This window comes from Nomascus leucogenys, unplaced genomic scaffold (assembly GCF_006542625.1).
Source record: "Nomascus leucogenys isolate Asia unplaced genomic scaffold, Asia_NLE_v1 000943F_67314_qpd_obj, whole genome shotgun sequence".
NCBI lineage: Eukaryota > Metazoa > Chordata > Mammalia > Primates > Hylobatidae > Nomascus > Nomascus leucogenys.
This window is the reverse complement of record NW_022096626.1, coordinates 1-67341: the sequence shown is the minus strand read 5'-3', so window position 1 is coordinate 67341 and position 67341 is coordinate 1. Positions and strand designations below refer to the sequence as shown.

The 67341-nt window shown below is 51.0% G+C and overlaps 1 protein-coding gene across 3 annotated transcripts; it reads left to right on the top strand.

The window, feature by feature from the left end:
- The first annotated feature begins 17734 nt into the window (after positions 1-17734).
- On the top strand, positions 17735-66408 carry LOC115834005 (transcription factor Dp-1-like). 3 transcript variants are annotated; one of them, XM_030808794.1, is made up of 5 exons: positions 17735-17786; positions 18808-18883; positions 41768-41834; positions 54459-54565; positions 66161-66408. In XM_030808794.1, the coding sequence occupies exons 2-5, from the start codon at positions 18872-18874 to the stop codon at positions 66284-66286; spliced, it is 312 nt and encodes a 103-aa protein (XP_030664654.1). In that variant the 5' UTR covers positions 17735-17786; positions 18808-18871; the 3' UTR covers positions 66287-66408. The 3 variants fall into 3 exon arrangements, with proteins under 3 accessions (XP_030664654.1, XP_030664652.1, XP_030664651.1); XM_030808792.1 differs by lacking the exon at positions 17735-17786 and adding an exon at positions 17894-17943; XM_030808791.1 differs by lacking the exon at positions 17735-17786 and adding an exon at positions 18320-18475.
- Positions 66409-67341: the final 933 nt, after the last annotated feature.

The window sequence follows — 67341 nt, the reverse complement described above, 5'->3', positions numbered from 1 at the left end:
GAAATTGGTGAACAAATGCCGCGGCCAGGCAGGCAGCGTGAATGAGCTGAGTGTGGCATCAGAAGGGTGGGAACTTGGAGACCACTTGACATTTTGGTACAGGCTGAAAAAGAAACAATTCAGAGTTCAGCCTTTTATAGAAAATTATCAAACCACTGTTTAAAAGAAACATTCTCACTCAACACCTGAGACTCACCTTGTCTGAGCTCAAATCACAGTGTTTGGGCCTCAGGGGTGGGCAAGAAAACTGGGTCAGGATCAGAGAGGGCTGCAGAGTGGGGTGGGAACCGTGGCAACACCAGGCTGGGCCCAGGCAATTCAGAAGGGCCCGGCATGGCATAATGCCCTCAGGACACTGACCAGAAACCAGACCTCAAAAAGAAAGAAAGTCGCGGCCAGGCGCGGTGGCTCACGCCTGTAATCCCAGCACTTTGGGAGGCCGAGGCGGGTGGATCACGTGGCAGGCAGCTGCTAAGTAGGAATGCACAAACACTGGCAAGATCGTCTGATTTTTAAAAAGAAGCCAGAAATATGGACTTCTGTATAAAATTTTGTGATTTTTAAATGTTGGCAATATTCTTTGCTTTTTTTCTTTTTAATCCTGGGTAGGGTAAACCACCAGTTTCCAACTTCTGTACTAAAACATGTTCTCTAGATTTTTTATTTATTTATTTATTTTGAGACGAGTCTCGCTCTGTCACCCAGGCTAGAGTGCAGTGTCGCAATCTCGGCTCACTGCAAGCTCCGCCTCCCGGGTTCACGCCATTCTCCTGCCTGAGTCTCTGGAGTAGCTGGGACTACAGGCGCCCACCAAGACACCCGGCTAATTTTTTGTGTTTTTAGTAGAGACGGGGTTTCACCGTGTTAGCCAGGATGGTCTCGATCTCCTGACCTCGTGATCCGCCCGCCTCGGCCTCCCAAAGTGCTGGGATTACAGGCCTGAGCCACTGTGCCCGGCCCCATGTTCTCTAGATTTTTAAAACTAAGATTTTGTTTTATATATTTATATGGAAATACAGAAAAGTGCCAGAAAAAGTGCCTATAATTTTCACTATTAACAAAATTATATAAAGTAAGAAGTAAAAGTAGCTCTAAGATCCCCTTCACTTCTCCGGTTTGCTGACATGTGATAGAGGAGGGGCCACACAGGCGAAAGTCAACATGTGGAGGTCAGGTGAGCCCTGGAAGTGGGCAGGATTTGGAAGGACTGACAATGAGAAGAGCCTGCCCTCAGGTAGGAAGACAGGGTTGATTCTTATCTTCGTTTCAGTGGCAGCTGCACTCTTGCAGGCATGGTCCAGTTCTGTCTCTTGGTTTATGTGTCCACTGAACATAACAAATCCTAGTGTAACCACAGCCCTACCCAAGAACATGATGAGACACAGCTCCCTAAGTTTCCCCCCGAAAGTAACCAAAGAACTACTCTGACTTTGACACTTGTTACCCTTTCTAGCTTGTCTCTTTTCATATATATATATAATGCATACATGAGTTTTGTCTTTTTGTTTTTAAACTTTATAAGAAGGATATGATATTATATGTGGGCGTTAGGGACATTTTACTTCATTCATTCTCACTTGTTATCCTATTGTGGGAATACTCCTCACTTTATCTGGTGTCCTATAGTTGAACATTGAGCTGCCTTCCACTTTTTTGTTAGCGTAAACATTGATGCTGAGCATGATCCTTGGACAGGTCTGAATGTGAAACTGTTGGGTAGCAGGGTGTGCAAATATTCAACCTAATAGGATTGTGCCAAATTATTTTCAAAAGTGGCTGTATCAGCTCACACTCCTACTGGCCATGTGTAAGAGATGTAATTGGCCCACAGCCTTTCCAGTATTTGCTATTGTCAGACTTCTTAAAGTTTGCCTGTCACATGGGCATAAAATGATTTCTGACTGTGGTCTTGATCTGTATCTCCCTAATAATTAATGAGACCAAGAATCTTTGCATGTGTATATATATTGGCCCATCGACAACACTGACTCTTCTGAGCCATGAACAGCATATACCTTTATGTATTTAGTTCTTCTGTCTTTCAGTTGTATTTTATAGTATTGTGTTGTACACATTTTTCATTAGAGTTGTTCCTTGTATTTCATATTTTGTTCTATTGTTAAATCGGATATTGGTTTGATTTCTTTTGGATTGGTTTCTTACTTTTCATTGCTATATTGTATATGTATAGAAAGGTGCAAATATCACAAGTTTACAGTTTGATGAATTTTCACTGGGCTCCCCTATTTAACCTAGACCCAGATCAATGAAACACAGCTTCCCCAGCACCCCAAGACCCCCTGTGTTCTCTTCCATTTATTTCCACTCCTACTCCCACCTTCCAACCAGCAGCCTCTGTCCCAACTAGATTCATTTTACTTGTTTGGTACTTTATAATCATGGATCCACACAAAATGTAGTCTTCTGTGTCTTGATACTCTTGCTCAAAACAGTATTTATGAGGAACTTTACCCCATTACTGCCTGTAGTTGTGGACAGTTTATTCCATTGTGTGACTCTATCAGAATTTGTCCTGTTGTCAGGGAGCATTGGGACAGGTCCCATTACACACAGTGCTGCCTATAGACACTCTAGAATATGTCTTTTGATAGACAAATGCATTGATTTCTCTTGGATATATTCCTGGGAGTGGAATTGCTGGACCATGGAGTAGTTGTATGTTTGACTTCATTAGGGAATGTAAGTCAGTTTTTCAAAAGAATTTTAACATTTAACACTCCCACCACCAATATATGACAGTTCCACTTGTGTCACGTTCTTTGTCAACACTTGATGTTGTCAATCCCTTACCTTTTAGCCATTCAGATGGGTACGAAATGGTATTTGCCTATGCTTTTAATTTGCATTTTCTGATTACTAAAGAGGCTGAGAACATTTTCACATGTTTCTTGGCCATTTGGATTTCTTCTTTACTATAGCTCAAGTCTTTTTGACAATCTTATAACTGAGTTATTTTTCTTTTATTTATTAACTTGTAGTTGTTCTTAATTGTTATGGATATTTCTTTGTTAGATATTAGTGTTGTAAATATTTCCCTAGTCTACGAATATTTTTTAAACTTGCTTTTGATGAGCAAGAGTTTTAAATCTTGAAAAAGTCCAAGTTATACATTTATTCTTTTATACTTGGTGCTATTTTTGCTCTATTTAAAAAATTCTTGCCTATCCCAAGGTCCTATTTTCTTCAAAATATCTAATTTTAGCTTTCATAAAGCTAAAATTAATGTAATGTCATACAGTTTAATTTGGGGGTTTGGTGTGAAGTAGAGATCAAAGTTCATTTTTTTTTCCATATGAGATCCAGCTGATCCAGCACCATTTATTGAAAAGACTTTTCCCGTTAATGGTATTGATGCCTTTGTTGAAAATAAAGTAAATATAATATGTGAGTCTATTTTGGGATTTTCTATTCTGTGTCATTGGTCTCTTTAGCTATATTTATTTATCCGTATGCCATCACTACACTCTCTTAATGTGGCATTGAAATCTGGTAGTACAAATCCTTCAACATTATTGTTCTTCAAGATTGTCTTGGAATTACTAGGTCTGTTGGTATTCTATATAAAATTTCAAGTTGGGTTGTCACTGGAAAATCCCAAACTACTTGTTGATTAAACAACACACTTGTAGATAAGACATGGCCTGAGTAGAAATTTCAAGAGAAATTTAAAAATCTTTCATTGACCTAAATGAAAATGAAAATACAACTTATCAAAATTTGTGGGGTGCAGCAAAAGCAGTGCTTAAAGGAGAACTTATGGCATTGACTGCTTATATTAGAAAAGAAGAAATATCTAAAATCAATGGTCTAAGCCTCCATTAGTGCACTAGAAAAATATGAGCAAATTAAATTCAATGTAAGCAGAAGAAAAGAAATAATAAGAATTAGAGCAGAAACCAATGAAATGAAAACAGGAAAACAATAGCGAAAAGCAATAAAACTGAAAGATAGTTTTTTGAAAAGATTAATAAAATCCATAAACTTCTAGCCAGGCTAAGGAAAAAACAGAGAAGACAGAAATTGCTAATACCCAAAATGAAAGAGGGGCCATTAGACCTCATATAGAACTCATGGACATTAAAGGGGTAATAAAGGCATACGACGAACAACTCTGTGCCTGCAAATTTGGTATCCTAGATGAAATGGACCAGTTCCTTGGAAGACACAATCTGCCAAAACTCACACAAAAATAGACAATTTGAATAGACCTAAATCTATTAAAGAAATTGAATCAATAATGAATAACAGAAAGCACCAGGCTCAGATAGGTTCAGTGGTAAATTTTACTAAACATTTAAGGAATAAATTATACCACTTCTCTACAATCTTTTCCAGAAGATAAAAGCGGAGGAATATGTTTTAATTTATTCTGTGAGGCCAGCATTAACATAATACCAAAACTAGACAAAGACATTACAAGAAAAGAAGACTACAGACTCGTCTCTCTTATGAACATAAATGCAACAGTCTTCAATAAAATACTAGCAAATCAGACTGGGTGTGGTGGCTCGAGCCTGTAATCCCAGCATTTTGGGAGGCCGAGACGGGTGGATCACCTGAGGTCAGGAGTTTGAGACCAGCCTGGCCAATGTGGTGAAACCCCATTTCTACTAAAAATACAAAAATTAGCCAGGCATGGTGGTGGGCACCTGTAATCCCAGCTACTGGGGAGAGTGAGGCAGGAAAATCACTTGAACCGGGAGGCAGATGTTGCAGTGAGCCAAGATTGCACCATTGCACTCTAGCCTGGGAGACAAGAGTGAAACACTGTCTCAAAAACAAAACAAAACAAACAAACAAAAATACAACAACAAAAAAAAACCTAGCAAATCAAATCCAGCAATGTATAAAAATAATTATACACCATGAACAAGTGGAATTTATAACCATGACCAAGTGGTATCTATCCAGGTCTGCAAGATTGGTTCAACATTTAAAAATCAATTAGTGCTATCACATTACATTAGGAGAAAAATCACATGATCATATCAATAGATGTAGAAAAAGCACCTGACAAAATCCAACAATTATTTACGATTAAAAAAAAAAACTCAGTAAACTAAGAATAGAGGGGAACTTCTTCACTTGATAAAGATATCTACAGCAAACCTACAGCTAACATCATACATCATATTTAGAAACTAGATCTTTCCTGCTGAGATCAGGATCAAGGCAAGGATGTTCCTTCTCACCAATCCTTTTCAACATTGTACTAGAAGTTCTAGCAAGCGCAAGAAGACAATAAAATGAAATAAAATGTATACAGATTGGGAAGGAGAAAACAAAGCTTTCTTAGTTACCAGACTGCCTGGTTGTGTATGTAAAAAATCCAAAAGAATTGTCAAAAACTCCTGAAACTAATAAGCAATTATAGCAAGATTGTAGGATATAACAAAAATAAATTGCATTTCTATATGCCAGTAAAAAACAAGTGGAACTTCAAATTTAAAACACACTACTATCTACAGTAATACTAAAAAAGAATGAAGTACTTAGGTTTAAATCTAACAAAATACATACAACATCTATATGAGGAAAAACACAAAACTCTGGTGAAAGAACTCGAAGAAAAGCTAAATAAATGAGAGACATCCATGTTCATGGATAGAAAGACTTAATATTGTCAGAATGTCAGTTCTTCCCAACTTCATCTCTAGTATAGATTGAATGCAATCAATCTATAAACTCAACAGTAAGAAAATGAACAATTTGATTAAGAAATGGGCAACTGGGGCTGGGCGCGGTGGCTCACGCCTATAATCCCAGCACTTTGGGAGGCCAAGGTGGGTGGATCACAAGGTCAAGAGATTGAGACCATCCTGGCCAACATGGTGAAACCCCATCTCTACTAAAAATACAAAAATTAGCTGGGTGTGGTGGCGCATGCCTGTAGTCCCAGCTACTTGGGAGGCTGAGGCAGGAGAATCGCTTGAATCCGAGAGGTGGAGGTTGCAGTAAGCCAAGATCCTGCCACTGCACTCCAGCCTGGTGACAGAGTGAGACTCCATCTCAAAAAAAAAAAAAAAAAAAGAAAGAAAGAAATGGGCAAACTGGCACGGTGGCTCATGCCTGTAATCTCAGCACTTTGGGAGGCCGAGGCAGGCAGATCACCTGAGGTTGGGAGTTTGAGACCAGCCTGGACTGGTAAAACTCCATCTCTACTGAAAATTCAAAAATTAGCTGGGTGTGGTGGCGTGCACCTATGCTCGGGAGGCTGAGGCAGGAGAATCACTTGGACCTAGGAGGCAGAGTTTGCAGTGAGCTGAGATTGTGCCACTGCACTCCAGCCTGGGCAACAGAGCAAGACTCCATCTTGAAAAAAAAAAAAAAGAAAGAAAAATGGCAAATACCTGAACAGACACCTCACCAAAGAAGCTATACAGATGAGCAAAGATGATGAGCATAAGAAAAGATGCTTCATATTCATATGTCATCAGGAAAGTACTAATTAAAACAGCAATGAGATACCACCACACACCTATTAGACTGGCAAAACAACCAAATTGCTGACACCACCAAACGCTGGTAATGATGTGAATCAAGCAGGATCTGTCATGGCCCATTGCCGGGTGAGAATATAAAATAGTATAACCACTTTGGAAGACAGTTTGGAGTTTCTGACAAAACTAACAGCTGGGCACGGTGGCTCACGCCTGTAATCCCAGCACTTTGGGAGCCAAAGGCAGGCGGATCACTGAGGGTCAGGAGTTTTGAGACCAGCCTGACCCACATGGAGAACCCCGTCTCTACTAAAATACAAAAAAATTAGCCAGGCATGGTGGTGCATGCTGTAATCCCAGCTACTTGGAGGCTGCGGTCAGAGAATTGCATGAACCCAGGGAGGCAGAGGTTGTGTGAGCCAAGATGTGCCATTGCATTCCAGCCCGGGCAATGAGTGAAACTCTGTCTCAAAAAATAAAAAATTAAAAAATAAACAAAACTAAAACATACACTTACCATGTGATCCAGCAGTTGTGCTCCTTGGTATTTACCAAAATGAGTCAAAAACTTATGTCCACACAAGTTCTACACATGGGTGTTTATAGCAGTTTTATTTATAATCGCAAAAGTTGGAAGCAACCAAGATGTCCCTTCATAAAGTGAGTGGAATAAACAAACTGTGATACATCCAGATAATGGAATATTATTCAGTACTAAAAAGAAATGAGCTATAAGGGCTATGAAACACATGGAGAAACTTTAAGTGCATATTACTAAGTAATAAGAAGCCAATCTGCTGGGGGCAGTGCTCATGTCTGTAATCCTAGCACTTTGGGAGGCCCAAGGTAGGTGGAATCACCTGAGGTCAGGAGTTTGAGACCAGCCCGGCCAACAGGCGAAACCCCGTCTCTACTAAAAATACAAAAATTAGCCAACGTGGTGGCACGCACCTGAAATCGCAGCTATTTGGGGGAGGCTGAGACAGGAGGCTCACTTCAATCCAGGAGATGAGTTGCAGTCAGCTGAGATTGCACCACTGCACTCCAGCCTGGGTGACCAGAAGCGAGACTCTCTCTCAAAAAAAAAAGCCAATCTAAAAAGGCTACAACTGTATGATTCCAACTCCATGACATTCTAGAAAAAGGCAAAACAATGGAGACAGGTTAAAAAGATCAGTGGATTGCCAGGAATTAGAAGGGAGGGAGGGATAAAATGACACGAGCACAGAAGATTTTTAGGGCAGTGCAATTATTTTCCGTGGTATTATAATTGTAGGATACATGTCATTATACATTTGTCCAAACCATAGAATGTACAACACCAAGAATGAACTCTAATGTAAACTATGAACTATGGATGATAATGATGTGTCAGTGTGGGTTAATTGATTGTAACAAATGCACCACTCTGGAAGGATGTTGAGGAGTCTGTGGGTAGGGAGAAAGAAAGAAGGTATATAAGGATCTCTGTACTTTCTGCTCAGTTTTTGCTGTGAACTTAATAATGCTCTTAGTCAAGTCCAGTTATTGAAAAATTAGTTGTCAACTTCTACTGAAAAAAAAAAGCTGAGATTCTGATTGGGATTGCATTGAATCCATAGGTTAGTTTGGGGAGAAGGGCTATCTTAACACTATTGCATCTTCTAATCAACGAACATAGTTGTATCTCCAATATTTTTGGTCTACTTTAGATTGTAAAGGCAATATTTTGTATTTTTTTCAAAATAAACTTTTACACATCTAAATTAATTCCTAATTAGTTGCTGTTTTCATGCCATCATAAATATTCTTAAATGACATGAAATATTTTTAGGCCAGGGTGGTGGCTCACGCTTGTAATCCCAGCACTTTGGAAGGCCGAGGCAGGCGGATCACGGGTCAGGAGATCGAGACCATGGTGAAACCCCATCTCTCTAAAAATACAAAAAAAAGTAGTGGGCGTGTGGTGGGCGCCTGTAGTCCCAAGCTACTTGGAGAGGCTGAGGGCAGGGAATGGCATGAACCTGGAGGCAGAGCTTGCAGTGAGCCGAGATTGCGCCACTGCAACTTCCAGCCTGGGCACAGACGAGACTCCGTCTCAAAAAAAAAAAAAAAAAAAAAAAAAATATTTTTAAAATATATTATCCATAGTTTGCTGGTATATAGAAATGTAAGTAATGTTATTTTGCATTGAACTTGTAATTTAGAGAGTCTTGTAACTTTACTGAATATTAACTTTAATTTGAGTCCTTGGTGCTCCAGATCTTGCAATCATCATCTGAGGATAAAAAAGAATTTTACCTCTTCCTATTCAATATTTGTGCCTTTTTATTTCTTTTTCTTGTCTTGTTGCACTGTTAGGACTTTTCTGTTTCATTTGAATAGAAATGGGATTTCTCTTTAATTATATTGCAAATTCAAAAACACAGAGAGAATTGAACAAATAGTAAAATACACCACATACATTAAGCAGTTTTTAAAAAAATCATTTTGCCGTATTCGTTCTCTCTCCTCCCCTTCTCTTGCTCTCTCCCATATGAAAGTACATACACAAAAACACACACTTTTGTCTGAAACCACTTAAAAACAGTCAAAATAATGACACTTACTATTAAATTCATCATTGTGCTTTTTCTAAGAAATAAAATAATCTCCCAAACTACCAAAGTGCCATTATCACATTTAGCAAAATAATAATTTTTTCCTTCTTTTACCTAATATTTGAATATGTAAGGTCTTTCCCCATTGTCCTCAAAAATTCCTTTATAGCTCTTTTAGAAATAGTTTTGGAGATATAATTACATACCATGCAATTCACCCAGTTACAGACATGATGGTATCTTTGGTATATTATTAATTTTTAAATCAAATTAATAATTTAAAAATTCAGAACCAGTTCACTGTTCTGAACTGGGGTATATTAATAATTTTTTAAAACTATGGTATATATATGTGTGTGTGTATGTATATCTTGCCATTTTAACCATTTCAAGTGTAAAATTCAGTTTTAATACATTCACAGTGTTACTAATTATTTCCAACATTTTTCATCACCCCTAACAGTGCTTTGTAATCATTGAGGAGTAACCACCTACCCACAGTCACTGGTAACTGCTAATTTACTTTTTGTCTCTAAGAATTTACCTAATCTGGATATTTCATATAAGTGGAATCACACCGTATTTGTCCTTTTGTGTCTGGCTTACTTTACTTAGCATAATGTTTTAATGGTTCACCCATGTTATAGCATATATCAGAATTTCATTCCCTTATATGGCTGAATAATAATCCATTACTTGTACATGCTATGTTTTGTTTATCCATTTGTCTGTTGATGGGCACTTAGGGTCTTTCCATCTTTTGACTATTGTGATTAATGCTGCAGCAACATTGGCATACCATGTCAAACATACATGCTTGTGTGTGTATATGTGTATATATAGTTGTTCCTTAGTATCCATGAAGGATTGGTCCCAGGATCCTCTGTGATACCAAAATCCATGGATGCTAAAGTCCCTTTTTTAAAATGGCATAATATTTGCATATAACCTAAACACACCCTCCTGTATATTTTAAATCATCTGTAGATCACTTATAATACATAATGTAATATAAATGCTATAAAATAGTTATTAGACTGTATTTAGGGAATAATGACAAGAAAAAAAAGTCTGTACATGTTCAGTACAGATGCAACCTTTGTAGGTCTAAATAAATTTTAATACAAGGTTGGTTGAATCCATGGATGTGGAATCCACAGATACAAAGGGCCGACTGCATATTGTTCTATTAATGTGATGTGTTACATTGATTATCTTATGTTGAACCATCTTTGCATTTGTGGAAATCTCACTTAGTCATTGTGTGTAAATGATGAAAGATACGAGTCTACAAATCCAAGAAGTTCCATGAACTTCAGGTAGAATAAACTCAAAGAAACCCACACAAGATACATAATCAAACTCAAAAAGACAAAGAGAATTTTGAAAGCAAGCAGGCGAAGTGATTTGTCACTTATAATGGATTTCAGTAAGATTAATAGCCAATTCTCATTAGAAATCATGGAAGCCCAATGCCTCGTGGAATGATACATTTAAAGTGAAGGGGGAAAAAAAAACACTGCAAAAAAAGCCAAACCCTGCCAATCTGTAAATTCTACAGCTGGAAAAACTACCCTTCAAAAATGAGGGAAATATTAAGACATTCTCCAGAAAAACAAAAGCTGAGGAGTTCATTACCACTAGACCTGCCCTGCAGGAAATGCTAAAGGAGAGATCCTTCAAGTTGAAATGGAAGGACACCAGACAGTAACTAGGTGAAGAAATAAAGATCTTTGGTAAATACATGGTAAGTACATGGGCAAGTAGAAAAGCCGTTATTATTATATTTTTGGTTTATAACTCCACTCTTTATTTCCTACATGATTTAAAAGACAAATACATAAAAATAATTTTAAATCTATGTTACTGGGCAGAAAAATGTATAAAGATGTAAATGGATTAAACTCCTCAGTCAAAAGTTATAGACTGGCAAAATAAATTAAAAAACGCATTTTATATGCTGTCCACAAAAGACTCACTTAGATCTAAGGACATTCATAGGTTGAAAGTGAAAGGATAAAACAAGATATTCATGCAACTAGTAACCAAAGAGAGGAAAAGTGGCTATACTAAGATCAGCATAGATTTTGAGTCAAAAACTGTCATGAGTAACAAAGAAGGATATATATAAAAGGGACAACTTTTGAAAAGGTCAATTCACCAAGAAGATACAACAATCATAAATATATATGTACTAAATATCAGAGCTTCTAAATATACAAAGCAAACATTGACAGAATTTAAGGGAGAAATAGACAACTCTATAATAATAGTAGGAGACTTCAGTGCCAACTATAGATGTTGAATAGAACAAACAGACAGGAGATCAATAAAAAAATAAAGGACTTGAACAACACTATAGAGCACCTGGACCTAACAGGCATACATAGAACATGCCACTAACAAATGGCAGGATACAATTTTTCTCAAGTGCACCTGGAACATTCTCCAGAGTACAGTCCCTGGAGACATTTCCTATACCTTATGAGATAGCAGTGCATTAAATAAGAAGTCTTACTTGGAGTTTATTTATTGCCATGCTTCCTAGTTACTCATCAACCCAGTAAGCAGGTCAATCCATTGAAGAATTTTTTAAGCAAGAAGCAGCATGACCTAATTTATTTATTTCTCTCTCTCTCCCTCCTACCCTCCCTCCCTCCCTTCCCTCCCTCCTTCCTTCTTTCCTTCCTTCCTTCCTCTCTCTCTTTCTTTCTTTCCTCCCTCCCTTCCCTCCCTCCTTCCTTCTTCCTTCCTTCCTTCCTCTCTCTCTTTGTTTCTTTCCTCCCTCCCTTTCTTCCTTCCAAGTCCCACTGTGTCACCCAGGCTAGAGTGCGGTGGTGTGATCACTGGTCTCAAACAATCCTCTGCCTCAGCCTTCCAAGTACCTGGGATTACAAGTATGTGCCACCACATTTGGCTAATTTTTTTTTTTGAGACCAGTCTCACTCTGTTGCCCAGGCTGGAGTGCAGTGGCACGATCTTGGCTCACTGCAAGCTCGCCTCCCGTGTTCATGCCATTCTCCTGCTTCAGCTCCCCAGTAGCTGGACTACCCAGAGTTGTGTCTGGCACTTAGCCCACCACCACGCCTGGCTAATTTTTTTTGTATTTTTAGTAGAGATGGGGTTCACCATGTTAGCCAGGATGGTCTACATCTCCTGACCTTGTGATCCACCTGCCTCAACCTCCCAAAGTGCTGGAATTACAGGCATGAGCCACCGTGACTGGCCCATGCTTAGTTAATTTTTTAAAAATTTTTGGTAGAGACAAAGTCTTGCTACATTGCCCAGCCTGGTCTCAGACTCTTGGCCTCAAGCAATCTTCTTGCCTTGGCCTTCCAAAGTCCTGGGATTACAGGTGTGAGCCACCATGCCCGGCCTAATCTCCAATTTAAAATATCACTCTGCTGAATAGATAGCAGATTAGATTATACAAGATTGGATGAAGGGAGTGATTTTTTATAGTCCTCAATGGAGAGGATGCTATCTTGGCCAGGGTAGTAGCAGAGGAGATGGAAAAACAGAGGAATTAAAGATATGTCAAGTTGGTAAGTGGTTGGAGTGAGGGCAAATGAAGTATTTGGCTTCTAGGTTTCTGTATGAACGACTGGGTGGATGTCTTAGTCTGTTTGGGCTGCTTATAAACAACTGAAATTTAAGTCTCATGAGGTCTTGCTTGCTGGTTCATAGACAGCCATCTTTCTGCAGCATCCTCATGTACTGGAAGGGCACAATGGTTCTTCTTGAGCCTCTTTTATCAGGGTTGCGCATTGCAGGCTGTTGCCCTCCAGGCAGCTCCTTGTGTTTAGAAAATGCACCTAAACACGGTGGGAGGCAGGTGCCCCCTCCCACCATTGAAGATGCACTATTACTTTGCTGCCATCCAGAGTGGGAAAGCTAGGGGCTGGAGGACGCACAGCCCTTGGAAAGCTCCCAGGCAGGATGTGAGTCTGGAGCACAGGGCTCTGATGAGATCTGGCGCAGACTCATTCTAGCATCTGTTCAGTGTCCTGGTTCTGTCTGGACCGGCTGCTTGGTTCCTGCTTGCATTGCTTTTTTTTTTTTTAATCCTTTTGAAAGGGAGTCTTGCTCTGTCACCCAGGCTGGAGTGCAGTGGTGCGATCTAGGCTCACTGCAACCTCCACCTCCCAGGTTCAAACAATTCTCTTGCCTTAACCTCTGAATAGCTGGGATTACAGGTGCCCACCACCAGGCCCAGCTAATTTTTTTTGTATTTTAGTAGTGACGGAGTTTCACCATGTTGGCCAGCTGGTCTCAAAAAGAGACCTTGTCTCCCAAAGTGCTGAGATTACAGGCGTGAGCCACCGCACCCGGCCTGCTGCGTTGTTTCTGAGCTAGCACCTTGATTAGCACTGATCCTGCAGTGGCCTGCTTTTAGCTCATGCTGGCCATGGTTTGTTTGCACCAGGACCCTTGGTTCTTCGTCTTCTATCTGATGTCCTATCTCAGATGTCTTTCTCCAATCGATCCTCCTCACCTCTCTGAAACATGAGTCTCTCTTGATCAATCAGAAGAAACTGCCAATTGTCTCCAAATATCTGTTCTCCACGTTATTCTTTTGTAGATCTTTAAATGCTTAGGCAGTCATATGGCCCAGGGTAATGACTCTATTTCCAGCATCTTATAGGTCAATGTGGCCATGAGCTAAGTTCTGGATAATGGGACAAACTGCTAAGAGCATTTTCCCAAAACTGATCTGTTTCTGTCTGTGTGTGCGCACCACACACACACACTCAGACACACCTGTGTACTCAGCTGGTCATAGTCTCTCTCAATTGTCACCTTTTCCATGAAGGGTGCCAACTGTGTGCAGGGAGAAATCATTGTTTTGTGTTCCATACCCCCCTTCCCAATCGTGAATATAGCTTGTCCCACCAGGTCACATCCATTATAATTGCAGGTGCATCTGTCTCTCCAGTTTGACTCTGGGCAGTCTCTTATTAATCTGCGTAATATCAGCACCCAGAGTTGTGTCTGGCACTTAGTAGGAGCTCAGAAATGCTTGCGGAGGGAGGAATGCAAGGAAGGCAAGGGTTTCGAAACTGTGGTTTTGTCTTCTTATTAACAAACTATATTTATCCACTTATTTCTCAGTTAAAGGAACTTGCACATCACGGAGGCTAAGACCATTTATCCACAGTGATGTGATGCCCCATCATCTCAGCATTAGTGTCCAGCGGATGCTAAGATCCTTCTGTGAATCCATAAGAGGAGTGGGCAGGCAGCAGAAAAATGCCCAAAGGCACTCAGTTGCATGTGAGGCCACATTTCTCAAACAAAATTATTCTGTAGGCTCCTGGTGCTGGCTTCACCTTGGGCTGATGACAAATGGGTGCTGTGGGGAAAGGAGATGATGCCAGAACGTAGATCTTTCAACCTGAAATCATGGGACTCCACAGAACATCACCTGACATCATCTTAGCCAGAGCGAAGCAAGCCGCAGGGCAGGCACACTTCAGGAGAATCGTGGAGTCCATCGCCAAGATGCCAAGGGTCTCTCATTGCAAAAGCCAGAGAAGATTCCAGATCAAAGCAAGGGAATGTGTCTAAAGAGTAGGCAAAATTGGTCGATTGGGGTAAATTCGACTTTTATAAATTTGGTGATGATCCTCTAGAATTTGTCAGCTCCAAGGGTGATTTTGAAAGAACTGTGGTTTCAGACTATAAATGAATGCGATAGTCTTTAAGACAGAAATAATATTATAGCATGCTAATGTGGCAGGATCACAACTGACCTTCCTTCCAAGAGGGAGAACTTGAGATTTGACCGGGAATTTTAAAAAGGAGCAATAATGCAGTAGGAGAGAGACAAAAATGTCTTTGTGTCTGGGGTGGTGGGGGGACTTAGGAGTGCTGATCTGCGCGAGCAAAGGAGAGCCACACGGGACAGACCTGGAGGTTGGGAAAGCACACAGATTTTCCTGTGTTTTATGATACACTCAAATACGCAGAGCAAAGTTTTCTAGAGATGCCTTTATTGACATTTTACCAAAGATCAAGAAAATGCCATTTACGCATATCCAGGAATATTATTTTTTAACTTTCCCAATAAATTCCATGAGTCCCTGCCTCCTGCTTGTCCTCCCACCGAAGGCCTCTTGTCATGGTGATGGAAGAAGGCAGAACATAGGAGATGGTTGGAGAAAAAGACCAATGTCATCGAGGAGGGAAACAAAAGACAATCTGGATATGTAATTAGCAGATTTAGAATTAAAACAGGATTAGAAAATTCTCTTTCTCTGAAAGAGAGGACAGTTTAATGGGGTGTGGAATTGGTGGGGAGAGTTTGTACCATGCCTGGAGACTCTGGAGCAGACACACACACAGCTTTTTGGAGATGAAGACTTTTCCTGGGAAGGACACGTTCACTTCTAGTAAAACACAGCACAGGCCATTTCCATGTAATATTTGGGACGGTAGCTGAATCTGGTGCCCACATGCACAAAACAAGACAGTATCTGGCCCGAACCATAGGGCTGAACCCAGCCTCTGGCATGTGGTGCAAGTCAACACCTGAATGAGTGCATCATTCAAAGAACTTTGTCTCCTAAACAGCCCAGGCTCCAGAGATACAGGGAGGCCAAAGGCTTAGATAAATTCTGAGGGTTATGGGCTTATTTAGGAAGTTTGCATTTCAGCAACCCAATCGAGAGACTGCAAGGCAAGGCGGTGGCTAAAAATACTTGGATCATCAACCAAAATTTTAGAGGGAATTCTGTTAACATTTGTTAAGAGAAATGAGGGCTTTCTGTGGAACATGTGGCTATGGAGAGGAAAAAGGGAGTAACTTTCTGCCCTTTTCCGAAGCCACACAGAGCCCTGAGAGCATTCATTGCTGCAGCGCCTCATGCGCGTTGGGAGTATCTCAGTACAGTGATTTTTGTGCAGAAATTTCTTTGAATAATATTAGTTATCAACCATATAAACATTGTTGAATTATCAGAATCCTGAATTTGTGGGGAAGACATTTAAGACCCCAATCCTGGACCGTACGTGTGTATCCTCCTAACTGGAGCCCCCAGGTCTCAGGGAGAAGTCCCCAGAGGCCAGGAGGGTGTCACTGTTGCCATCAGGGCTCAAATACTGAAATTTAGGAACACATAAAGAATTCCTGTGAAACAGAAGGAACGGACCTAGGAAGATAGGGCCATTTGAGGAACATCAGTGTTCTCTAAGTATCTATTTGTGTGAACCAGCTCGCAGAAAGTGAGAGTTTCTGATAGTCTTTGAAGAAGAAACGGTGCTAATTTATAAGCAGTTTAAGCCAGGTGACCAGAGCTTTAGGGGGTGTGGCCTTGCCTGAGGGGCAGGAGTGGCCAAAATCAGCATAAAACGTGCAAAGTGGGCTGTCATGTAATAATACACCGCACAGGCAGAGAGGCCTTTGGTCAGCTCCTCAAGTCCTCTGTAGACCTTCCTTAACCTCGGCATGCACCATCCTCTGCCGCCTGCTGTGGCCTTGAACTTCGGACTCTTCTCTGGCCTAGCCCGCCCTTGGCTGGGGTGCTCGGGCCTGGCCCTAGCGGAGGGGCCCTCCAGGGTGGATTAAGTCTCCAAGACTCGGGGACCACCAGGCTCACCTTGCAGTGAAACTGTTTCTGGAGTTTTCCTGTCCCTGCTTTCCCTCCCGAGTCCCGGGCCAGGCTGCCTCCAGCGGGCACCAAGGACGCCCAGAATTGTTGGGAATCTGGGCGGAGGCCCGTCTTGGGTTTGGAGGCCACCAGCTCCAGCAGAGGCAGTGGCCTCTGTGCCACGCACGCAACACACCTGCTCTCCTCCATGTGTCCACATACACACGTCTATGCACACACCTGCTCTCCATACATGCACAGCCCCACACACAGTCGGCCCTTATGTACACACACACTCGTGCACACAAGCGGCCCCTTCTCCTCCGTGCATACAGGCGCGCACACAGCTGGCTCTCCTCTGTGCGCACACACACTCAAGCACACACCCGGCCCCGCTCTTCCAAGTGCACACACACCTGCACACACTAGTCCCTGCTCCCCCCCACACACTCGTGCACACAGCCGGCACTCTCTGCTCCCTGCACACACTAGTCCCTGCTCCCCCACACACACTCGTGCACACAGCCGGCACTCTCTGCTCCCTGCACGCACTCACACATCCTGACATACTCGGCCCCTACCTGCTGCCCCATGCGCACACACACCAGCGCACACACCAGTCCCCGCTCCCTCACATGCACACACACTAGTGCACACACTAGTCCCTGCTCCCCACGTGCACACACACTCTTGCACACAGCCGGCCCCACTCCCCCACGTGCACACACCAGCCCCCGCTCCCCTACATGCACACACACTCGTGCAAAATAGCCGGCCTCGCTCCCCCATGTGCACACACACTCTTGCACACAGCCGGCCACCTCTCTCTCCGGACACACACCGTCACAGGCGCGCACAGACGCAGCCCCTTGGCCTCCGAGCGCACGCCGCGCGCGCGCACTGCCCGTCCTGGCGCAGGCCCCGGCTCCATCTCCGCACGCGCACGCGCACACACGGACACGCGCGCACAGCCCCTCCCCGCTCTCCCAGGGCGCGCAGCACTGGCGGGAGGAGCGGGAGACCGAGGAGCAGCAGAGGAGGAGGAGGAGGGCGCCGAAGGCGCGAAAAGGCGCGCAGGCGCGCTGCGCGGAGCGGGCCCGCCGCCGCCCACGTCACCGCGCCGCGCGCACGTCACGCCGGCCCGACGCTCGGCCAGGGTGAGCCCCGCGTCCCGGCGCCGCTCGGCCCAGGGCAGGGACCCCGCCACGGCCGGGACCGCCCGGCCCGGCCCCGCCCGCGCCTCCCCGCGCCGCCCCGCGCCCCGCACCGCGCCCTCTCCGCGTCCCCGCCCGCGCGGCCGGACCGGGCAGCCAGGTGCGGGCGGGCAGGGGATGCCGCGGGAGCCGCGGGCGGGGGCCGGGGGTGCGGGCGGGACCCCCGGCCACCCCATTCCGTGCCCCGACCGCGTGTAGGCGCCGCGCGGCCCCGACCCGCGGCCTCCTGCGCCCTGCGCGCTCCTGTGCCTCGGGGACCCCGCGCGCTCGGCGCTGGTGGGGGCTCCCCAGGTGACCGCGGGGCGGGGGTCCCGGGCCCGGCCCTCCCGGCCGACAGCAGCGCCCGCGCCCCGCGCTGGAGGTGGGGCCGGGGCCGGGGCTGGGGCCAGGGTCTGCCGGAGCGCGCAGGGCGGGGGAGGGGAGGCCGCCCCACGGCGGCCCGCGGGGACCCGGTTCCGGCGCGCGCGGAGGCGCCTCGTGCGGAGGCGGCCCGAGGCCTAGTGACAGGCGCGCGGCGCGGACCCCGGAAGCCCACCTGTCAGAGTTACCGGTCAGCCGGGCGGGCGCCGCCGGGGTCTGGGGTGGACGCCGCGAGCCTGCACGTTGCGCCGGGACCCCGGGGCTGCGCCCAGGTGGGTGGTGGGGCCCCCCTGCAGCGGCGGGAGGGAGGCGCTGCGCCCTGGCTGCCGGGGCTCGGCCCCACCCTCGGCCGCTGGGCGGGCCGTCGGGACCTGGGGGTCGTGGTGGTGACCCTGCGGGCCCGCGGGCCACTTTTCCGCAGGGGCATTTCCGTCTGGCGAGGCGACTAAAATCCTGAGTGTGGGAGTCGGTTTGGCCAGCTCCGCTCTCAGGATGGAGGGTGCCTTTGGGAAGGAAGGTCCACGTTTCCTTTGAGATGTGTTATTTTTTAAACTTTTTTCATTCTTACTTATTTTTTGTTTTTCCTTACTTTTGTTTTTACCAGAAAAATCATTTTTCTTCTCTGGGAAGGCGAACATTTGTAGCATTGATTTCCCGGATCTGGTAACATGGCAAAAGATGTAAGTATGTTTGCTTCATGCTGCACACGAATGTTTGCCTCGCACTAAATTCTTTGTAGTTCTCTCTGCCTTTATTTCAGAATGACAACACATAAGCTACAGTAGTGTTTACTTTCAGACTTTTAAAGCATCTGAAGCGGGATGAAGGTGAAAGATGGAAGGATCTGATCTCTGATGCTGCGCTCACCACCCGCAAATTGTGGCCTTGGATACCACACTGTGCAGTTGGGTGGTGATGGGTGGTGCCTTCTGACTTTTTCCTTATCTTTACCGACTGTGTTAATTGATAATTTTAAATAAACGCCTTAATTAAATTGAGGTGGAGGGTGTTGCAGCACCGCAGCGAATCCTGCATTTCTTGTGGGGGCTTCCACATGAGACGCTGGACGGGGGCCAGGCTCAGGGCTCAGGCTGTAGCCACCTGCTGGCACCTGTCTTCCTACAGAGGAAGTTAATTCCACTTGGGTGGACTAAGAGCTAAGCACTTGTTTTGGCCACTTTTTTTCTCAGAAGGATGAGATTTCGTGATTTGTGAAATCTGGTAAAAAATGCTACTTAGCCTGCTTTGTAGTTGTCATGAAACTATAGAATATTTTGAAAAATTTTTAAACTTGTGTGGGGAAAGAGGCTTTTAAGGCCAGAAATTTAGTCTATTTTATTGGTGTGCAGTTCTTTACGGTGCACCGTGCTTGGTAATGTCAGTCACTGAAACACCAGCTGGATTCTTTAGTGTTTCCCACCGCTCATCGCTCCGTAACTGAGTGAAAGGGGCTGTTGATGTGTTTACCTACTTACTGCAGAGTTGGAAACAGGCGGCATATGCTGCCTCTGCCTGAGGTACATCTGTAGCGAAAATGCATCCAGAGTGTGGAGCCCTCTCCGTTAGCACAGAGGTTTCAGTGGTCCCTGCGAGGCCTTTTGGGGTGTCTGCCCTCCCTGACCTGCGACCAGGCATGTCAGACGTCATCCCTGCCTTCAAGCACTGGGGTCTGCTTTAGAGAGGGCGTATGAGCACCCAGGTGGACCAGTGTGGGGTTTTTGAAGTCATATCTGGGTGTGCTGCAAGGCTACTTTTATCCTCTCCACCGTGCTTGTCCGTACCATGCCCTGACCTCGTGCGTGCATGCACTCAGAATGCCAGATGTGGGCATGTGCTCAGCGTGCAGCCATGTTCATTATGTCTCCTCACGGTGAGGAGCTGGGCCCAGGGCCTCGGTTAGAGCACGCTTCTGGTGTTGTGTGGTTTCCTGTGTGGTTTCCTCGATGGTTCTCAAACACGCTTTGATACATAATGGATGGTGTCTCCGGGGCCCTCTTTCATTCCCCCTTGATTTCATTGGCACTGTCTGTGAGCAGCATGCAGTGTGAGGCTGAGGGTAGGGGGCATACAGAAAGGTGGTCGGGCCCTGCAGGACCCTGAATGCTCCATCCAGTGTGGGCACCTGAGACGCAGCATTTGTCAGGGGCTGCATAGGCACAGGGCTGGGGGTTCACCTTGCACTCAGGATTGTGATCTGAGTTGGGGTTGGCGCTGGGAGGAGAGTAGGATCCTACAGCTGGTGAGGCCTTCCCTGCTCAACGCCTGGGAGTGGCCAGGAGTGCTGGGTCTGGCTGGCAAGTGAGGTTGTGAACAAGTCAAGGAATTTGATGTTTTCGCTAGCTCTTTTTTTTTTTTTTTTTTGAGACAGAGTCACGCTCTGTCTCCCAAGCTGGAGTGCAGTGGCGCGATCTTGGCTCACTGCAACCTCTGCCTCCTGGGTTTAAGCAATCCTCCCGCCTCAGCCTCCCAAGAAGCTGGGATTACAGGCGTGTGCCAGCATGCCTGGCAAATTTTTTTGTATTTTTAGTAGAGATGGGGTTTCACCATGTTGGCCAGGCTGGTCTTGAGCTACTGACCTCAATAATCCACCCGCCTTACAGGTGTGAGCCACCGCGCCCGGCCTAGCTAACTCTTTTAAGTAGAGGTGTGACATTTGAGTTTTGAAAAGATGATGCTGGCGGCTTTTGCGGAAGGGAAGATCGATAACCAGTTAGGTGTTTTTTTTTGTTTTGTTTTGTTTTTTTGAGATGGAGTTTTGCTCTTGTTGCCCAGGCTAGAGTGCAATGGCATGATCTCGGCTCACTGTGACTTTGGCCTTCTGGGTTCAAGCAATTCTCCTCAGCCTCCCGAATAGCTGGGGTTACAGGCGCGCCACCACACCCAGCTAATTTTTGTTAGTAGACATGGGGTTTCACCATGTTGGCCAGGCTTGTCTTGAACTCCTGACCTCAGGTGATCCACCTACCTCGGCCTCCCAAAGTACTGGGATTACAGGCATGAGCCACGGTGTCCAGCCCACCAGTTAGGTTTTCGAAAGCACTGGTACTGCAGTAAAACCACAGGTGTACGTCAAAAGCCCTTATGCTGGGGGAAAGCTGTGCCACTTGGGTTGAAGGAGGCAGGCCTCCAGCTTCTAGGAGCCCTGTAGAGGGCCATGAGGGGCCACAGGATGCAGGGAGCTGGAGCTAGGCCCTGGTAGTCAACATGGAGGAGGAGAAACAAGGCCACCCAGGACCTGAGGCTGGAAGGTTCTGGAGAGAACACAAGAGAAAAACAACTCCGGAGCTTCCAACCTCAAGTAGGGCACAGGGAGACAAGCAGGTGGGAAAAGGCCACAAATGGCTCCATGTGAGTGAGGGGCAGAAAGAAGAGGGTGAGGTCAGTCCTCTGGGGGTGTCATCTTTGAACAGCAGTTGACAGGTAGTGGGTGTGAAGGTCTGCATGGCAAGGACTACACACGAGGGAGGAGAGAGGTACTCTGGGAAGTTTGCGGAGTGGGTAGGAAATGACTGTGGAGCAGTGAGGACAGTGATCAGTGATGGTGCAGTAGGTGGAGAGTGAGTGGTAGTGGACTCGGAGAGTGAGTGTGGTGGTGTTGGAGTGGGTGGAAAGTGAATGGTGATGGTGTTGTAGGTGGAGAGTGAGTGGTGATGGTGTTGTGAGTGGGGAGTGAGTGGTGATGCTAGGTTGGGGGAGAGTGTGTGGTGGTGGAATGATGGAGAGTGAGTAGTGATGGTGTGAGTGGAGAGTAAGTGGTGATGGTAGATGGGATGGAGAGTGAGTGGTGATGGTGTTGTGGGTGGAGAGTGGTGATGGTGGAGTTGGTAGAGAGTGAGTGTGGTGATGGTAGTGTTGTGGGTGGAGAGTGAGTGGTGATGGTGGTAGACTGGAGGAGAGAGAGTGTGGTGATGGTGTTGTGGGTGGAGAGTGACTGGCGGTGCTGGAGTGGGTGATGCAGGGTCACAGGAGGAGGAAACAGCCTAGAAGGTGGCTGCCTTTGGTGTTCCTTGAGTGGGCCCAGCTGGAGAAATGATGAGAAGGATGAGGTTTCTGCTCTCTTGCTCAGGGACTTTTTATTTTATTTTACTTATTTGAATTAAAATGGTAAATTCAAATGGAATATTTCTCTTTATACTCCGTTAAGTGGGAGAATGTGGAGAACAGGAGTCAGCTGCCGTACAGCCACCTGGCTGGTGCCGGGAACTGAGCCCTGGTCTTGCCTGGCAGGAGCGCTGGCATAGCATGGGTCACTTACAGAAATTTATTATCAAGATTATGGGCTGCTCTTGGCAATTTGGGGAGCATTTCCTGGCTGTGGGGACTGTCTGTTTCCATGCCTGGCCCACCCTGTCTGTGATAGCCTTGGGCGCAGTCCTGTCTTAAGTTTGGAGACACCCTGGGAGGTCCGTACGGACTCTTTTGAGTTTCTGAACTGTCCTTGAAACATCTCAGGCCCTCCCCCTCAGGGCCTAGAGAGGCTGTCCTCTGGTTCCTGAGTGGGGTGGCTGTGACCCGCGGATCTGTGGGCTCCCATTGCAGGGACGGGTGGTGCTCGGACCCGTCCTCAGATTCAGTCTTGGAAGGTGCTTTGGCGCCTCCTGTAGAGTCGGACAGGCCCTTGTCACGAGTCAGTCCAGCTGCAGGGGCTCAAGTCGTTCTAGAGCTGGGCTGGCAGGGCCCTTGGGTGAGGGAGTGGGGCCTGGCACTGGCATCTCGGCCTGTGGCCAAGTTTCCTGCCTGCCCAGGCAGCGTGACCCTTGGTGGGATCAGGCAGAGCTGTGCCTCTCCTCTCCCCACCTCGGAAGATCCTATCGTCACACACGATTGTCCAGTGTCTTGAAGGTTTGTAACTGGGAAGGCGGGCAGATGAGGAATTCATCAAACATTACAGGGATGCTTTTGCTGTGAGACATGGGGACGTAGCCTGTGTGGGGCTGTTTCCGGGGTCCTGTTTGCCTCTCCAAGCTCCTCCTGCCGTTGGTAAAGATGCAGGGAATCTGAACTTGCCCTTGGGCTGTGCGGGGACTTGGTCCTGGTCAGCTCCCTGTGCAGAGAACGTGGCTGTGGATGTCACTGCCTGGCATTCAGGTGCCTTGGTTGTGAAAGCCGTTCTGTGGTGCCTGTTTGTGTCCTGTGAGTTTTTGGGGAAATCCTGAAAGTGAGAGCTGGGGACCAAAGAGAACTGTGTGCGCCTCACCATGGAGGCGCCTGAGTGATGCTGTCATGAGGCCCTGCTAATGCCAAGAGGGGACCAATGAGCTCCTCTAAGGGTCTGCCACCAGGTGTCCTTTTACAGACCTGGACGGTGAAGTTCAGGCCTGAAGAGGTGAACCTGATGCCGCAACAGACTGCTGTTTCCTTCAGTGCTTGAAGAAGTGAGTTCTGGGAACAGGATTCAGCGACTCAGGCCTTTTGTCCTCATAAAGAAACAACTTCACAGTTGAGGTTAAGAAGTTGTCAGTTTAGCCCCCTCAGGTTTATGTGTTGAAGAAATCTATGATGATGTGCTTGTTTTTACAACAGTCTTTTCATATTTCAGGATTTTTTTTTCTACATAGGATGAGGTTAGAGAAACTGAAGGAATATTAAAAATTAGAAAATTATAGGTTGGGCCAGGCGCAGTGGCTCACGCCTGTAATCCCAGCACTTTGGGAGGCCAAGGCAGTTGGATCACAAGGTCAGAAGATTGAGACCATCCTGGCTAACAGGGTGAAACCCCATCTCCACTAAAAATACAAAAAATTAGCCGGGCGTCTGTAGTCCCAGCTACTGGGGAGGCTGAGGCAGGAGAATGGTGTGAACTCAGGAGGCGGAGCTTGAAGCGAGCCGAGATTGCGCCACTGCACTCCAGCCTGGGCGACAGAGCGAGACTCCGTCTCAAAAAAAAAAAAAAAAAAAAAATTACAGGTTAATTAAAAGTTTTGTCCCTGTCAGGTGCGGTGGCTCATGCCTGTAATCCCGGAGGCCAAGGCGGGCGGATCACCTGAGGTCAGGAGTTCGAAACCAGTCTGGCCAACATGGCGAAACCCTGTCTCTACTAAACATACAAAAATTAGCCGGGCGTGGTGGCGGGCGCCTGTAATCTCAGCTACTCGTGAGGCTGAGGAGGAGAATTGCTTAAACCCGGGAGGCGGAGGTTGCAGTGAGCCGAGATCATGCCATTGCACTCTAGCCTGGGTGACAAGAGCAAGACTTCGTCTCAAAAAAAAAAGAAAAAAGTTTTGCCCCTAAAAATGCTTTAAAAGAGGTATTATAGGAACATCTGATCTAAAATTCAAAAAGTAAAAAAGGATTTCTTTTTTCCTACATAATCAGCTCTTTGTTAGCTCTTTACTTTTGGTATTTGGAAACAATGTCTGGAGTTCACTGTGTAAGAATTGGAAACCTTACCTTTGGTGCACAGCTTGATTTGCAGTAGAACTGTTAGGTGCTCTTTAGGGGATGTTAAAAACTTTTCCTTCTTGGTATTTACGTTAAAAAATATTTTGTTGTAGAACAATTAGAAAATCCAGATTTGCAGCTGATATTTAGCTTGACTTACAGTGTGGCTTTCTGCTGTTTGTCATAAGAGATTAGATTTGTCAAGTTTTGCTCAGAGAGGAGGCCTGGCAGCAGCAGGTGGCCTAGACTACCTGTGGGGATGGATCTGCGGGGGGAAGGGCGGGTGTCAGCGTTGGCTGAATTAGAGGACCCCTCATCCCCCCGGCATCTTCTTACTCACATGACTCTGGTTGTTCGGGTACTGGCCATGCACTGCCGTCTGTATCTTTGTGCGTAGCCCAGGCCTGGAAAAGCGTCTGCCCTTTGTACCTTTTTCCTGGCTGGCTGAGATTCCCGCAGCATCCCGACTCCGCCTCAGGGCTCCTGTGGGGACATGGACTATGGCTTTTAAGTTGTCGCGCAGTTCACGGGCGCTATTCACATGTGCTGCAGGTAATTTTGAGACTCAAGGATGAAGAGTTGTATCTGCCTCTTCCCGTTAGAGTCTTTTATGTGAATCCTGTTTGTTTGTTTGTTTGTTTGTTTGAGACAGTTTCGCTCTTGTTGCCCAGGCTGGAGTGCAATGGTGTGATCTTGGCTCACCGCAACCTCTGCCTCCTGGGTTCAAGCGATTCTCCGACCTCAGCCTCCCAAGTAGCTGGGATTACAGGCATGCGCCACCATACCCTGCTAATTTTTTGTATTTTTAGTAGAGACAGGGTTCCTTCATGTTGGTCAGGCTGGTCTCGAACTCCCGACCTCAGGTGATCCGCCTACCTCGGCCTCCCAGAGTGCTGGGGTTACAGGCGTGAGCCACCGCGCCCGGCTGTGAATCCTGTTTTCACATGGTCCAGTTTCTAAGGGATTCTGGTCTGATGAGTGAAACTTGTGTGTCCCCTGTGGCTTTGAGATACAGTATGTTTTAACACAGGTGCTTGCCCTGTGCACCCTGGTCTCCTGTTCAATAACATCGCGTCACTGGGGTCTGAGGAAAAGAGACAGTGTGATCTGCTCCAGTGGATGGGGAAGCAGGAGAGGGTCAGAAACCTGAATGGGTCAGCCCAGAATCCAGTATTGCCAACACGTCCCTGGCCCTCCCCTCCTGCCCAGGTGACGGGTGTGGCGTATGCTGGTCCTCAGCCCTGCCCAGGTGACAGGTGTGGTGTGTGCTGGTCCTTAGCCATGCCCAGGAGACAGTTGTGGTACGCACAGGTCCTCAGCCCTGTCCAGGTGACAGGTGTGTCTGTGGGTCCTCAGCCCTGCCCAGGTGACAGGTGTGGCGTATGCTGGTCCTCAGCCCTGCCCAGGAGACAGTTGTGGTGTCTGTGGGTCCTCAGCCCTGCCCAGGTGACAGGTGTGCTGTGTGTTGGTCCTCAGCCCTGCCCAGGTGACAGATGTGCTGTATGCGGGTCCTCAGCCATACCCAGGTGTCAGGTGTGGTGCGTGTGGGTCCTCAGCCCTGCCCAGGTGACAGGTGTGCTGTGCGTTGGTCCTCAGCCCTGCCCAGGTGACAGGTGTGCTGTGTGTTGGTCCTCAGCCCTGCCCAGGTGACAGATGTGCTGTATGCGGGTCCTCAGCCCTGCCCAGGTGACAGGTGTGGTGTGTCGTGGTCCTCAGCCCTGTCCAGGTGACAGGTGTGGTGTACGCGGGTCCTCAGCCCTGCCCAGGTGACAGGTGTGCTGTGTGTTGGTCCTCAGCTCTGCCCAGGTGACAGATGTGCTGTATGCGGGTCCTCAGCCCTGCCCAGGTGTCAGGTGTGGTGCGTGCGGGTCCTCAGCCCTGCCCAGGTGACAGGTGTGCTGTGCGTTGGTCCTCAGCCCTGCCCAGGTGACAGATGTGCTGTATGCGGGTCCTCAGCCCTGCCCAGGTGACAGGTGTGGTGTGTCGTGGTCCTCAGCCCTGTACAGGTGACAGGTGTGGTGTACGCGGGTCCTCAGCCCTGCCCAGGTGACAGGTGTCCTGTGTGCTGGTCCTCAGCTGTGCCCAGGTGACAGGTGTGGTGTGTCGTGGTCCTCAGCCCTGCCCAGGTGACAGATGTGCTGTATGCGGGTCCTCAGCCCTGTCCAGGTGACAGGTGTGGTGTACGCGGGTCCTCAGCCCTGCCCAGGTGACAGGTGTGGTGTACGCGGGTCCTCAGCCCTGCCCAGGTGACAGGTGTCCTGTGTGCTGGTCCTCAGCTGTGCCCAGGCTTGGGCTGTGGGTGCCGCCCGTTCACAGTGGACATGGAATCCTTGTGTTACTGAGTGACCTGCGTGTGCTGGTTGCTGCACCAGCGGGCTTTTCTGTCACAGTTGCTTTTTAATTGTATCCATTAAGTAGACTTTCCACAAGAAAAGAATATGACTTACTAAAAAAAGTTCAAGTTCAAGTAATATTTCGTCTGATTATAAAAGTAATCTTAGTTGCAGAAAATTTGGAAAAATTCTAGGAAAGCAAAAAGAAGAAAATGAAGTCACATTCATATGTGAGCCGAATTGTTAGGGTTTCGTAGCATATGCCCGTTGGATTTCTATTTAGCCGTGTGTAATAAAGGCAGCTTTTCCAAGATGGGAATGTACTGCACCTTCTGTTTCTAATCTTTTCACCTCAGTATATTGTCAGTGTTTTCTCTGGTCAGTTTTTTTTTCTACCATGTTTTTAGCAGCTGTCAGTTACTGAAAAAGTGGGTTAACGTGGGAAATAATTTAAAAAAAGATGCTGTACCTAAACACTTCATTTTACATTCAAACAGATGTGCATCTGGTCCCCACATCTCTTGGCTCTGGACTGAACGCCCCTTCTTGGAGAGTGGGCCACCCCTTCGAGACACGCCCACCATACTGGGTTTTGATTTCTGTAGATTGAGTGAAGAACATAAAAGACATCTCAGGACACAGAGTGCAGCCTCCTGGGTTGTTTGCAGTTTTCCCAGGTTGCTGATAACAGTGCCGCTGGTATAGAGGGGTGTCTGGAATGAGCAAGGCTGAGTCTGAGACACATGTGGATCTGTCCGAGAGAGTCCTGTCAGCCTGGCGCTTTACGGGAGAGGCGGCGGAGTTAGGAGTGCTCTTCCTGCTGTGTGGATGTGCCTCAGTAATTACCCACTCCCCTGTGGTTGGGGATTCTAGTGGTTTCCGGTTAAATCTTCCCAAATTTGCACAAATCCAGGATGAGTCTTAGGATGAACTGAAGGTGAGACTGCCTGTGTGCGTGCATGTCTGTGAGTGCAGACGCTGGTCTTTGAGATGTACTGTCAGGTCGCTTTCAGCACAGTGTAAGGTGTAGCCGTCAGGCTTTTTGGCTGCTGTGTAGTCACTTACTTCCTCTCCTTGAAAGTATTAATGGCTTGGAGTAATTTGTATGGGACTTATTTTAGACTCTACTATTTCTTTTGACTTTAAGAAAAATCAGGGCTTGAATGAAAATATCTCATGTCACCACTGTTGATAGAACCTGAATTGTGTTTTGCAGGGAACAGGATGAAGAGGGAGATGACCGTGGTGGGAGTTCAGCCTCTGGCCTTGTTTTCGTGCCTGAGTTTGAGGTCATACCTCTTACCCAGTTATTGACTCCTGGAGGCCATTCCTGCTTTAGGGCATCCTTTGACTCCCGGAGTCGTTTTTAAGCTTAGAGGCCTTATCTGGAAGGATACAGCATGGAGGACAGATGTCTGCCTCGGTGTCATCCCGGTAGCCCGAGTTGAGCTGGCTGTGGATGAGGGGTTCCCCTTGCTTCGGGAGACCCTGGGTGTCCCCTCCCCCAGCGTGGCCAGGTTGGAGAGGAGGAGTCACACATTCGACAGCTCACGGGGTGTGCAGCCACAGAACTGGAAACCTGGTCTGTAGGTTCCATGTCTGGGAGCTCTTCAGGCCGGCGGTGGAGTCGGCTAGCCACGATGACTTTTGCCTGGACTTAACCTCTTTTTTCTCTAACAAATGGAAAAGCAGTTCCCATTGGAGTGGCCAGACCAAATCCTATTCTGGGGTGGAAGGGGATGAAGGTGGTCAGCGTGGGGTTGATCTTGATGCCGGTTCGTGTCCTCAGCATTTGTCCCCCATCCCAGGCTGTGGTTCCAGTGGCATTTATCACACGTGGACGCTGATCCTGGAAGCCCTGCTTCGTGTTTTTGGGCATTTGTTCCCTGGAGCCCTGTCTTTGCTCACTGTTGGGACAGAAAGGCTGCTGGTGAGGACGATGTGCGTCCCCTCGCCCCAGCCTGTCCTGAGCTTGCCTCACTGTGCATCCTTGTGGGTGGGCGTCAAACCCCGCACCTGAGTCTGCTGCGGCTCTGGTGCCTGCCCAGCACCATTGTCAGGTTGGGTGTCCTGGGCCCTCTGGACACCCCCTGTCTGGCCAGGGTTGCTGCTCCATTCTGACCCCAGGCCACCCTGGAGGAGGGTTTCTGAGAGTGCTGGTGGCTCACTCTGTCCTTGGATGACTTGGTTTTTGTTAAAATGGAAATGTAAATTCTTTCTAAAAGGGAAAAGAGTATAATGTAAAAACTTTTCCAGAAGAGAAATTAGATTAACATATTGTTAATTTTAAAGTTAGCTGATATGATAAATAAATAGATGAATGGAGATGGTCTCTACCTCCTACAGGCTGGCGGTATACTCGGGTGAGGGCTGTGGGGCGGCTCTTCCCTGAGGCCCCAGGCCCGGACCCCGTCGCTGTGTCTGGCAGCATGTGCTGCATTTCCCTCGGGAGCATTTTCCCACCGGGACCGTGTGACGTGTTGTGGAGGAAGCTGTGTGAGGCAGGGGTCCTGGGGGCCTGCACGGCTGGACCTTGCTAGCGCTGCCACCTCAGGTGGGGACCCCTGGCCTCTGTGTGCTCGCCTGTCCCATGTGGGTGGCCAGCCGCCCTCCCTACAGGGCAGTGAGGGAGAAAGGAGGGCGTCAGCTGCTTGCCCCGTCCTGGCTGAACTTGGATGGATTCAAAAGAGTGAACATAAGGCTTTGACGAAATTAGGAGCACCTCATAGGCCTGGGTGCTGTGTAAGACCTCCTCCCAGCCACGAGGGGCTGATCTGATCAGAGCTGGAGGGACAGCCATTGCCATGTGCCCAGTGTGAGGGCTCTGAGCTCAGGAGCCAGCATCCAGACACGTTGGGGACTCTGCGGCCCCTGCCTCTGCCCCAGCGTTGCACAGAGGGGCCCTGGCTTGCCCTGGAAACTGTTTAGAATGATTGAGGGGATGGCGGGTGGCCAGAAACGGGAGAGGTGGAGTCTCCCAGGCAGCAGGCCTCCCCTGCGGGCTGCGGCTTCCAGGAGGGCTGCGGGTACGAGGTGTTCAAACACAGCAGTGACTTCATAAGAAAAGGGAGTGGAGCCGCCGACATTTCAGGTGAGTCGTCATCAAGAGTGCGGAATCCAACTGTGTTGGGAGCCACTTGCGGGTGCCTGGCCAAGTCCCCCTCTGGTCCCTCTACTCCCCACCACCCCAGCCCTGGAAAACCGTGCCTGCCAGGTTCATACTGCACAACCCGGTGCAGCCCGCCTCGAAGACAGCAGGAGTCAGGATGCAAGCACCTGTTTAACGGCTGTGGGACTGATGGATGGGTTTTCCAGGCAGTTTTGCATTTGTGCCTGCTGTAGACTAGAGTATCATTTGGTGTTTTTCTGCTGGAAAAGCAGGCTTTAGAGTGGTGGCTGAAAGTCTGATTATAGATTATATAGATTAGAGCAGCCTCTCCTGGGAGAGGGATGCTGGGTGCCTACCTTCCAGGTGTCCGCTTGTGAGTGGATGGGTCCCACCCTCTGTGCCTGCTGGGGCTTCAGAATCCACTGGTTTCCTGAAGGTTCTGGTGCCCCCGAAGCACAACCCCACCTCCCTAACCTGCCCTCCTGTGACTTGCATTGTATGTGAACTTACCTCCTCGCTCTTCAGCTTCCCCTGCCTGGTGGCTCCAGGTTGTCCCCTGAGGACCTGGGGTTCGTGTTGCCCTCCTGGGTGGAGTCTGCGTCCCCCTTTCCTGGTCATTTAAGTTGCGTGGGGCTGGGAGGAGGCGTTCTCTGCCCCTGCATGGCTTGCACTGTGGTTCTGTGGCCGCCGTCCCTCTGTCCACTTAGGGTCGCCAGCTTCCTCTGACTCTTTTTTAGGGTGATGTTGGGCCCCACCCTTACCTGCAGCTTGTCACCCCTGGGTGGATCTCGTTAGGTGTGCGGCTTTTCCCTTAGTTTAGAAAATGAAATCGACTTACTGCTTTGTTCAATTATGAAAATGGAAAGTTTATTTAAAAACTGAGTGGTGCAGAAAGCTGTCAGAAAGTAAGCAGTCATCTGAAATGACAGTCATGGGGCTCTGTTGTTAAGGCTTTTTGGTGATTGTTTGTGGGGATGACCTGGATGTGTGTGTTTAAATACACATGTACAGTACGGAATTTTAAATAAATGAACTCACGTGTTTTGTTCACTGCTATTTTTTACTCAACAGTTTGTCCTAGGTTTTTTTTTTCACATCAGTAAATATAAGCAGAGATAATTCTAAAAAGTTTGTGAAACGTTTCAGACACACACAAAGGAGAGAGATTGTGCTGGTGCCTCGTCCCTGTCACGGACCTGGGTGACTCCCTGCCTGGCCAGGGTGATCATTAAGTAGTTATTAAATATTCTGACATATGTCTCTCAGAGATAGTCATTCACTCTTATTGTCACATAGGCAGCATTTAGATTTCTCAAGTTGTCTCAAATTTGGAAAGTTTGTTTGCATTGGAGACTCGCCCCCTTTCCGCGGCTGCTGGAGTCTGGTCTCGCTGACGCGCCCTCACTTAGGCCACCCTGTTGCTGCCCTGGCTGAACGTTCATCCTTCGAAATCCTCAAAGGTGTTGGGTGTTGGGGCCTTTGGGAGTGACTAGGATTGAGTGAGGGCACATGGGTGTAGCCCCCGCTGCCCCGTTGGATCAGTGTCCTTATAGCCAGTCCCCAGGGCGAGCCTGCCCTTTTCCCACCTTGTGAGACCCAAGGAGGAGGTAGTAGGTGCAGCCTGGAAGCTGGCTCTGCCCTGACCTCCCGCTTCCACCTCCAAGACCGTGAGAGAGAATCCTTGCACTTAGGGCTCCAGGACCACAAGAGAGAACCCAGGACCGTGAGAGAGAACCCAGGACCGTGAGAGAGAACCCAGGACCGTGAGAGAGAACCCTTGCACTTAGGGCTCCAGGACCACAAGAGAGAACCCAGGACCGTGAGAGAGAACCCAGGACCGTGAGAGAGAACCCAGGACCGTGAGAGAGAACCCAGGACCGTGAGAGAGAACCCTTGCACTTAGGGCCCCAGGACCGTGAGAGAGAACCCAGGACCGTGAGAGAGAACCCAGGACCGTGAGAGAGAACCCTTGCACTTAGGGCTCCAGGACCATGAGACACAACCCTCCCACGTAGGGCTCCAAGACCGCGAGAGAGAACCCAGAACCATGAGAGAGAATCCTTGTACATAGGGCTCCAGGACTGTGAAAGAGAACCCTCACGTAGGGCTCCAGGACCGCGATAGAGAACTCAGGACTGCAAGAGAGAACCCAGGACCCAGGACCGTGAGAGAGAATCCTTGCACGTAGGGCTCCAGGACCATGAGAGAGAACTCAGGACTGCAAGAGAGAACCCAGGACCGTGAGAGAGAATCCTCGCACGTGGGGCTCCAGGACCATGAGAGAACCCTCCTGCTCTTCCCACTTGATGCTTTTGCTCACTCGGAGCATGTTCATGAGATGAGCCTTTGTGCTGTCCTGGATCTTCTCCAGATGCGAGGTTCTTTTCTGCTGCATCCCTCCTCTGTGGTGGCACCATCTCTTCTTCCCCGAGGTGGGGAGGTGTTGGCCTCTGTAGCTGAGAAGGGCTGGGCCTGGCGGTCACCCAGCATCTCCTGCCTGGCCTTAGCAACTTGAACCAGCAGCGTCTGTTGCCTCTTAGTGCCTGCTAGGAGCCCAGGTCCCCATCCAGCCTGTCCCAGGCGGCCCTGGCCTGTGGTGCCCTGAGTTGGTCCAGGCGGAACCACTTTCAAATTAACTCGCCTGGCTGCTGGTGGGATCCCGCTCCTTGTGGACTGCTGGTGGGATCCCGCTCCTTGTGGACTGCTGGTGGGATCCCGCTCCTTGTGGGCTGTTGGTGGGATCCCGCTCCTTGTGGACTGCTGGTGGGGTGTGTTCTTGTACTTTGCCGTGTGGGCCCCTGCGTAGGGCAGCTCGCTGCTGGCTTCCTCAGGGTGAGCCAGCAAGGTCAGAGTCAGTCTCTTGAGGCCACCCTCACGCTCACCAGGCTCTGGTGCTTGGTGGGAGCAGGGCAGGGCAGCCCATGTGGGGGCCCCTGCAGGGCCAGGGTACTGGAAGGGGTGGCTGGGGCTGCCGGAGGTCGTTCCCTGAGCTCTGGGGTTGTGTTTGTTCCCAGGTGTGCTCTCCAGGGTCCAGGAGGGCTCCTGGGAGCTCCAGGCTGGGGTCCCAGGCCCAGCCCCAGAGGAAGGGCCTGTGGCCAGGTGGGTGGAAGGTGCCGGCTATTTGTGGTGGTCAACCCAACAGCCAAAAGGAAGGAGCAGAGAGAGTTGAGGGAGGAGCGGACAGAGTTACCCGCAGGAGCCAATGGGGGAGCGGACGGAGTTACCTGCAGGAGTCAAGGGAGGAGCAGACAGAGTTCTCTGCAGGAGTCAAGGGAGGAGCAGATGGAGAGAGTTCTCCGCAGGATTCGAGGGAGGAGTGGACGGAGTTACCTGCAGGAGTCAAGGGAGGAGCGGATGGAGAGAGTTCTCCGCAGGATTCGAGGGAGGAGTGGCTGGAGTTACCTGCAGGAATCAAGCGGGGAGCGGACGGAGTTCTCCACACGAGTCAAAGGAGGAGTGGAGAGAGTTCTGTGCAGGAGTCCCATGCTGGGGCCAGGAGGGCCCTGGTAGCAGGCGGGGCCCATCCCAGCTGCTGTTTATAGAGTGGCCTCTTCCCCAGGTCTCTTCATTCATTATGCAGTTTAATGTGCAGTGCAAGTGTTTTTTGCCCTGGGGTCTGGCGCAGGCCACTCCAGTCCTCAGGGGGATCCCCCAGTGCAGCTGGGTCACTTTCTTCTCAGCTCTGCTTTTGAAATTAAGATTGTTCCTTGACACTTTTGTGGCCGTTGCGTAGGCAGAGTTGAGCGGCTGTGACAGAGACTGGATGACCCTCAATCCTGAATCATTTGCAGGGTCCCCCCTGAGAAGTGTGCGGCCCTGGCGTCCCTCTCTCCAGCCCTCCCCTGGGCCTGGCTTGTGAACCTGTGATGTTGGGACTGCAGGGCCCCTGCTGGGCCATTTTCTTACCAGGCAAAATTCCTGCTTCACAGAGTTGATGCCAGGGGTGTCAAATCTTTTGTCTTCCCTGGGCCACATTGGAAGAAGAAGAATTGTCTTGGGCCACATAAAATAGAGTAACACTAACAATAGCTGAGCTAAAAAAAAAAAAAAAAAAAAAAATCTCATAAAATTTACAAATTTATGTTGGGCTGCATTCAAAGGTGTCCTGGGCCACATGGAGCCTGCAGGACACAGGTCGGATAAGCCTGGTTTACACTGTAGCGGGGAGCCGTTAGCAATGGAAATAGTAAATTGTTCAGTAGATTAGAAAGTGCAGAGAAGAGCAGGGCAGAGGGATGAGACAGTGCGGAGTCCGGGTGTATGCCCCACCTGGCTGCTGTGTGTTGCTTGCTGACCCCCTCACGGGCCTTCGAGTGTAAGGGAGAGTCCTCTTCATGCCCTCGCACCCTCCTGGGTCTCTAGGGCTTGTGTGTCCCCAGGGGAGGAGCCCCCTGGACACACCCTGGCGGGTGCTGGCTGGCAAAGAGGAAGGCGTTGAGGGCCCGGGCAGCGCCTCCATCCGGGCCAGGCGAGTGCAGCTCCAGGTTGTGAGAACTGTGGTCACCTGTGTGTTTTAAAGATGACGGCAGTGATAGGCCCCCTTTTAGGCCTGGCATGGAAATGAGTCACATTCGTAGACCCTGTCACAAAGTGGGCACTGGTGACGTCATCTTTTATAGCTCTCATTTTCAATTGGTTCAGCTTTTTCTAGCAGCATGGCGTGTTTTAGGAACCTGTGTTTTGCTGTTATTGTTGCTACTCATAGTACGGTTTTGTCTAAGACAGAAGAGAATAATCACCTGTTAATCTCCATGAACTACAAACACAAATATAGTTGAATATAATTTTTCTAATAGAAACTAAGGTTAGTTTTAGCCAAGGAGCACCTTTGCTGTTGGCTTATATGTTAATGTGTTTAGCACCTTGAGGTGTCCTTACTGGGGGATAGGGTTGCATCTTGAGTATGAAGATTTAACAGGAAAATAAATCCAGTGCACATGTCTTAAAATTAATAGCAATTTCCGCAATATGTTAAAAACACAAAGCTGGGCCAGGTGTGGTAGCTTACGCTTGCTTCAGCCCAGGAGTTCGAGACCAGCCTGGGCAACATAATGAGACCTCGTCTCTACTACAAATAAAAAAAAAATTAGCCAGGCATGGGGTGCATCCCTGTCCCAGCTACTTTGGAGGCTGAAGTGGGAGGATGGCTTGAGCTGGGAAGGTCAAGGCTGCAGTGAGCTGAGATCTTACCACTGCATCCTAGCATGGGTGACAGAGTAAGAGCCTGTCTCAAAAAAAAAAAAAAAAAAAAAAGGCAAATGAAACCATTTTTGTTTTGGTGCTTGTTAACTGAGTTTCTGTGGGTCACAGCCCACAGGAAATGCAAGGAAGACCCACATGAGGGTCTTTCCTACAGCTCCTTACATGCTCAAGCTGGTAATTGTGGTCTTGTAGTATCTACTGAATATCAATCCATAAGAATGACTTCATATTAAAAAATCACAGAGGCTATAATTGGGTCTGTCTTAGTAAGTTCTAAAGTGTCAGTGGAGACCCAGACTCACGCCCACACCCCTAAGGGCAGAACACGGGAGGCTGTGGCCTTGGATCCTGTGTGGCTCACATGGGGTTGCCTATTCAGGTGCTGAGTTTGAGATGGGAGCTAGCAAGGCCCCAGCTGGCCCCTAGCCTGGAGAGTGGGGACTTGTGCCGAGGCCACTTTGCCGTTGCGCAGCAGGCCAGCGTGCACCCCTTGTGCATCCTGTTGACAGGAACACTGAGCGGACAGACCTCGGCTGGTGTTCCTGTTAACAGGTCCCACTTAGCAGCCCTCGTTTACAGCCAGCCTGGGACCTGCGTGGCGGGACCCCTAGTAGTTCTGTGTCCTAGGAGCCCCTCTTTGTTCCAGGCCAACCAGGGCGGGTGGTCACCCCACATACAGGGTTCTAAACGTTCTCACGTTACACCAGGGGTCTGGTGCTGTTGTCTCGGGCAGGAATGGAGGCTGAGGGTCTGCGTGTTTACTGCTGTGCACGGGCCCCGTCCCCGGAGCGAGGTGGAGCCCACGTGGGGAGGTTGTGGTCTTTGTAAAGGTGGGCAGCAGCGAGTCGTGAACTGCAAGCTGTTGGTAGGTTTTGGACTGGACGTGGCTGGCTGAGCTTCCTCGTGGCCGTGTGGAGCCTCAGCGGGGCCTTGTGTTTGATGGCAAATGGGAATTAAATCATGGCATCATCACTGTCTTTTTCAGGGACGATGCTGCACTTAGTTCTTGCGACTCTTCCTGTCGTCAGTCAAGGGGGTCGTCATAAGATTCTTCCCTGTCCTTGGAGGTCACCTTCCAGGAAAGGGGTGGGTGTCAGAGAGTGATTGCGGCTTTGAAAGGCTGATGTTGAGTGGGATCCCGTTTTTCAGGTTGATGGTGCCAATGAGCTTTCCATGCGGAATTACGTTTATGCAGGGTTCAAGATCCATTCAAAGATAAATTCAGTGACGACCTGGTTGATGAAAAGAATCACTTTTTTTTAATGTTCTAGAGAAAACTCTTTAACTGGTGTATTAGTTATCTCTTGCTGTGAAACAGACAAATAGTGGCTTAAAACAACAGTAAGCTGTCTTCTCCCACACAGCGGCTGTGGGTCAGGAGTTTGGGAGTGGCTCGATTGGGTGCTTCTGTCCTGGAGTCTCATGCAGTTGCAGTTGAGATGTTGCCCAGCTCTGCAGGCCTCAAGGCCAGGGTCTGGGAGTCTGCTTCCAAGATGTCTCACCCGTGCAGCAGTAGCAGGAGGAGCCCTCAGCACCAGGACCACCTCAGGGCCGCTTGAGTATCCTCACACCATGGCACCAGCTTTTGCAAGAGGACAGGGAGTGACCTAGCTTCAGAAGTTGCCCCTTATTTCCATCCTCCTGGGGGTCACAGAAGTCAGTTCAGGGAGGCGAAGGTGGTGCGGTGGTGAGTGTCCGCAGGGGAGCCCGTTGGAAAAGCAGTGGTAGTGAGTGTCCGCAGGGGAGCCTGTGGGAAGGCGGTCGGTGGCGAGTGTCCGCAGGGGAGCCTGTGGGAAGGCGGTCGGTGGTGAGTGTCCGCAGGGGAGCCCGTTGGAAGGTGGTGCGGTTGGTGGCGAGTGTCCGCAGGGGAGCCCGTTGGAAAGGCAGTGCGGTGGTGGGTGTCTTCAGGAGAGCCTGTTCTGGTTGCTTGGGCTGCTGTCACAAGAATGCCATGACCATGAACTGGGCAGCTTGTAAACAACAGGAATCCACCGCTCACAGCTTGGGAGCCTGGGAGTCCACTATCAAGGTCCTGGTAGGTTTGGTGTCTGGTGAGAGCCGCTGCTTGGCTGGTAAATAGCATCTTCTTGCCGTGCCCTCGCCTGGTGGAAGGGCCAGGGAGCCCCTTTATCAGGGCACATACTCCATCCAGGAGGCTGTGCCTTCGTGGCCCAGTCACTTCCAAATACCGTCCCAAGCAGGATTAGGAGGACCACAGGTGAAGACGCCGCACAGCCTCCAGTTCACCCGCCTCCAGTGCTGGTTTGTAGAACATTTGTGTGACTTCTTCAGATGATCTGTAAACAGAGGCAGTCTAGGTAGTGGTTTGTTTTCTAATTTCCTTTATGGAAAGGAGAGTTTGCATTTCCCTTGTGATTTTGACACACATTGTGTTATGAAATATTTTCAGTGTTTGTCAAACTCAGTGTGGGGTAAGCGCATCCCACCAAGATAGGCGCTTACAGGCAGCCACAGGAACCCACTGTGTGGTTTCCTTTTAGGTTAGATTTCCTGTCTTACAGCCTCATGTTCCTAGTTGGAAATTAAGGTTGAGACTGTAGCCAGGTGTGCATTTATTCATCTGCCAGCTCTGGAGAGGTCTGCTTTAGAGGCCCTGCAGCCCCAGAAGTCATGCCTGTGAGTCTGTGGTTCTTAGCTGAGGGTGGCTTTGCAGTGTCCGGAGATGATTCTGATTGTCCCACCCAGGGTGAAGGCTGAGGATGCTGCCAGACACCCTGCAGGGAGGCTGGCCCCTGACAGAGCCGTGCAGGCGGCAGTGGCCGTGCAGGCGGCAGTGGCAGCACTGTTGCTGCGGCTGAGACAGCGCAGGGCGTCATTCACCCTCCCACCTCCTGAGCCCAGAGCTGCTTCAGGAGAAAGCTGAGGAGAGGGGCCAGCCATGAGCTGCGGGTGCTTGCCAGGGATCTGGCGACACCTAGGCACGTGGCTGGTGGAACCAGCAGGCCGAGGCTGTGGATTTTGAAGTGCTATCTGCTATTTCTACTTTCAGAAGCATGAGTTGCATAAGGAAGGGGAATGAAAGGGTTTTTCCTGGAGCAAAATGATGCTTGTGGCAGACACAGTTGGGACCACAGATGATGCCACGCTTGTGTCAGCAGTGCGACACTGGCCCATGTGTCCGCCTTGTTCTCTCCTCATTGGCTGCCGTCACTGTGTGCTGCGCATGCCGTGCAGTTACCCCAGAGCTTTATGTCACAACATGGAGGCTGGTGGAGAAAGACTGGCCCCTTCACCCCGTCCCAGACTTCCTGGAAGGGCCGCCCGGGTCCACAACCTGGCCCGTTAACTCCCTGGGCAGCTGCTGGGGAGGAGGAAGCACTGCCCGGAAGGAGGGGCTGTGCCGGTGGGTGGTGGTGATGGGGGGCAGTGGTTTCCTGGACCTGGGTTTCCTGGGCGTGGGCTACTTAGGGATTGCTGGGTTCCCATCCCAGCCGGGGCTGACCACCGAGTCGATGGGGCAGAGTGAGAAACATCCAGGCCAGCTGTGCCACAGCCCCTACGGCTGCCGAGGTCTCCCCTGGGCAGGGGCAGTTGGTGTTCTCGCAGGGCCTGTGTTGGTGCACATGAAGAGTGTTTTCTGTGAGCAGCGGTGGAACGTTTACAGACACGAGCATCGCGGTGGCCTGGCCGGGCAAGGCCCGTGGCTGAGTGCATGGTGGCCCTAGGCGGGGCTCTTCTGTTGGGGCCCAACTTGCTGGCATTTCATGGAGGCCGCAGGCAGCCGCTGTTCTGGGGGCCTTCCACATGCCCTGCAGGCACGGGGAGGAGCAGCCCCCACTCTGTCTCTGCCCATCGGGCTGCCCCCGCCAATAGAAAAAAGGCACTGTGCCACCTTGGGCAGTGCGTGCCCAGCGCCAGTCCCTGGCCCTGTACTTTTTAGCAGGCGTTCATTTGCTCATCCTGGTGAGGGAGGGCGATAGACAGGGACAGAGGTGCAAAACGGCTTCAGAGCCCGAACCACGGTTGCCACAGGCCGTGGCTGGGAGTGCAGACGCCATGCAGGGGAACTGGGCACAGCCCTGGCTGTGCAGGCGGGAGGGCGGTCATCCTCCACAGCTGGGACTTGCTCCGTCAGACCCCCGGCAGGGCTTCCTCCAGCTCCACGCACACGGGGCTGGAGCATGCTGCACTCCCACAAGATGCTCGAGCTGGGCCCAAGCCTGACCAGCCCTGGCCGAGGCCCTTGCCTCCTGGCCTTACCCACCAGGCCTTAACCTCCTGGCTATAACTTCCTGGCCTTAACCTTCTGGCCTTAGGCACCTGGCTGTTCTCTCCTGGCTGACCCACCTTATGTTTAACTTCTCAGTCTTACCCAGTGTGCTTGCTTTCACCTCCTTGGTCATAGTCACCTGACCTTACCTACTTTGCTGCAGTGTCTTGGCCTTCATCTCCTGTGGGTTCTAGCCCACCATAGCCACTTGGCCGTGTGTGCCTGGCTCAGCCACCTGTCCAGACCCACTCACCTTTTTCTAACTGGCCGTACCCTCCTGCCCTTTCTGTCCCAGGCTTAACGTCTCGGCCTTACCAACCTGGCCTGGATGGTAGTGCCCTCATGGTGACCAGGACGTCTAGCGTCTCACACCTGTAACACACTAATGGGTGCCAGCACAAAGCCATGCACGCCGGCCTTCAGGCACCATCGTTGACCACGCGTCACGCTTTTCCTGGTGTCGTACGTTTGTGCCAGCGTAGCCCTCTGTGGGGCCTGTGCCGGTGCTGCGTCAGGTGTGGTGGCCTCAGAGGCGCCTCCTGAGTGTGGTCAGGTTCTTGTTCCACGGCTCTTTTCCTTGAGATTGTGTCACACGCCGTCTTTGGGCCCTTAGGCGTGGTGGAGCCTTGATCCCAGCCCCTTGGTGTGGCCAGTGTGATGCAGCCCCTCCTGCACATCCTACCTCCCCTGGCTCTGTGTGCAGGTGGTCACTGGGACGTCCACCCACCTCCCAGCAAGTCCCACAGCCAAGGCTGGGACAGTGCCTGCTGCACAGCCAGACTCAGAAAGTGCGGTGACCCGGTTGGAACGGCAGTCGTGACTGTCTTTTTAGCGTCCTAGGATGTGAACTTGCCGTGGTCGTCAGGCTTACGGGCAGCCCTGACTTTCTTCATCTTCTGTAGGGAAGTGGAGTTGTGAAAATGCCCAGAAAATGGTCTTGCAGTGGTCACCTTGCTGGGCTTTGAGTCTTGGCTGCCTCCCCTGTGTCCCCTGTTACCTGGTGGCACCAGGGGGTCGTGGCGTCTCCTTGTTTCCATGGTGTTGTCTATGGAAGGGTGCATTCGGGTGCCTTTACCCTCAGCGAAGACAGCAGCCCCCGTCGCCGCCCCCCAGCCCCACTGCCTGAGGTGCGTGGCCTCCTTGGACCCTGGGTACTCAAGCATGCTGCCGTGTGTGTGCTCACGCTCAGGCTGCCACGCCTGTGCTGCCAGCACGCCACTCCCAGAGGCCGCCCCTCCAAGCAAGGCCTCCTCTTGGGATGGCTTTTCCTTCGCAGAGCCCGGCCCCTGGGAACTGACATTTTGTTGGGACTAGGAAGAGAATAAAAGATTTCATGGCTTTTCTGGAGAAGCAGGATGAGGTTGACAATTTGATAGGAGTCCCCCTTAATGTGTCTTGCTGTGTGGCTATACCATTATGTGTGTGTTCCTGCCGTGTATCTGTACCATTATGCATGTGCTCTTGCCGTGTGGCTGTACCATTAGGCTTGTGCCCCTGCTATATGGCTGTACTGTCACGCATGTGCCCCTGCCGTGGCTGTACCGTCATGCATGTGCCCCTTCTGTGGCTGTACTGTCACATGTGTGCCCCTGCTGTGTGGCTGTACCGTTATGCGTGTGTGTCCTGTGTGGCTGTACCATCACGCATGTGCCTCTGTCGTGTGGCTGTACCATCACGTTTGTGTGTGCTTGCTGTGTGGCTGTACTGTCATGCGTGTGCCCTTTTGTGTGGCTGTACTGTCACACGTGTGCCCCTGCCATGTGGCTGTACCGTCACGTGTGTGTCCCCACCGTGTGGCTGTACTGTCATGCACGTATATTCTTCCTGTGTGGCTGTAGTGTCACACATGTGCCCCTGCTGTGTGGCTGTGCCATCACATGTGCCCCCGCTGTGTGGCTGTGCCATCACATGTGCCCCCGCTGTGTGGCTGTGCCATCACATGTGTGTCCTTGCCGTGTGGGCTGTACTCTTACCTGTGCCACACTTAAATAGAATGTGTTTAACATTCTGTTGTGAACATTTTCTTATCATTACAATCTTGATTTTTCAAGACTGTGTGAATTCTGTAAGTCATGGCTAATTCCTGGTGGACAGTGCTGTTTTGGCCCTGCAGGTGCCATGGTGATAGTGACATTCCTTCTCTGGACCTGGCGTTCTTCTGGTAGTTCCTGGAGTTGCTTGCTTAACTGTGGCCCTTCTGCCATTTTACGACGTTAGTTGATAGAACCCTTGAGGGTGGTTTTAAACACCCCTAGTTTTGTAGCCCTTTTAGCTGTCGTATTTATTATTGTTTTGTTGCTTTCCGCAGGCCGGTCTAATTGAAGCCAACGGAGAACTCAAGGTCTTCATAGACCAGAACCTTAGTCCCGGAAAAGGTAAGGGCACCTGTTCTGGACACACCTTGTTTTGATGAATGCGTGAAGCTTCATGTGTTCATGAAGCTGTTGACGTTGAAGCCTCTTGCTAATGATGGCATCTCCTGCATGAGCACCTTTGTGCTCCAGGAACCCGGGAGGGTGGGCGTAGGAGCCTTCTAGCATTTAGAACACAGCCTGCACACACACCAGTAGCTTTGTGGATTTTGAATTCTAAGGTATGTGTACTATTTGCAAAAGTTTAGAAAAGGTAGAATAATGTAAAGAAGAAATAAAGATAATTTGTTTTCTCTCCACCCAAAGATAATGACGTTTCAGCAATGGTGTTGGGCTCTTCCAGAGGCCGGCCTCACCTGTGCTGTCGGCGGAAAGATGGGCCTGCCATGGTGCACGCCTTCTGCGAAGCAGGCACTTGCCATGTTTAACGCTTCGCGTGTGTATTTTACTAGCTCTTGAGGAGGAGCCGTTTTTCTTGTCTTGGGGAATCCAGGGAGGAAGTCAGCTGGAGAGGTTGAAGCCGCCTCTTCCAGGGTCCCACGGTTGGCAGTTTCCATTTTACACTGCGGAGTGGCGCTGTGGTTTACATTCGTGAAGATGCGTGTGCTCACCTCGTTCCTTCCCAGGTAAACCCCGTACCTGGGCTGGGTCAGGGCACGCCATTTAGAAGCTTTGATGTGCGACGCTTGGCCCCTCGTGAGAGGCTGTGCTGTGTGGATCTGGGAGTGTGTACAGGGCAGTTCATTGTGGTTTGTTGCGATATTCCTGGGAGACAAGCTTGTGGAAGAGCTTGCTTTGTCCTAAGACCTGTTTGCCTGCAGAGCCTAGTGGGTCCACTGAGTGCTCTGGTCGCAACATCCACGTGGTTGCATCAGCCCAGGGAGGAGCCCAGAGGCCTGGATGTGTTTCCGTTTTAGGTTCCTAGAAGGAACCTTAAGATTTTTCTAATTATTCCCATATATAAATTAGCTTTTTTAAATCTTAACATTGTGACCCTTGTAAGTGACCTCTCAGTGTTTGCCGTGGCTCTGGGGCGTGGGAGTGTGGTGACCAGGCCCCCAGCTCTCTGCTGAGGCTTGGCCCTGCCACCTGTCCCTTTCTGTCCAGTGCTGGTGTGGGCGCCCATGGTGCCATCTGCCTCCAACCCCTGCGTGCTGTGGAGCCAGGTCCAGGTGTCTCCTTGGGGCCCGTCCCTAGGTCCTGCTCTGGTCTCTTCCTTGAGAGAACTTGGCTTTGTGACCTGAGCCAGCCTGCAGCCTCCCCAGCCTCCTGCTGTCCCCGGGCCCTGCCAGAGGGAGGTGGTGGGACTGGCCCTGCTCTTCTGCTGAAGCAGGTCCTTCCCTGCTGCTTTTCTAGGAATAGGGACCAAATCTATGCAGACCTTTTAGGATTATTGATGAGCTTTTTGTCTTGATCATTTGAGGATTCACAGATTGCTTGAGAGAAATATAGTTTTAGTGTAACTAATGGAACACTTAAAAGTGCACAAGTTGCAGGCATGACATTTTCTGTTCAAGTGGTGAAGCAGAAATAACAATGAAAAAGTTCACCGTTTTATTTGTTTGGAAATGATGAAGTCTGTTACTATGGTGTTGAATTTGAATTCGTCTTGTTAGGTTACATGCAGTAGGCTTTCTTATCACATGTGGGCTGTCTCCTTTTCCATTCTTACTCACAAATCTGTGCTTAAATCTGTAACAAGTTTAATTGAGCTGAAGAGTTGAATTGCAGGGATTAGGAGGGAACATATCCTGGCATTTATGACATAGCTGAAAATGTTCTGGTTTTGACCCGGCCCAGCAGGGCCGTGCATTTCCCCTCTGCTCGCCCCGCATGCCCCAGCCCCCCGATCCCTCCCAGATGAGCCTTGGGATGGTCAGTTCTTTCCCTGGATCGCTGGCAGCAGCTCTTGGGCCTCCCCTGCCCTCACCTGGTGTTGATTCCACCACACAGGTGGTGATTTTTGTTGTTGTTGTTGTTTTTGAGTTGGAGTCTCACTCTGTCGCCCGGGCTGGAGTGCAGTAGCGCCATCTTGGCTCACTGCAACCTCTGCCTCCCAGATTCAAGCGATTCTCCTGCCTCAGCCTCCTGAGTAGCTGGGACTAGAGGTGCCCACCACCATATCCAGCTAATTTTGTATTTTTAGTAGAGATGCGGTTTCACCATGTTGGTCAGGCTGGTTTCGAACTCCTGACCTCATGATCTGCCCGCCTTGGCCTCTCAAAGTGCTGGGATTACAGGTGGGAGCCACTGCACCCGGCCACACGTGGTTGTTTTAAATTTGCTTTTGAATCAGTGACACGTTCATGTTTTAAAATTTTGAAGTATGAAAAGGTGCAGAGAGATTTCCTTTTTTCCTTTTCTGTCCATGCAGGTGAGCACCAATGTTCACTTCTGGTGTTCGTTCCAGAGAATTCTGTTTAACAAATAGAACGGTTTGTTGGTGTTTGCTTGTGTCTGTGTCAATATGTGTGCATGAGTGCCTGTGAGGAATGTGTCACTGAGTGTGCATATGAGGAGTGTCTGTGTGCATGTGTGTCAGTGTGTATGTGTGTATGCGTGAATGTGTGTGTATGTGAGGAGTGCTTGTCAGTGCATTGTGCGTGTGGAGTGTCTGTGCGTGTCTGAGTGTGCAAGGGTTGAGTATGTGTTGAGTGTGCATGTGTGTTGAGTGTGCATGAGTTGTGTGAGTGGATGTGAGTGTACCTGTTTGTGTGTGTGTGCATGCGTGTGAGTTGTATGCGTGTGTGTGCATGTGAGTCGTGTGAATTGTGTGAAGGGTGTCCGTGTGGAGTTCATGTGTTGTGAGTGTGCATGAGTTCGCGTGAGTTGTGTCGGTTGTGTGTGTGTGTGTGAGTTGTGTGAGATGTGTGTTGTGTGCGTGAGTTGTGTGCATGTGAGATGTATGTGAGTTGTGTGTGCAAGTTGTGGGTGAGTTGTGCATGAGTTCCGTGTGAGTTGTGTGCATGTGCATGTGCACGTGTGAGTTGAGTTGTATGCGTGGAGTGTTGTGTGTTATGTGCGTGTGCATGTGTGTGTTGTGTGCATGAGTTGAATGAGTTATATGTGTGTGTTGTATGTGAGTTGAGTATGTTGTGTGTGTGCATGAGTTCCGTGTGAGTTCTGATTGTGCATGTGTGTGCGAGTTGTGTGCGTGTGTGTGAGCGAGCAGTCCTCGCCTCCCCAACAGACACCCGTCTTCACTAGTGGGCCCCCCTCGCCTCTACTTGGGAGTGGGGCGGTCCAGGCAGGGTCCTCGGCGCCCTTAGATGGAGCCGTTGCAGGTGTTTTTTGAGTTGCCCTCGGTGGTGCAAGCGAGCAAGGCTCCGCCTTCCCCCGTTTGTGCCCTGGGAGCCTGGGGCATGGTCGGTGGCACTTTGAGGGCTGTAGAGGCCTCCCTTGAGTGAGATCTTGAGGAAGCACAGGAGCTGTCCAGGTGAGAGTGGATCAGGGGAAGGTAGAGGGGACCAGCCCGTCAGAGGCTCCTCGTGGGTCCCTGGTCCTGGTCCTGCCAGCTCCACTCCGCATCACAGCCTCCCGGGGCCGCTGTGTCTCTTCCTGCTGCTGCTGTGGGGGGCCTGTGTCCAGTTCCCCACTGTGTTTGTCTCTAGAGCAGCAGCCAGTGGGGGATGGGAACCTGGGTGGGGACTCGTTACAGGAACCACCTAGCCATAGTGGGGCCGACAGGGCGGAACCTGCAGGGCGGTTGGTGGTGAATTCCTTTTCTGGGAAAATGCAGGTGTTGCTCTAAAAGCCTTCGGTGGGTTCGACGAGGCCCACCTGCGTCGAGGACAGTCTCCTTTGCTTAACGGCTCCTCTTTGAGGAGCTCCGCAGCAAGTTCTCGGCTGGCCTTTGGCTGAATAATGGGATAGAGCACCATCAGGTTGACACGTAAAACTGTCACACACTTCGAGGCTCAGAAAGCTGCTTTCCACCTAGAGAAACCCACCAAACTCGAGACATTTTGCATCCACAGGCTCCCCAAGGTTGGGAGTCCCAATGTGGAGGTTTTGACAATACATTTTACGTGGGCCATTTTAGTTGTGGCTGTTTGGGTTGCCTCTGATTGTTTCCTGAGAGCAAAATGCTGGTGTGAACATTTGCACACACACTTTGTGTGTCTGGCAGTTCCACATCCTCACCAGCATTTGCTGGTGTTGGGTTTTTAGGCTTTCTGTGTCACAGGTGGGCCCTTACTCATATCGTGCCTACGGCCCCGCAGTGCTGATAGGAGCTTTCCCTCTCGCTTTGCCTGGTGCACCCTGCCCCTGTCCGAGGGTAACCTGGCCCCAGGGCTGCCTGCACCCTCCTCCCTGATGTGTGCAATCCTGCCCGGCCTGCGCCTCGTCCTCAGGGAGGCCACAGCTGGCCTGGAAGTGTGCTTGTCTGTTTCTACCTCAGGGCTGCTTGTGCACCTCCTGTACCGAGGGGTGATCCAGGCTCACTGAGAATCCACCCACACTGTTCCACACGTTTAGGCCGGGTACAGGGGCTCACGCCAGAAATCCCGGTGCTTTGGGTGACTGCAGTGGGAGGATTGCTTGAGGCCAGGAGTTCAAGACCAGCCTGGGCAACAACGTGAGACCCCATCTCTATAGAAAATTAAAAAAAAAAAGTAGCCAAGCATGGTGGCGCATGTCTATAGATAGTCCCAGCTACTTGGGAGGCTGAGGCAGGAGGATCGCTTGAGCCGGGGAGGGCGAGGCTGCAGTGAGGTGTGATTGTTCCACTGCACTCAAGCCTGAGTGACAGAGCCAGACCCTGTCTCAAATGAGTAGGCTGGGCATGGTGGCTCAAGCCTGTATCCCAGCACTTTGGGAGGTCGAGGCAGGTGGATCACCTGAGGTCAGGAGTTCAAGACCAGCCTAGCCAACACGGTGAAACCGCCTCTCCACTAAAAATATAAAAATTAGTGGGGTGCTGTGGTATGCGCCTGTAATCCCAGCTACTCAGGAGGCTGAAGCAGGAGAATCACTTGAACCCTGTAGGCGGAGGTTGCAGTGAGCTGAGATCGCTCCACTGCACTCTAGCCTGGGTGACAGAGTGAGACTTTGTCTCCAAAAAAAAAAAAAGAGTAAATGTGTAAGTGTACATTTGAGCGTGCACTTTCGCAGCCGGTGCGTGGAGTGTCTGTCCTCTCCATGCCGTGTGGTGGCTCCTGTGTTTAGTCACTGGGACACTTGCAGTCATGGTTTCAGTGGCTGCGTTTTGCTACCTTTTGTTATTTGCTGCCTTTTTCTTGTAGCGTGCTCATGATTTTTAACATAGTGAATCCATGGAGAGCACTGAGACACAGATCATGGCTGCGTGCAGTGCAGGCTCACCCTGCGTCTGCGGCGCCAGGCCGGGTCCCTCGGTTGCTGCTCATCTGGGAGTGCCCAGCACATGTGGGCAGTTGATTAATAGCATCTCCCTTTGTTGTGTCTTTACCTTCCTCCTGCTTCAATCTCATATCTGTCGGCTTTAGGGTTCTAAGTGGAGGAGGAAATTTAGCAATGATGTGTGGTCAGAAGCTTAGTGTTGCTTACGTAATTCCTTACTCGTGGTGACTGTCACCTGTGAACTGTGCCCCTCACCCCCCCCCCCCCCACACACACACACACGCACTGGTCTTCGTAGAGCTGTTAGGAAGGGGGTTATAGGAAGGGAGGGTTTAACTTTCGGTTGACCTCTTCAAACTGCCAGCCTCCTACAAAACTCAGGAGAGGCCATCAGCTTTTTCTCTCTTTGTATTTCTCTATTTTTAACCTGAAGGACATTAAAAACCCAGCCTCTGTTTTTAGCCCAGTAATGACATTTCTGTGGCCGTAACCCTTGTTCCCAGGTGTGAGATGATGACTCTTGGATGCGGGGTAACCTCCCGGACCTCTGTGTGTTTGTATAGAGAGGTTTGTGGGAATGACTTGAGCCATGCTGTGAACTTGGAGTAGCACGCACATCTTCTCAGGAGCGGGTCCTGCTGGAGGCCCAGCCACGTCAGGCACAGTAGGTGTGTGATTTGTGCAACAGAGGCCTCTGATAACTGCCAGAGGATAGCGTTTGTGTGGGAGCTGCCTCAACCTGCCTTCCAGGAGCTCGGGTCTCCTGAGTCTGAATGGAGTCTGGGGAGAGCAATGTCTCCATGGAGCGGGTGCCTGGCTGTGGTCGCTTAGGCAGGAGCTTCCTCCTCAGTGCTGACAACAGAGAAGAATGTTCTGTCGTGGCCAGTCAAGTGTGCACAAATGCTGCTTGCGAGCCAGCCACAGAGCCGCTCGCCTGCAGAGCCGCTCACCTGCAGAGGGGCTCACCTGCAGAGCCGCTCACCTGCAGAGCCGCTCACCTGCAGAGGGGCTCACCTGCAGAGCCGCTCACCTGCAGAGCTGCTCACCTGCAGAGCCGCTCACCTGCAGAGCCGCTCACCTGCAGAGCCGCTCACCTGCAGAGGGGCTCACCTGCAGAGCCGCTCACCTGCAGAGCCGCTCACCTGCAGAGCCGCTCACCTGCAGAGCCGCTCACCTGCAGAGGGCTCACCTGCAGAGGGGCTCACCTGCAGAGCCGCTCACCTGCAGAGCCGCTCACCTGCAGAGGGGCTCACCTGCAGAGCCGCTCACCTGCAGAGCCGCTCACCTGCAGAGGGGCTCACCTGCAGAGCCGCTCACCTGCAGAGCCGCTCACCTGCAGAGCCGCTCACCTGCAGAGCCGCTCACCTGCAGAGCCGCTCACCTGCAGAGGGCTCACCTGCAGAGCCGCTCACCTGCAGAGCCGCTCACCTGCAGAGGGGCTCACCTGCAGAGCCGCTCACCTGCAGAGCCGCTCACCTGCAGAGCCGCTCACCTGCAGAGGGGCTCACCTGCAGAGGGGCTCACCTGCAGAGCCGCTCACCTGCAGAGCCGCTCACCTGCAGAGGGGCTCACCTGCAGAGCCGCTCACCTGCAGAGCCGCTCACCTGCAGAGGGGCTCACCTGCAGAGCCGCTCACCTGCAGAGCCGCTCACCTGCAGAGCCGCTCACCTGCAGAGGGGCTGTGCTTGGCCAGATAAGCAAACAAAACATCTCCAGCCTGGTGGGCAAAATAGTAACTCTTACGCATCTGGCTCTGACAGTGTAAAGATGTTAAAATTGTTTTTCAGAAAATACAAAACTTTATGGTTTCATAATTTATCTTAAGCCCTATAGATAGTAATAGAATAGGATTAGTAATTATAAAAATGTGAATACTATATTTAGACTCCTTTTTCTGTTAATGGATTATAGCAACTGAGACCATATATATTCTTAACTAGTTTTCTTCCCAAGAAAGGAATTCTCCATTTAAAATGCTGTATATAAAATGTTTTTAATTAGTTCATTTGAAAAACGCTATATAGTGCCTTTTACAGTTGAAAGTGTTAATTCTATTGAGCTGGCTCGTGGGCCATGTCTTTATGTGACTCAGCTTGCCCCTGAAATGTCAGTCCTCCTCCCTCCCCTGCATAGATTGTGTGTGGCAGTCTTATCAAGAAAACGTGTGGAACACTCCACTTATATTGCCAGATTAAAACTAAATGGCTGGGCGTGGTGGCTCACACCTGTAGTCCCAGCATTTTGAGAGGCCAAGGTGGGTGGATCGCTTGAACTCAGGAGTTCAAGACCAGTCTGGGCGATGTGGCGAAACCCTGTCTCTACAAAAAATACAAAAATCAGCTGGGTGTGGTGGTGCGAGCCTGTAGTACCAGCTACTTGGTAGGCTGAGGTGGGAGGATCCCTTGAACCAGGAGGTGGAGGTTGCAGTGAGCTGAGATTGTACAACTGCTCCAGCCTGGGTGACAGAGTGAGACCCTGTCTCAAAAACAACAACTACTACTACTACTAATTGAAATAACATTCTACCCTGAGGTGGACAAAAAAGTGGCGGGGAGCGGCAGCCTGGCTGCCACTGGTGCGTTTGGACTGGAATGACCACTTGGGGGCTGGGTGGACTCTGGGACAGCGGCCACTGGGACCAGGGCTTCCCTGGCGGCAGGTGTGCCGAGAAAAACACACAGCATGCGGTTCAGTAATAACAAGCAGCATTTTCATATGACATCTGTGTTCATATGACCACTTTATTATAATGGAATAGCATAACAGCATTTAAGGAAATCAGCCTGACGGCTCTATGTATGAGTAAGTCTGAAACACAGTGTTGGCAGAATTGCAGAATGCGAGCCACGTAATATTTGTCTGTGTTTCAGAGGCACACAAAAACAGTCATTTATAGCCTTAGGTTCAGCACCTCTGGAAAAGTGTGAAAAATGAAGTGAGTACGTCCCCGCAGGCCCTGGGAGTTGCACACAGGCCAGACTCAGGGGGAGGCTGAGGACCCTAGGGACCGTAATTTTATTTCTGCTCCTTATGTCTCTATGAAACTTGAGGCAAGTATGATGATAACAGTGAATTTTAAGTGTACTGGAATAAAATTGTCATGTTATTGTTTGTATTTGAAAGGTTTCTCGGTGACTAGAAACAAGAAGCCAGGCCGGGTGCATTGGCTCACACCTGTAATCCCAGCACTTTGGGAGGCCGAGGCGGGCGGATCACCAGAGGTCAGGCGTTCAAGACCAGCCTGGCCAACATGGTGAAACCCCTTCTCTACTAAAAATACAAAAATTAGCCGGGCGTGGTGGCAGGTGCCTGTAGTCCCAGCTACTCAGGAGGCTGAGGCAGGGGAATTGCTGGAACCCGGGAGGCAGAGCTTGCAGTGAGCCAAGATCGTGTCACTGCACTTCAGCCTGGGCAACACGCGAGACTCCATCTCAAAAGAAAAAAAAAAAAAAAAGCCCACCCACCCAGCTCTGGCCCCAGAAGCCACTGCCACTGCCCTTTCCAGCCTGTACTTCTGGGTGTGGGTCTGAGATGTATTCAGGGAGGGGCCGTGCTGCTCGCTGTGGTCAGGTGGGTGTGCGAGCTCAGCCCCTATCTCAAGGCCCTTCTGAAATGCTGCTGTGGGGCGGGGCAGGGGGTATTCACCCTCAGCCTCAGGATTTCTTTCTTCTTCCTGTTACTGATGCACGTACCTGCCCTCTGTCCTGTAGAGACTCAGCTAGTGACCCAGGGGTGCTGCTGGGTTGATGTGGTGTGCCACTCAGAGGTCCTCTGTTGGTTTGTGTCTAGGCTGGGAGGGACCCTCTGTGCTTGGCAAGGCCTTGGGCTCCGAAACCCTTTACCTGCAGCTGGTGTGGGGGCTCAGACTCCAGGTGGACAGCAGGAGTGAGTGGGGAAGCTCAGGGGCCCTGGACATCTGCCTGCATTCGCTCATCCTGCCCTGGGTACCAGAGGAGGGACCCTTTTCCCTCTGTGTGTTTGTCTCCCCCTTCCTAACTGTGAAAACCCTTAGCAACCCACCCTAGCCTCATGGTGCTGGCCTCTGGCCCAGAGGGAGAGACCTGGTTGGAAGGACAGATGGTGTAGGCAGGCCAGCTGGCCGGCCTGTGGGTGGAGCAGATGGAGGGCAGGCTAGATGCCCTGAGGGTCTCAGCTACACTGCTGTCCCACAGCGCCACCACCACCCGAATCCCTGAGTCCTACCCACACTCCCTGCTGGGGCAGGAAAGGGGAGCCCCAGACTGGGACGCGTGAGTGCATGGTACCTGTGGTGCTGGTGGGCGGGCGCTGTGGCCGGGCCGTACAGGACGGAAAGAGCCGCTTGGGCTGCTGATGGGGAGTGACGGTGCCACTGGCTTTTGTGAACTCAGAGGTCTGTTTCTTTCTTCACATTTATTGAAATTAGAGACTCGTTTGCAAATTTTAAAAGATGTTATCTTTGTAATGAATCAATTAAATATTCTTGAAAACTTACTGTTTACTCATCTGTACGTGAATCTGAAAAGTGTTTAATTGCGTACTTTAAATCATTCCCTGCATAGAATATTATTTTTGCTTTTAAAATGCCTTTTCCTGGTAAGTATTACACAGTGTATATGTGCATCAAATCATCACTTGTACATTTTGAATATGTACAATCGTTATTTTTCAATTGAATATTCTAAAAATACCTTTCACATATATAAAACAATAAAAAAGTAAATATTAGCTTTTCTTAGGATACACATCTTTATTTTTGGAAGAAAATTTCCCAAGGCAGATCATCTTATTTTAGTTTCAGAAAAGAATTTTAAGTATGTGTTGACATTGGTTGGTAAAAATACTAATATTTAACCCAGTTGAATCAAAAGGCAAATGTCTTTTTAATCATTTCCTGATGATCTGTCTTGGCCAACTTAGGTTATTAAGAGAAATTATTAAGTGTTCTTATGTAGCAGGACAATTCATTATTTAATATATTTTAAAGAAATGCATAAAAAGCAGTAGATGTTTTTAAAATGCACGGGTTGTAAAGGGCCCCAAAATGAAACTTCAGATCGCAAAGGCAATGTATTTGAAAGTCTCACTGATGATTCATGAGTCATTTTGGTGCTGACGGGTGGGAATGAAGGGAGATGACTGGGGAGGTTCAGGGTCCTGCAGCTTTGCGGATGGGCGGCCGTCCGGGGAGGCCCGAGGTCGGATGGGCGGCCGTCCGGGGAGGCCCGAGGTCGGTTGGGCGGCCGTCCGGGGAGGCCCGAGGTCGGTTGGGCGGCCGTCCGGGGAGGCCCGAGGTCGGATGGGCGGCTGTCCGGGGAGGCCCGAGGTCAGTTGGGTGGCTGTCCGGGAAGGCCCGAGGTGTGGCGAGATTGGGGAGTTCTTCTTTCCTGATGTTGTCGTGACCCGAAAGTCTGTCTTTTCTTCACCTGAGGGTATCGCGCATTTTCAAATGTGGGGCCATCCGCTCAGCTCCCCCAGCCGTGGGGCGGGGTGTGCGTGGCAAGCCACCCAGATGCCGAGGCAAGAGACCGAGGACACGAGCTATTCCAGTATAATAAAATATAAAACAAGAATAGTTATAGCAGATATAGATCTTAGATATGATTATATATGAATATCATTAATCATTAGTTTGTAGCAATTACTCTTTATTCCAGTATTATAATAATCCTCGCTCTATAATCATAACCTAGGAAGAACCAGGCCATACAGAGATAGGAGCTGAGGGGAGATAGTGAAGAGTGACCAGAAGACAAGAGTGTGAGCCTTCTGTTATGCCCAGACAGGGCCACCAGAGGGCTCCTTGGTCTAGTGGTAATGCCAGCGTCTGGGAAGACGCCCGCTGCCAGGCGGACCATGGTCTAGCGGTAGCATCAGTGTCAGGGAAAAACACCGGCTACTTAGCAGACTGGGAAAGGGAGTCTCCCTTTCCTCATGGGAGTTTAGAGAAGACCCTACTCCTCCACCTCTTGTGGAGGGCTTGACATCAGTCAGGCTCGCCTGCAGTTATCCGGAGGCCTAACCGTCTCCCTGTGATGCTGTGCTTCAGTGGTCACGCTCCTAGTCCACCTTCATGTTCCATCCTGTACACCTGGCTCTGCCTTCTAGATAGCAGTAGCAAATTAGTGAAAGTACTAAAAGTCTCTGATATGCAGAAATAATGGCGTAAGCTGTCTTTCTCTTTGTCTCCTCTCTCTCTGCCTCGGCTGTCAGGCAGGGAAGGGCCCCCGTCCAGTGGACACATGAGTGACCCACGTGGCCTTACCTATGATTGGAGATGGCTCACTCTCCTTATCCTGCCCCTTTGTCTTGTATCCAATAAATATCAGTGCAGCCTGGCATTCGGGGCCACTACCGGTCTCCGTGACTTGGTGGTAGTGGTCCCCCGGGCCCAGCTGCCTTTTCTTCTATCTCTTTGTCTTGTGTCTTTACTTCTACACTCTCTCGTCTCTGCACACGGGGAGAAACCCATCGACCCTGTGGGGCTGGTCCCTACAGCGGGGCACTGCGAGCCCCTTGCTGCCTCTGTGTGGCCGCCCACCCTTCCAGTGTTGCCCTGACGCCCCTCCCGGGTGTGCTGACCCCCCAGGCCTCCCACCTTGTTTCTCAGGGTGCTCGCTACCACCTGGTTTACGGTTTCTCTGTTTAGTTCTCTCTGCCCACTGATGCTAGTTTTTGAACTTTATCATTACTTCTTCTATTTACATGTAAATGTTCCAGGACTTTTATCCACTGCCCTGTCCCTAGGACCTTTTGCATTCCGCTGTTGGAAGAGAGAGGCTTCACGTCTCCTGCAGAGGGGCCTCCCACTTGCTTCACCAGTGTTCTGAGGGCACCTGCGTGTTCAGAGGCACAGCCTCCGTGGAAGGCACACTCCTTCCTAGGAACAAATGTGGTTCTCCTTCCTAAGGAAAAGTGGATTCTCAGATTTCCAAACTAGTTTTGCAGCCTTATAGAGAAATGTTGGGATAAAAATTCTAGTTTTAAAATTCTGTTCCCTAATTGTCATAGAATCACAGACTTTTCCAGGCCGTGGTCCCACCAGCACGTTCCATAGCAGACGTCACCGAGGGGCTGGAGTAGTGGATGAGCAGCCTGGATCACCTGGGTCGCGTCAGCGCGGCCCTGTGGCCCTCCCCTTACGGTGTTACATTGGGAGTTAAGCTTCATGGAGGCGTTCGCTCTTGAGCCATGGATTTGAGACAGTACAAGTGGGGAAAGCTAAGCATCGCTAATTGCAAGCACCGTCTTGCTGGAATGGTCCCTTGTAGCCTTAACTTAGAAAAGGAGTCTCGCCCTTGACCTGGTGTCCTTGTGTTGTTGCAGGCGTGGTATCCCTCGTGGCCGTTCACCCCTCCACCGTCAACCCGCTCGGGAAGCAGCTCTTGCCAAAAACCTTTGGACAGTCCAATGTCAACATTGCCCAGCAAGTGGTAAGGCTCCCGCAGGAGTGGATGGTCGGGATCTCGGTGTGGGGGCGGGATTGGGTGAGCCGTGTGTTTGGGGGTGTTCCCAGGCATGCCTGGATTTGGGCTCCGGTTGCAGCATGGGGCCTTCCCCTCATCAGGGAGCCCATGGCCAGTGCTAGATTTTCCACAGCCCTCTGCAGCTGCCCGCGTGTTGTTGTGGGAGAGGTGATGGCGCCCACAGCACTCCTGCGTGCCCCAGCCCATGCCATCCTTCCAGTAACTGGAGGGTGGTGGGTGGGGCCGTGGCCCCGACCAGAGGCAGCTCCCTCTTAGTGTCAGAGCTCAAAGCTCTTCATCTAACAAGGGCTTCTTACGTGATGTGGCCGAGCATTGGCCGTGGCCCTCCTGGTGACACCAGGCTGGGAAGCCAGGGAGGAGTAGGGCCCTGGCCGTGGCTGTGCGTTGGCCCCAGGGCAGTGACAGGGCAGATGCTGCTCCCTTGGCCACGCACAGGAGAGGGGTGCATGGGCACTGGGAAGTGGTGCATCCCCCCTCCCCAAGCTGCTGCTGGCCAACTGATGCTGCTTCTCACAATGCTGTTTCCTGTCTCGTGTCCACCCTCTGCGTCCTTGCCGGTGGCAGCCTATTGGAGACAGGGAGCCCACACAGAATCCTGACTTCACCAGAAATGGGGCCCCAGGCACTTGGTGGGCAGGTTCGGCTGTGACTGGAGCTGGTGGTGAGGGACACAGCCATCCCAAGGCTAGGCCGGGTTTCCAGTCCTTCCTCAGGGACTTGTTTATGGTGCCTGAGGGCTCCTTCCTGGTCCTGAGATGATGCTCTGGCCCCGCCTGGGCAGCTGCCCCAGCCCTGTTCCTGCCAGCCCTGGGCTTTGGTGATGCAGCACCTCTCGCACCCCGGCCTCCTGGCCCACTCCACCCCCTCCCCCTGCTCCGTCTGTGCTGTGACCCAGTCCTCTTACAAGGATTGAACACCTCCGGTTGGGATGGGAACCTGTCTGTTCACTGTCACCAGGTGTTTCTCAGGCATCCCCAGGTGTCCTCACGTGCCCTCAGGGTGTCTCTCACGTGCCCTCAGGTGTCTCTCACGTGTCCTCACGTGTCTCACACATGTCCTCAGGTGTCTCTCACGTGTCCTCACGTGTCTCACACGTGTCCTCAGGTGTCTCTCACGTGTCTCTCACGTGCCCTCAGGGTGTCTCTCACATGCCCTCAGGTGTCTCTCACGTGCCCTCAGGTGTCTCTCAGGTGTCTCTCACGTGTCCTCAGGTGTCTCTCACGTGCCCTCAGGTGTCTCTCAGGTGTCTCTCACGTGTCCTCAGGTGTCTCTCACGTGCCCTCACGTGTCTCACAGGTGTCCTCAGGTGTCTCTCAGGTGTCTCTCACGTGCCCTCAGGTGTCTCTCACGTGTCCTCAGGTGTCTCTCACGTGTCCTCAGGTGTATCTCACGTGCCTCAGGTGTCTCTCACGTGCCCTCAGGTGTCTCTCACGTGTCCTCAGGTGTCTCTCAGGTGTCTCTCACGTGCCCTCAGGTGTCTCACGTGCCCTCAGGTGTCTCACGTGTCCTCGTGTCTCTCACGTGTCCTCAGATGTCTCTCAGGGTGTCTCTCACGTGTCCTCAGGTGTCTCTCACGTGTCCTCACGTGTCTCTCACGTGTCCTCAGGTGTCTCTCACGTGTCCTCAGGTGTCTCTCAGGGTGTCTCTCACGTGTCAGGTGTCTCTCACGTGTCAGGTGTCTCTCACGTGTCCTCAGGTGTCTCTCACGTGTCAGGTGTCTCTCAGGGTGTCTCTCACGTGTCCTCAGGTGTCTCTCACATGTCAGGTGTCTCTCACGTGTCCTCAGGTGTCTCTCACGTGTCAGGTGTCTCTCAGGGTGTCTCTCACGTGTCCTCAGGTGTCTCTCACGTGTCAGGTGTCTCTCAGGGTGTCTCTCACGTGTCCTCAGGTGTCTCTCACATGTCAGGTGTCTCTCACGTGTCCTCAGGTGTCTCTCACGTGTCAGGTGTCTCTCAGGGTGTCTCTCACGTGTCCTCAGGTGTCTCTCACGTGTCAGGTGTCTCTCACGTGTCAGGTATCTCTCAGGGTGTCTGTCACGTGTCAGGTGTCTCTCAGGGTGTCTCTCACGTGTCAGGTGTCTCTCACGTGTCCTCAGGTGTCTCTCACGTGTCAGGTGTCTCTCAGGGTGTCTCTCACGTGTCCTCAGGTGTCTCTCAGGGTGTCTCTCACGTGTCCTCAGGTGTCTCTCAGGGTGTCTCTCACGTGTCCTCAGGTGTCTCTCACGTGTCAGGTGTCTCTCAGGGTGTCTCTCACGTGTCCTCAGGTGTCTCTCACGTGTCAGGTGTCTCTCACGTGTCCTCAGGTGTCTCTCACGTGTCAGGTGTCTCACGTGTCCTCAGGTGTCTCTCACGTGTCAGGTGTCTCTCAGGGTGTCTCTCACGTGTCCTCAGGTGTCTCTCAGGGTGTCTCTCACGTGTCCTCAGGTGTCTCTCAGGGTGTCTCTCACGTGTCCTCAGGTGTCTCTCAGGGTGTCTCTCACGTGTCCTCAGGTGTCTCTCAGGGTGTCTCTCACGTGTCCTCAGGTGTCTCTCAGGTGTCCTCAGGTGTCTCTCGGTGTCTCTCACGTGTCCTCAGGTGTCTCACGTGTCAGGTGACTCTCACGTGTCCTCAGGTGTCTCTCACGTGTCAGGTGTCTCACGTGTCAGGTGTCTCTCAGGTGTGTCTCACGTGTCAGATGTCTGTCACGTGTCAGGTGTCTCTCACGTGTCAGGTGTCTCTCAGGTGTCTCCAGGTGTCTCTCACGTGTCAGGTGTCTCTCAGGTGTCCCCAGGTGTCTCATGGATCCCCAGGCATCCTCAGGTGTCCCTGGCCCCGTGGAGAGCTCTCTGTGCTGAGCTGTTTTCTGTTGTCCAGGACATCTCACTTTGGTCTAATCATGTTTTCTTCAGAGAACAGTGACCACATACCAGGGAAATTTTGGTCATTTTTGCACTTTAGTCTTTATTTTATATGCATTCCTGCTATTTCCATTTATTTAAATACACTTGAAATTCTCTGGATTCTTTAACAGATGTCAGGATATGAGTTTTAAGAGAGAGTGGCTTGTGGGTCACAGCCTTGAGGGATCTGAGCAGGATTGCCTTCCCTGCGCTCCGTTCCCCGCCTCCCGCTTCCCTGCGTCCCCCGCCCCCCCACCGTGTGTGCTCCCACACAGCTGTCCTGAGTGAGCAGTTCCAGATCCCAGGCAGCTTTTGTGGCCCCCTTTCCTGCTAGTGGAAGGTGAGAAAAACCTCACTCTGCAGAAGTTTTGTGGCCATTGGAAGTAGTGGTTTGTGGAAGCCCTACCACGTTATACAGTGGATCACGGCTTTTCAGTAAATGCCATTTTGATAAAAGCTAAAAATTCAGTTTTTGTTTTGCTTTATAATTAGATTATAGGTTTGATTATAAGTTGATTGGGAATTATAAGTTTGATTTTGTAGGTGCTGTATATCATAGCAGAGTGTATCTGGGTGAATAATTGTAGCACCACTTCCGTCTTTACTGCCGGTATGAATAAACTGGAGGAAAATGAATGAGAAGATTATCTTACTGATGTGCTTTAAACTTCATCACTGAAAGTCAAGTTCCTGATTTAAATTCAGCTGTACGGGTGGAGCTTGTCATTGCTGTTTTGTGCTTTGCAAAATCCCAGTGATAGGAATTAAAGCTGACAAATGGCAAATGTCTCTTAAACCTTTTTATATACCAGAGGTTTACAAAAACCTGGGCTGGCTCATTCTGACACGAGGGGTGGGGCTTAGTCCGGGCGTGTGAGTGAAAGCAGTTGGGGGGTCATTAGGTCTCTGACCTTCACCAGTCAGCAGGTGCAGGGCTTGTCAAGGTCAGGGTCTTTTGCGGAGCAAATGCTTGTGAAGCCTGCGGTGCTGCAAAGCTTAGCACATGCACAGGAAAGTGTGCAGGACAGATGTGCTCAGCTGGCAGGAGCAGCGGCCTGTGTGAGCCCCTGGGGAGAAGCAACCCCCACCCAGGCCTGTGTCCCAGAAGTCGGCATCTGTGGTTGCAGCAGCCTTTCCTTTGCAGCCGCGCCACTGGCCCTGTCTCTCTGGACACTGCAGTTAACCTTAGTCCATCTATAGGATTCTGTGTCTGAGTGGGGTCACACTACACGCAGACATCGTAATCTCAGTTTTTAGAGTGTGTGAAATTAAGGTGCAAAAAGTGTGCTCTTAGGGCAGAAGAGATGCCTTAAATCAGGAATCCCCAACCCCTGGGCCTGTTAGGAAGCCGGCCGCACAGGTTCTCAGGAGCGCAAACCCCACTGTAAACAGCACCTGCAGGATCTAGGCGGCACGCCATATGAGAATCAAATGCCTGATGATCTGAAGTGGGACAGTTTCTTCCCGAAACCACCCCCAGCCCCGGTCTGTGGAAAAACTGTCTTCCACAAAACTGGTCCCTGATACCAAAAAGGTGGGAGATCGCTGCTTTAAAACACCAACGCTCACTGTGGAGCCAGTGAGGAGGGGGGCTCCTAGGGGAGGAGGGCTGGTCTCGGGCACGGTGGATCTCCGGCAGGTCCTCTACTGTGGGATGCTTCCACCTGGAGGTCCATTTTCCAATGACCGCTGGTGTGGAAGCTGCAAAACTTTAGAGTCAAAAGACTGTCTGAAGCCGTGTAAAGACTGTGTCTGGAGCCGTGTAAAGACTGGAGCCGTGTAAAGACTGGAGCTGTGTAAAGACTGTGTCTGGAGCCGTGTAAAGACTGGAGCCGTGTAAAGACTATCTGGAGCCATGTAAAGACCGTGCCTGGAGCTGTGTAAAGACTGTGCCTGGAGCCGTGTAAAGACTGGAGCCGTGTAAGTAAAGACTGGAGCCGTGTAAAGACTGGAGCCGTGTAAAGACTGGAGCCGTGTAAAGACTGTCTGGAGCCGTGTAAAGACTGGAGCCATGTAAAGACTGGAGCCGTGTAAAGACTGTCTGGAGCCGTGTAAAGACTGGAGCCGTGTAAAGACTGGAGCCGTGTAAAGACTGTCTGGAGCCGTGTAAAGACTGTCTGGAGCCGTGTAAAGACCGTGCCTGGAGCCGTGTAAAGACCGTGCCTGGAGCCGTGTAAAGACCGTGTCTGGAGCCGTGTAAAGACCGTGTCTGGAGCCGTGTAAAGACTGTGTCTGGAGCCGTGTAAAGACTGTCTGGAGCCGTGTAAAGACTGTCTGGAGCCGTGTAAAGACCGTGTCTGGAGCCGTGTAAAGACTGTCTGGAGCCGTGTAAAGACTGTGTCTGCAGCCGTGTAAAGACCGTGCCAGGAGCTGTGTAAAGACCGTGTCTGGAGCCGTGTGCAGACTGTGCCTGGAGCCGTGTAAAGACTGTCTGGAGCCATGTAAAGACCATGTCTGGAGCCATGTAAAGACTGTCTGGAGCCGTGTAAAGACCGTGTCTGGAGCCGTGTAAAGACTGTCTGGAGCCGTGTAAAGACCGTGTCTGGAGCCGTGTAAAGACTGTCTGGAGCCGTGTAAAGACCGTGTCTGGAGCCGTGTAAAGACCATGCCAGGAGCCGTGTAAAGACCGTGTCTGGAGCCCTGTAAAGACCGCGTCTGGAGCCGTGTAAAGACCATGCCAGGAGCCGTGTAAAGACCGTGTCTGGAGCCGTGCAAAGACTGCCTGGAGCCGTGCAAAGACCGTGTCTGGAGCCGTGTAAAGACTGTCTGGAGCCGTGTAAAGACCGTGTCTGGAGCCGTGTAAAGACCGTGCCAGGAGCCGTGTAAAGACTGTGCCAGGAGTTGTGTAAAGACTGTCTGGAGCCGTGTAAAGACCGTGTCTGGAGCCGTGTAAAGACTGTCTGGAGCTGTGTAAAGACCGTGTCTGGAGCCGTGTAAAGACCGTACCTGGAGCCATGTAAAGACCGTGTCTGGAGCCGTGTAAAGACTGTCTGGAGCCATGTAAAGACTGTCTGGAGCCGTGTAAAGACTGTGTCTGGAGCCGTGTAAAGACTGTCTGGAGCCGTGTAAAGACTGGAGCCGTGTAAAGACTGTCTGGAGCCGTGTAAAGACCGTGCCTGGAGCCGTGTAAAGACCGTGCCTGGAGCCGTGTAAAGACCGTGTCTGGAGCCGTGTAAAGACTGTCTGGAGCCGTGTAAAGACTGTCTGGAGCCGTGTAAAGACTGTCTGGAGCCGTGTAAAGACCGTGTCTGGAGCCGTGTAAAGACTGTCTGGAGCCGTGTAAAGACTGTGTCTGGAGCCGTGTAAAGACTGTCTGGAGCCGTGTAAAGACCGTGTCTGGAGCCGTGTAAAGACCGTGTCTGCAGCCGTGTAAAGACTGTCTGCAGCCGTGTAAAGACTGTCTGGAGCCGTGTAAAGACCGTGCCTGGAGCCGTGTAAAGACCGTGCCTGGAGCCGTGTAAAGACCGTATCTGGAGCCGTGTAAAGACCGTGTCTGGAGCCGTGTAAAGACCGTGTCTGGAGCCGTGTAAAGACTGTCTGGAGCCGTGTAAAGACTGTCTGGAGCCGTGTAAAGACTGTCTGGAGCCGTGTAAAGACTGTGTCTGGAGCCGTGTAAAGACTGTCTGGAGCCGTGTAAAGACCGTGTCTGGAGCCGTGTAAAGACCGTGTCTGGAGCCGTGTAAAGACTGTCTGGAGCCGTGTAAAGACTGTCTGGAGCCGTGTAAAGACCGTGCCTGGAGCCGTGTAAAGACTGTGCCTGGAGCCGTGTAAAGACCGTGTCTGGAGCCGTATAAAGACCGTGTCTGCAGCCGTGTAAAGACCGTGTCTGCAGCCGTGTAAAGACCGTGCCTGGAGCCGTGTAAAGACCGTGCCTGGAGCCGTGTAAAGACCGTGTCTGGAGCCGTGTAAAGACCGTGTCTGGAGCCGTGTAAAGACCGTGTCTGGAGCCGTGTAAAGACCGTGTCTGGAGCCGTGTAAAGACCGTGTCTGGAGCCGTGTAAAGACCGTGTCTGGAGCCGTGTAAAGACCGTGCCAGGAGCCGTGTAAAGACCGTGTCTGGAGCTGTGTGCAGACCGTGCCTGGAGCCGTGTAAAGACTGTCTGGAGCCGTGTAAAGACTGTGTCTGCAGCCGTGTAAAGACCGTGCCAGGAGCTGTGTAAAGACTGTGTCTGGAGCCGTGTGCAGACTGTGCCTGGAGCCGTGTAAAGACTGTCTGGAGCCGTGTAAAGACCATGTCTGGAGCCGTGTAAAGACTGTCTGGAGCCGTGTAAAGACCGTGTCTGGAGCCCTGTAAAGACCGTGTCTGGAGCCGTGTAAAGACCGTGCCAGGAGCCGTGTAAAGACCGTGTCTGGAGCCGTGTAAAGACTGTCTGGAGCCGTGTAAAGACCGTGTCTGGAGCCGTGTAAAGACCGTCTGGAGCCGTGTAAAGACCGTGTCTGGAGCCATGTAAAGACCGTGTCTGGAGCCGTGTAAAGACCGTGCCAGGAGCCGTGTAAAGACCGTGCCAGGAGCCGTGTAAAGACTGTCTGGAGCCGTGTAAAGACCGTGTCTGGAGCCGTGTAAAGACCGTGTCTGGAGCCGTGTAAAGACCGTGTCTGGAGCCGTGTAAAGACCGTGCCTGGAGCCGTGTAAAGACCGTGTCTGGAGCCGTGTAAAGACCGTGTCTGGAGCCGTGTAAAGACCGTGTCTGGAGCCGTGTAAAGACTGTCTGGAGCCGTGTAAAGACCGTGTCTGGAGCCGTGTAAAGACCGTGTCTGGAGCCGTGTAAAGACCGTGTCTGGAGCCGTGCAAAGACCGTGTCTGGAGCCGTGTAAAGACTGTCTGGAGCCGTGCAAAGACCGTGTCTGGAGCGTGAAAGACGCTGGGGTGTAAAGACCGTGTCTGGAGCCGTGTAAAGACTGTCTGGAGCCGTGTAAAGACCGTGTCTGGAGCCGTGTAAAGACCGTGTCTGGAGCCGTGTAAAGACCGTGTCTGGAGCCGTGCAAAGACCGTGTCTGGAGCCGTGCAAAGACCGTGTCTGGAGCTGTGTAAAGACCGTGTCTGGAGCCGTGTAAAGACTGTCTGGAGCCGTGTAAAGACCGTGTCTGGAGCCGTGTAAAGACCGTGTCTGGAGCCGTGTAAAGACTGTGCCAGGAGCCGTGTAAAGACTGTCTGGAGCCGTGTAAAGACCGTGTCTGGAGCCGTGTAAAGACTGTCTGGAGCCGTGTAAAGACCGTGTCTGGAGCCGTGTAAAGACCGTGTCTGGAGCCGTGTAAAGACCGTGTCTGGAGCCGTGTAAAGACTGTCTGGAGCCGTGTAAAGACCGTGTCTGGAGCCGTGTAAAGACCGTGCCAGGAGCCGTGTAAAGACCGTGTCTGGAGCCGTGTAAAGACCGTGTCTGGAGCCGTGTAAAGACCGTGTCTGGAGCCGTGTACAGACTGTGCCCGGAGCCGTGTCATTTACTTTCTCTGAAGCGCAGCTTGGATTCCAGCCATGAGCACAGTAGGAAGAGAGACCCCTCGTGACCTGTGGGGCCTGGGTCACCTCCCCTGCTCCCCCACGAGAGGCGGGTGCGGGAGTCTTGAGGGCGGAGCCCATCCTCCAGGGAAGCCACCATTAAATCCAAGGGGTGGGTGTCCCTGGCGCCTTGCAGCCCCTGCCTGCCTCCTGCTCCCAGAGGGCTCCTGGATCTCCTGGAAAGCCCCGGTTGGAGTGGGACCCACAGCCTCCCAGCTTTGGGCAGTACCCCTCATTGTGCTGTGACCACTTCTCCCTTCCAGGGTCTCTGCCCACCGCTCCAGCAAGTGTGGCCACTGCTTCCTAAACCTTTCCTTTCCTAGGGGCCCAGCTCTGAACTGTCCTTCCCGGCACTGCCCCATCCACCCTCTGGCACCTCCTTGGTTCCTGTTTTCCCTGCCCACACACGCCCCAGGGCTTCAGCGTGTTGCTGTGGCTCCTCTGGCTGTTGAGTGTGGCTCCTGGTGTAGGGAAGTGAGGCTGGGAGCCTGCTCCATGTCTGTTGAATGGGAGGTCGGAAGGCGTCCTGTGGCACAGGCAGCCGGCCCGAGTTCACCCGGCTTTCTGTGCACCAGGAAGGAAACGCACACACCTGTGCCAGGTCCGGGAGCAAAGCCTCTGTCTCATTCCTGGGAGGGCTGACTCCAGGCCGCCCCGTGATGCTGACTCAACTCACAGGGCTGGTGAGCGGCAGGTGATGGGTGAGGAGCAGGGACAGTGCTGCGGAGACACAGTGAGGGGAGCTGCCACTCAGGGCATGCAGAGGAAGGTGCAGGCACCCTCGCCCAGCACTGCATGGGCCTGATGCCGCGGGGCCTTCCGCAGGGAGCAGTTAAAGCAGGAGAGTAAGGAGAGCTTCCTGTAAGACCTGGCCTCCGTAATGACGCATTCGCAGTGCACTGGTGGCACGGTCTCAGGGTGCCCCTGGGTGCTGAGTCCTGTCTTCCAGGAAAGGTTATTGGTGAGCACCATTGAGCACCTGGTGTGTACCTGCCTCTGGCTTTCTCTTCCTGACTTACAGTGGGTTTGACCTGCGAGTTTTTGACTTTAAGATGGTCCAAAAGCAACACGCATCCAGTGGAAACTGCTTCCACTGCCCATACGACCGCCCTGTTTTTCATTTTGAGTGCGGTATTCAGTGGGTCTCCTGGGATACCCACACTTGACTAGAGTGGGCTTTGTGTGAGATGCTTCTGCCCGACTGGGCTAATGTGCATGATCTGAGCACAGGTAAGGTAGGCTGGCTAAGCTGTGATGCGTGGTAGGAGAGGTGGATGACGTGCATTTCGACTTAGGGTATTTTCAGCTCACGTGGGTTTATCAGGATGTTCCTCGTTGTAAGTCAGAGCCACTCTTCGTGAGTCGGTTTGCTCCTGACTGGAGGACAGCGGCACGGTGACGGCATTTGTCTTGGGGCCAAGATCCAGTGCCTTGCGTGGTCCTGGGATTCCCGGGGAAGGGAGTAGACCCACGAGGTGGGTTAGAATCATGTGTGGGATTCTCCAGCCCCCTATACCTGTGCGTGTGGTATGCGCGGAGCCAGCCGGCACTGCCTGGCATGGAGCTGGCAGGTTCTCAGTCTCACATCGACTCCCGGAGAACAGCATCCGCTGAACTCAACGCAGGAAGCCATACGGGGCCAGTGTGCTCGCAGGCAACCCAGGTCACAGGGTCCTTTTGTCAGCTGTTTCGATCTCCCACGTGGCCCAGTGCCCCAGCAGCACACACACACACGTACTGAACAAAACAAGTTTCACAAGACATTTATCCACGCCCAGGAGATTTATCTTTTGTATGGTTTCATTTTGCAGAAAATTCACTTGTTTGATTTCATGGCCTGCTAACGGGGTGATCCACAGAAGGCTGCACTCTGATGAGTCTCTGATCATCGGAGACATGAATGCCAATGAAAAGATCAGTCCTTGAAATGTTTTTCTTCTCAGGAGCTGACAGGTGATCTGGCCTAGGGATAATTGGGAAGTGTCCCCGTCAGCTGCTGCCAGGGCCACGGCAGGTGATGCATTTATCCCTGTAAGAAGGGGAGCTGGGGGGGCCCAGCTTAGAGTAGCTCAGGGCGTCGGCCACATGAAGCCCCCCCACCAGCATGCAGGTGTCCAGCTCCAATCCCTTTAACGGAAACTGCATGTCCACACAAGCAGTTTAATCGCTGAGGCACTTTGATTTGTGGTGAATTGAGTGACTTAACATTTACTGAGAAATAGTGTTTCCAGTTTAGATAGAGTCGTGCCACAAGATCTTTGAAAAGTTAGAGTTGTATTTGCCTCTATGAGGGTGCCCAGGTATTACACACTCGAACATTCATTGATGGAACTAAAGTGATAAGACCTTGTCAAAAGTCAAACCAGCATGTCCCTGAAGGAAGAGACAGTTGTTGACACCTCGGGTGTGCTGCGGGGTGGGGCGGGTGGGTCAGCGTCCACACTGGCGTTGCCTCTGGTGGTTCCCCCCAGAGGGGCCCAGGTGTGTGAACCCCGGGGGCGTGTGGAGCCCTACCTTCCGCCCCCAGTGCTGGTCGCCCTCCCTCCTTGCCTGACACCATTGCGGGTGCGGGGTCCCCCCGGACAGGGCACAGGGTTACCAGGTGATGGCTGTCACCCTGCTGGGCTGGGGGAGCAGCTGCTGTCACCCTGCCTGAGCTTTTGTCTTTTGAGAGCTGTTTTTGGTTTGTTTCAGCCTCTTTTTAGTACCACGGAAGGATACAATTTCATCCTCATCCATATCACTAAAAGGAAGTAAAAGGGTGAAGGGAAAAATATAAGCCTGCTCAAGTGCCCTGTGTGGAATTCCGTGCCGCCCCCTTCGTTAAACTTGACCGTTAGCGCCTTGTGTGTGGTTTGGAAGTCACGCTCTGCCCTGTCCTGTTCTTGCTTGCTTGGGTCATCCAAAGTTTCTTGTTGCTTTTGTGTAATTGGAGAAGATGCCTGTGACTGACAAGAGGAAGATGAGCCACATTCAGAACAGGTGTGGTGATGCCGTCACCGTGACAAAAGCGTCCACCGCCGGACGTTTTTCCTGCTCCGTCGTGGCTGCTCACTGTGGTTAACAAAATTCAGCAGTGGCTGCAGATAGCGAACAGATGGTGGGCGTGGCACCCTCGCCATGTGGGAGGGGACTGACTGTCTGAATTGTCTTTTTTGACTGTAGGTAATTGGTACGCCTCAGAGACCGGCAGCATCAAACACCCTGGTGGTAGGAAGCCCACACACCCCCAGCACTCACTTTGCCTCTCAGAACCAGCCTTCCGACTCCTCACCTTGGTCTGCCGGGTGAGCACTTCCCTCTGGACCCTTAGAGTTGTAGGATTGCTTGCGGTTCGCACCTCCACGTACTCCTGGGCCACGTGTGTCACACAGTCGTGCGATGGGGCTCCCACGCGCGTTGATGTCAGCCTCGGAATCACACTCACCCATCATCGTGGCCTGCACAGGTGTGCAGCCGAGGCGCACTGCCCACCCCACTTTGTGTCTGGTGTAGTGGGTGCTCTTTGAAGGGCTGGCAGCTCTTGGCCAAGACGGGGAGAAGCTGGCCTTGTACTTGCCACAGGACCTTGGAGACTTTTCCTCGTCTGTGCTGGGAGCACGTGGGATGGATTTCACCCACTGCCCCTGAATTCAGCCTCTACTGCCCCTGGGGTTACGGCCCCCGCGGGCAGTCCCACCAGAGCTGCTCCTTCCACTAAAGCAAGATCCGATGAACTGTGTCTTTCCTTAAAAACACACACGCAAAGCTACAAAAGCCTGCCTGTGTTGGTGCCCAAAGCTTCACCAGCTAGGAACCTCAGGTGGCCTTTCCCGCCATGCGGGGACTGACCAGAGTGTACAGAGTTGGGCTTTCCCTCGACCTGAAGCACACTTAGCGGTTTGCACCTGTTGTCAAGCGGCTATCACAGCCCAAGCTGTATGAAATTATAGCCTGCTGAAATTTGTCCTAAGAATTCCCAAATTTACACTGGAACGTCCCATAGTTCCTGATGCTGGCTGCCTTCTTTAGAAAAGTGGTGCTTGTGGCTCACGCCTGTAATCCTAGAGGCTGAGGCCAGCAGATCACGAGGTCAAGAGATTGAGACCATCCTGGCCAGCATGGTGAACCCTGTCTCTACTAAAAATACAAAAAAATCAGCCAGGTGTGGTGGCACGTGCCTGTAATCCCAGCTATTCGGGAGGCTGAGGCAGGAGAATCGCTTGAACCCAGGAGGTGGAGGCTGCAGTGAGCTGAGATCGTGCCACTGCACTCCAGCCCAAGACAGAGCGAGACTCCGTCTCAAAAAAGAAAAAACAACAAAAAAGAGAAATGTGGTGCTTGGTGTACCGGCATGCCTCCCATAC

Excerpts from the sequence above, each read along its gene's own strand:
- LOC115834005 (XM_030808794.1), top strand. Across the intron at positions 41,835-54,458 it reads GAACCTTAGTCCCGGAAAAG|GCGTGGTATCCCTCGTGGCC; the intron begins GTAAGGGCACCT and ends GTGTTGTTGCAG. Across the intron at positions 54,566-66,160 it reads TCAACATTGCCCAGCAAGTG|GTAATTGGTACGCCTCAGAG; the intron begins GTAAGGCTCCCG and ends TTTTGACTGTAG.